We start from the raw sequence: 72,089 nt of genomic DNA on the forward strand, positions 1-72,089 counted from the left end.
TGTCCCCACAAAAACCTCCACCTGGATGATTACAACAGCTTTAGTCATACGCTGTGTTACATTCAGATGAGAGATTACTCAACACTAAAAGGAAATGCGCTATTGCCCTAGTGAGTCGGTTTGGCTCAGTGGATAGAGAGTCGGCCCTCGGACCAAAGAGTCCCAGGTTCAGTTCCGGTTAAGGAAGGGCATGTACCCCCTCGGTTTCAGGCTCAATCCCTGGCCCCACGTCTGTGTGCAAGTGGGGGCAACCAGTCAATGTGTCTCTCTCACATTGATGTTTCTCGCTCTGTCTCCCTTCCACTCTCTCTCTAAAAATCAATAGGGAAATACCCTCAGGTGAGAATTAACAACAACAAAAAAAAAAATGCTTAAAAGAAATGAATTATCAAGCCATGAGAAGACATGGAGGACCCTTACTGCGTGTTACTAAGTGAAAGAGGTCAGTCTGAAAAGGCTACCTACTGCTTGATTCCAACTCTCCGGCATTGTGAAAAAGGTAAAAGTTTGGAAATAATAAAAACATCAGTGGTTGCCACGGATTGTGGCAGAGGGAGGAATGAGTAGGTGGAGCACAGAGGACATTTAAGGCAGCAAAAATACTCTGTCTGACACCATAGTGATGGAAACATGTCACTGGTATTTGTCCAAACCCACTCTTATACACCACCACGAGTGATCCCTAACGTAAACTATGGACTCTGGGTGATATATCATTGTAGGCTCAGCAACTGTAACAAATGTACCACTATGGTGGGGAGGGTGCTGGAAATGGGGGAGGCTGGACATCTGTATCTTCCCCCCAATTTTGCTGTGATCCTAAGACTGCTCTTAAAAAAAAAAAAAAAAAAAAGTCATAGCATACAGTCAAGGAGCCTCCTAAAATGTACCTATGTGTATGTTTCTAGGAAGAAGGTCAAAGGCTCTGTGCCAAGCCCCCACCCCCACCCCCACCCTTAAATTATAAATATCAGTGGTCTGGGTTGATGGCTCTCAAATGTCAACACGCCTCAGAATCCCTGGGGAACGTGGTAAAATTCCGGCTATTCAGCAACCCTGCTCCCTCCAGAAGGTCTGATTCAATCGGGTTGGGTTGGGTCCTGGATCTTCATTTTTAAGTCTCCCACGAGCTGACTGTGATGCAGGTTCCAAGACCACGCTCGAAGGGATACTGCCCCACAGGTCCCTTGACATAAGCTTCTTGAAGGTATTTCTAGCGTTGATGTTTTCAGAGGCTTCCAGAAAACAAGCAGCCCTCCCCGGGGGCTCCCCATCTCAGGCTGCAAAGGACAGCTGCCCTGTGGGCCAGAAGCCTCTAGATGGCAGTGCCCTGCCAGAAACGGAGCCCAGAGCCACCAGCCCCACATCCTGCCCCAACTGGCTCACACGAGGAGATACATATGTGTCAACTGCGTGATGCATGACTGAAAGAATGGACATTTGAGGGGTTGAAATTCTCAATGATAGTAGCTAACATGTATTGCAAACTTGCTGCTTGGCACTCTTCTAGCCAAATTAGAATCATGCTGTCCATATTTCTCATTATATTCTGAGCATTTCCCCATTTTGATTTCAGAGAGGAAGGGAGAGGGAGATAGAAACATCAATGATGAGAGAATCATTGATTGGCTGCCTCCTGCACGCCCCCACTCCCCGCACTGGGGATGGAGTCCAAAACCCCGGGATATGCCCTGATTGGGAATCAAACCATGACCTGCTGGTTCATAGGTCAAAGCTCAACCACTGTGCCACACCAGTCAGGATCCCAATTTCTTTTCTTTTCTCCAAAAGCATCCTTTATATAGGGCTTCAAAATGTTCTGCCTAATGAAACTGGTGTGTTGAATCGACCAGTCCAGTGATGGTGAGCCTTTTGAGCTCAGCGTGTCAGCATTTTGAAAAACCCTAACTTAACTCTGGTGCCGTGTCACATATAGAAATTTTTTGATATTTGCAACCATCGTAAAACCAAGATTTATATTTTTGATATTTATTTTATATATTTAAATGCCATTTAACAAAGAAAAATCAACCAAAAAAAAGAGTTTGCGTGTCACCTCTGACACACGTGTCATAGGTTCGCCATCACTGGACTAGTCCGTTACTCTTGGTTTTTAGATTATTTCTCTCTTCTACTCCAAATACATTTCATATTGTTACATAAAAATAAGCTTCCAAAACTCTGATTATTCCCCTCCTGGCATTAAGGTTTAGAAGTGGACTTTATATGATCAAAAGCTAGGGCCTTGTTTAGAGATCTTGATATATTTGGCCAACTTATTTTTCAAAATGCTGTAACAGTTTGCTCTCTTAGAGCAGCATGTAGGGAGTTACACCATCTCAGACCTCCCAGCACAATGGTATCCACTTATCTTTTCTTTTCTTTTTTTTAAAATATATTTTATTGATTTTTTAGAGAGGAAGGGAGAGAGAGATAGAGAGTTAGAAACATCGATGGGAGAGAAACATCGATCAGCCGCCTCCTGCACATCTCCCACTGGCGATGTGCCCGAAACCCAGGCACATGCCCTTGACCGGAATCGAACCTGGGACCCTTCCGTCCGCAGGCCGACGCTCTATCCACTGAGCCAAACCGGTTTCGGCCACTTATCTTTTCTAATTGCATGCAAAACAGTCTCTCTTCTGAAAATTTGAATTTCACAAAGGTGAACCTTTTATTCATATATTGATTGGTCATTTGTATTTCTGAAATCTCCCTGTAATATCATTTATTTATCCTTTGTGACATATTACTTTCTTATTCACATATTTATATCGCCAACTGTGTACGTACTAGTATGTGTGTATGTGTGTATGTATGATTAAATTTGTCATACTCTTTTTCTTTCAATTCTGTTTATATTGGTGAAGTTTAACTTTATCCCCATAGCCCTGGCCAGTTTGGTTCAGTGGACAGAGTGTCAGTCTACAGGCTGAAGGGTCATGGGTTCAATTTCAGTCAAAGTCACATGCCCCTGGGTTGTGGGCTTGATCCCCAGTGAAGGGCGTGCAGGAGGCAGCTGATTGATGATGCTCCCTCATCACTGATGTTTCTATCTCTCTCTCCCTCTCTCTTCCTCTCTGAAATCAATAAAAATATATTTTAAAAATAACATTAAATAAATTTATACTCATAATCAAGCTTTTGTTTTATTTTTTAAAGATTTACATTTTTTTAATCTTATTTTTTTGTTAATCCTCACCCAAGGATATTTCTTCCATTGAGTTTTTTTAGAGAGATTGGGAGAGAGAAAGGGAGGGAGGGAAAGAGAAACATCGATGAGAGAAATTGGTTGCCTCCCTCAGAGGCCAGACAGGGACCAGGGATCGAACCTAAAACCCCAGTACTTGCCCTTGATCGAAAATTGAACCCAAGACCCTTAGGTGCATGGGCCAACGCTCTAACCACTGATCCACACCAGCCAAGGCTCAAGCTTTTGTTTTAAAAAATATTGTCCATTACCTTTATGCTTATAAAGTTAAATATTCACATATATTTTCCTCCAGTGTTTAATCATCTGTTTTTCATTTAGCCTTTAATGTGGGAACATGAAGTGGTGCTCTAACAATTTTCCCCCAAATAGTCAATTTTCCTACTACTTGTTGACTAATCCATCCCTTCCCTCTTGTTCTGCTCTATTTTTTTTTATAATTTTTTTATTGATTAAGGCATTACATGTGTCCTTATTGCCCTATTGTCCCCCCACACCCCCACTCATGCCTTCACACACACACACACACACACACACACACCCCGCAGTTGTCTGTGTCCATTGGTTAAGCTTATATGCATGCATACAAGTTCCCTTACCCCCACCCTCCCCTACCTTCCCTCTGAGGTTTGACAGTCTGATCAATGCTTCTTTGTCTCTGGATCTGTTTTTGTTCTATTTTCTGATGGAATACCAAGTTCTTACATAAACCAGGGTATTTTCTAGAGTATCTATCCTGTTTTAGCATTGGTGCTAATGCCTAACTTTTAATTATTGCTGTTTTATGTTTTAATTTCTTTTATTTCAAAATCTCCTTAGCTGTTTTCAGTTGTGAATTCTTTCAGCTGAACCTAGATACTTCTGACTCGTTTCCAAAAATCCCTTTGGACTTTTACTAAAACTATAAATTCAACTAAAAGTTAATTTGGAAAGAACCAATGCTCAAGTGTGGGGGAAAAAATGGGCACTTGCAGACATTGTTGGAGGATATATAAATTGGCCTTTTAGGAAGATAACTGGACAGTCTCTATCAAACTTTTAAATGTATTGATGCACTGACGCAGAATTTCCACTTCTTGGTACCTAGAAACCTCACACATATACAAAACAAAAAAAATGTTCACTGCCCGACTTTTTACAATAGATGACACATAAACAACATCACAGAGATCGGCTAATGAATTATGGGTAAAGCCAAATCTACAATCCTAGCAGCAGGCTGGCACACATGTACAGAGAAGGAAGGAAATTCTCGATTTAATGTTAAATGAAGAAAAGCAAACTGCTAAACAAATGCCTACAGTGTGATTCCTTTTTTTGTTTAAGTGCATTTTATTTTTAGACAACCTACATGACATGTTTTTTTCTTAAAAAACAATGCCCCTGCTCCAAGTAAACCAAGGTAGTCAACTTCGGCAAATGCTTTCTGTTAAGGCCCAGTTAGCAAATATTTTAGCTTTGTGAACCATAAGGTCTCTGTCACTATGTAAACAAGTGCGTGTAAATAAAACTTTATTTACAAAACCTGACAGTGGGCTGAATTTGGCCCTCGGGCTGTGTAGTTTGTTGACTCTTGGTCCAGAAAGAAAATTACCAAATTAGCCCTGAGGTGTGGCTCAGTTGGTTAGGGCTTTGTCCCGAGACACCAAGGTTGAGGGTTCAATCCCCAAAGCACATGGAAGAATCCACCAATGACTGCACAAATAAGTGGAACAACAAGTCAATGTTTCTGTTTCTCTTTCTCTCTCTCATTCTCTGTCTCTTTCATCCCCCCTCATCTCTCTCTAAAAACCAAGAAATTTAAAAATTAAAAAAATAAAAGCTTTATTTAAAAAAAAAGAAAAAGAAAGAAAATTCCCAAAATTATATCAGCGGTTGTCTCTGTGAAAGAACCAGGACTGGGGCTCGGGGGAGAAAGAAGGCTATTAGCTTTGTCTGTTACCGGTAAGGATGCTTCCACATGGTATTTACCTATCTTGTCATTAAATAAACACTTTTACAGTGCTTTCCATATGGCAAATGCTACTCTACCTTTATAAAGTAATTAAATTCATTTCGGCCTCATAACAGCTTTACATAGAAACTATCATTATCCACATCTTACAGATGAGGATACTGAGACACAGAAAGGTTAAGCAGGTTTGCTGGGGTCGCACACACTTGCTGAGTTCGAGCGGTGGAGCCAGGATTCAAACCCAGCAGCCCAAGCCCAGAGATTACACGTCAGCACTACTTTTTTAGTCCTGCTGAGTTGTTCTTTTTTAAAATAGTGCTCTAATGTCCTAAACCAGCCACTTTAATCAAGAATCCATTTTTATACTAAAGAAAAAGCGTGAGCGGACAAAGCAGCTCTTTTCTCTCTTTATGCTGAGACCATGAAACTGTGCTTTAACTGGAGTGAATAAAGAGCCAAGTTGAACATATCTGGTACTGAATGCCATACTTCCTACTGGATCACAAGTTCCAGGGAAGGAAAGTTGCACAGAAGAGAGTCCAGATTTTAAAGACACAAAATCCCTTTGAATTCCAGCGGGGCATTTCCAGACAAGTCACTCAACCTCTCTGAGCAATGGCTTATCCACTGGCAAAACAGGCACATACATGCCTTAGGGGTTGCCATCACCATGCAATGGGATTTGCATGCAAAGCACTCGAGAGAGAGTTGAGAAATGGACATTACATAAATTCCTGCACAGTTGGAGGACTTCCTGTTTGTCTGGCAGGGAAACCAGAGCTGGTTCTGCCCACAGCCACAGTTTCATCTCCTGCCAAAGGCTAAGAGAAGGATTATAGCCACAAGGGCAACCTAAGAAGGGACTTCTGAGGCAAAGCCCTGATGGGCAGGCCCAAGGCACCATCAGAACCCCATGATAGTCTGGGAATGGAGGATGTTGAGGATGGGAAGCAGCGTCTAACCAGTGGTTCTCAACCTGTGGTCGCAACCCCTTTGGCGGTCGAACGACCCTTTCACAGGGGTCGCCTAAGACCATCCTGCATATCAGATATTTACGTTACAATTCATAACAGTAGCAACATTACAGTTATGAAGTAGCAACGAAAATAATTTTATGGTTGGGTCACAACACGAGGAACTGTATTTAAAGGGCCAGAAGGTTGAGAAACACTGGAAACCCTGAGAGTAATTATCTGCAAGTTACAGTTCACTGATTGCTGAATATCCCAACCCAGGAGACCCAAATCCAGGATTGGCAAGGGGCCCATTTTAGAGGTGGGCAAGGTGAAGCCCAAAAAGCTGCAAGGCTGGTTCTGAAGGAGCCGGGAAAGGCATCCACCCATTCTTCCAGGCTTTCTGACCCAGGAGATGCCAAAGCCAACCTCATCCACAGAATGTGCTGGCTGGGCCAATGGGGTCTTTGAACACATTCTAAGTGTCCTTAAATCGATGTGCACTTTGCAAATAGCTGTCGTCTCAGGGCTGCCAGCTTTAGTCATGTATCAGCATCCCAGTGTCCCACCACCACCACATCACCCTCATAGAGTTTTCACTATCAGCCTTGGGTATTGTTATCCAGTTTGATAGAAGCAACAGAAGGCCCAGAGTAGGCAGAAGTTCAAGATTAGAGTGTCGATCCTTCCAAAATGGCCTAGGAACTGGGTTGGGCATGGGGGGGAAAGGTGTTCCCTAGGGTAAGAGGACTGTGGGATCTGGCAGCAGACTTCCTGGGTTCACACCCTTTCTCCGAATTTCTGGGACCATTCATCAGCACTCCAATCCTTACCAGGGACCCCTCCAGACAAGCCCTGCCCAGGGAGAACTGTCCCTTTAAGATTCTGGTGGGCAGGCCCAGCCATTTTCAGGAAGCTGACTCTGACATTTCTGTCTTCCAAATTCCAGGCCCAAACAGGAAGTGAGTCACCACAGGAGAATGTGTGGCTCCCAGCCTTAGGCAGACTAGCAAGGCCAACCAAGGACCAGCCCTTTGTGGGGGTCAGGCCTTTATAGAGTGTATGACTGATTTCTAAGCCGAGGAACAAGATTTCAGCATCTGCTTGCATTACTGAATAGCGAGCAACTAGAGAAAGTCTCAAATGCAATCCAAGTTCATCTGAGTTGACCAGTCAAGCAGGTCACATGGGCATCTTTTGGTGACTGGCAAGGCCAGACCCCCAAACAAGAGGTTACTGAGCACACACTCAAGCCAGCTAAATGATTTATGTGCTCACAACACTATGAGGCAGTTATTTTTGTCATCCCTACTTTGCAGATGAGCTAACTGAGGCCCAGGTTAAAGTAGCTTGCCCTAGTTCCTACCTGCCCCACTCTCCTATTCTCTTGAGTTAGAAGCCACAGATCTGGGTTCAGATCCTGGTTTGGCCACCCCCCTTAAGCTTTTATTTCTAACCTGTAAAATGGGGTCCCCTCATCCCTTCAAAAACTATTTACTGGATGCCTACTTGGTGACAGGCACAAAGACAGGTTAAAGAGTGAACACTGACTCCAGGAAAGGCTGACTAAAACAAAAGTGCACCAGTAAATAAAATCACAAGACATAATGAAAAACAAAGGGCAGATAAAAATGCAGGAGGGGAACATCCAAAACAGATAAAAACGTGACAGCCTTTTTAAAAAGTAGGTAGAAGGGCATCCCAGGAGCAGACGTAAATCAAAAGAATTCCACAATATTTCTACAACTTGCAGCTGGAGTAAATGTTAACCAGAAGCTTCGAGGTTTCAGTGGGGTGACCCCAGACCCTGCCATGCCCAAGGGAAGGAAATCCTCATTGCTGGCACCCACTGAGAATGCCAGCTGGGGTGACAGCAGACACAGGCCAGGCCCTGGTCCTCCCCAGCCTCAGACAGCACCAGCTCCACACCTAGGTGCTGGGGAAAAACCCACCCCTTCCTCTTTAGCTCCACCCTCTGCCTTCAAGGAACCTCCCCCACAGCTGGGCTGTGAGCCTGTGCCAGGAGGTAAACTAGCCAGTGATTCTACAGGAGCCCACTGCTCATGCCCAGGAATGCCACTGCTCTGGCTTCCACAGCCGGAAGTCCACTGCATGGTGGCCTCAGCGGTCAGGAGTCCATTTAAAACGGGATTTCACTGGGATGTCAGGTCCCAGGCAGCTTCACAGGAGCCCACCTGCTGTCCTCATGTTGCACGCGGCTGTGAGCTGCAGGGAACAGACTGTTCCTTCCCTGGGGTGGATGTCACCAAGGCCATTCCTGGTGACATTCCCTGCACATCAGCACATTCCCTCCCTCTTCCTCCCCCCACTTCTCACTTGGGAACAGCCTCCAACCTGAGTCACCCCTTACCAGCCTCAAGACAATTTGCCAACCACTTCAATCCCTCCAACCCCTGTGGAAAAATGAAGAGAATACTATTTTGTAGCCACTTCCTTGTAGCCAGGATTAAGAATTCAGTGCTCACCTTGAGCCAGGTGCCCTTGTAATCACAAGGTTCTAGGACTTCCAGGCACAGCGGCAGTGAGGGATCCACAAGAGTCCGTGGCATGCCCAGCGCCACACAGATCGGTGGCCACAAAGCCAGGCACTGAAGCATCTGGTCAATGGGTAAATGGAAACAACAGTACCTACCCAACAGCAGAATGAGCTCCCAGGAACTTTATTCCTTGCTTATGAATATTCATACATAGTAAAAGATGCAGATCAGTATAGGCTGGTAAGGGGAAGAGCTCCACCCAACTTTAACTGAAAACAAAAGTGCAGTTGAAGAATGTACATGACCTTTTTTGTATGTTTCAGGAAAACATAGGTCCATGTAAGTAGTTAAGTACACTAAGTAATTCTTGACAAGGTAGGGAGATGTGGAGTCTGTAGGGATGTGGATGAGTGTACCCCACCCTGATTTGGGGAATTCCTTTTAATTAACAGGATTCCAAGTGGAGCCAGCATGCTCAAGGAACAAGGTTCTTCCTATTTCCTGCTGTGGTCACCAACCTTGGCATTGGCCTGCTTCCCTCATGGCGGCAGGCCACACAACTCAGGCTCACCTGCACACACGATGACATCCACAAGGAGACCGCTCAGGAAGACTCCACCTTGACCCTTTCTGTACAATTTTCCCCGAAGTGTAATGTTTTAAATGTAAACAGAGGTAAGCGGATGGTAGGACTTAGGATCCATTTTCTTGAATTAGCTTTTTTTTTAAGATACCGTCCCCACGCCAGACCTTTGGATTTAGTGTAAATGGGGAGTCCAGGATCTGTATTATAACCCTTTACCTCGGGGACAGCCCCCCAGGAAGAGAGGCCCCTCCTGGTGAGCCAGGATTCACCTCACCCTGGGGCCTTGTGGGTGTCAACTTCCTCCTGCCCACTGCCCCAGGCTCTGGTCATGTCCAGACTTCCTCAAAGCCTGAGGAACTAAAGGTAGATGAGCAGGTGGCATGAGGTTTCGGAAAGGTGCAGGCCTCAGCAGCCCCAGCTGCCCTCAGCCTCAGGGCTAGGCGAGGAAGTCCAGACCCATGGGCCATCTGTCCAGGAACAACCTGTAAAGAGCCAAAGTAACATTCCCCTTGGAATTCTCTGCAGAATGCCCTGGAGATCCTTGGATGCTGGTTCTCTACCGGAGGAGCTGGAAAAAGGCTGGTGCCTGGTCCCATCTGACAGAGTCCCAGTTAGTTGTCTGAGCACATTCTGAGCACGGCTGATCCTGTGCAGGCAGGTTGAGAACCACAGAACTGGAAGGGAAAAGAAATGGGAACTGACTAGCGTGGATCCCAGGAGAGCTTCCCTCAGCCTACGGAAATTTTATCCAGCCAGCCAGTGAGGTGACCACATTTAATGGCTAACGTGTAAGTGCTTACCATGTGCCAGCCATCAGCTGGGCTTCATCATCTCGACACAGATCCAAGGCAGTGGCTCACCTACATCGCACCGACCCCAAAGTCCTGCTCTTGAGACTGTTAGGGCCCAAGAGGAAAAATAGGGACTCTTCATGAAAACCTAGGAAATTTCTTCAAGTCACCTTTTATCTACTCACTCATTCAAGAAATGTCCAAGTACCTACAAAAGGCAGGGAGCTGCCTTCCAGAGAGCCAGGTTTCCAAACTGGTTGTGGAAGCAATGCAGTAGTTCACATACAGCATAGCATACTGTAATGTTTTAAATGTAAACAGAGGTAAGCGGATGGCAGGACTTAGGATCCAGTGCACCAGATATGGGTAAGAGAACAGCTCTCTACAACTCGTATTACTTATGGTGGATGTGTGCGTCTGCACATGAGGTCTTGATGGGAGGTATCTCTGTGGACCACAGTACAAAATATTTAAGCAACACTGAGATGGGCAAGAAATAAGCCGTAATATACAGAATGTAATAGTGTTAGCAAACAGTTCTGTGTGTTAACCTAGGAACCCTCAAACAACAAACCAAAACTGCTCAGCAGTCAATTTCTAGATGCGCCATGAAATCAACACTGCCACTGTGGTTACGACACCACCTTGGGAAAAAAGATGGGGAGAGTCCTAGCTGGTTTGCCTCAGTTAATAGAGCGTTGGCCTGTCTGTGGACTTAAGAGTCCGGGGTTGTGGGTACAATCCCCAGTAGGGGGCATGCAGGAGGCAGCCAATCAATGATTCTCTCTCATCATTGATGTTTCTCTCTCCCTCTCTGAAATCAATAAAAATATATTTAAAATAGCAAAAACTAGGACTTTTGAAGCTCTCACAGCAGCTCCACACTTCCAGCAGCTCAGCAACATATCCACCAGACTTAAAAGAAGTGATGTCACAGCCCTCACTACTAACGTGTACAGTTGTGCTAACAGGGAGCTGCATCAAAGCCCTTGCAGCACACACCAAACACCTCAACTTTGGTTCACAAGACACGGCGCCCTGACCTACGTGAGCATTGAGCACTAAGGTTAGGCTGCCTGTAGTTGCTGGTCTGTGGCATCTCCTTGGCAGGCATTCAACCTGTCTGAAAAATAGTATCTTACTGACATATGGACAAGCTTTCACAGCACACAAATGTCAATGTGTATTTGGTACCTACCCCCCCCCCCCCCCCCCCGGACTGGTTTCAAACTGCACCAAAACAAGGTGAAATCAGTCTACTTTCAAGACTGTAGCTTCCAAATTCCCATTAACCAGAATGACTGACATCATACTTATAAACATAGAAAGTGATTTGGAAGATTACTCTCCAAAACTGGTCAGATTTTACCTGAGAGGAGGGTGAAGGAAGACAAGTTATAAAAGGACCTGTATACGAACATCGAACATTGTTTTTACAGAAATTCATGTTAATTTGTTCCGCCATTCCAGTCCTCAAGGGGCCCACTGAAGGAAGACAGATTACAAAAGTAAATGTAAATTATTCATGGAATCCAGATCACCAAGCTTCATGTCATTTTTTTTAGATTATACCTATTTCACAGATGATGCAATTGAGCGCAGGGAGGCCCAGGTACCCATACATAATTAAGTCAGCATTCAAATCCACATAATTTCAAACAAAGGTTCTTTCTCCATATGAGGGGGCAAAAAGCAAATGAAAATATAAGCTCCCTTCTGCCTGCAAGTAGTATACTTAGCCAATCTTGGCTAAGACATGGGGACAAAGGCACACTTGGAACAGTTTAACTGTTCCTTGCAGAAAGTACTTTGGTAGGATTCATCAATGTCTTAAATTTGAATTCCTTTAAACCAGCAATTTTACCTACAGAAATATATCCTATAGAAATCTAAGGAAACTAGAGTATTGCCTGACCAGTGTGGCTCAGTGGTTGAGCATGGACCTATGATCCAGGTCACAGTTCCATTTCCGGTCAAGCCACATGCCCAGGTTGCAGGCTCAATCCCAGTGTGGGGTGTGCAAGAGGCAGCTGACCAATGATTCTCTCATCATTGATGTTTCTATCTCTCTCTCCTCCCTTCCTCTCTGAAATCAATAAAAGTATTTTTTTAAAAAAAAAACTAGAATATTCACTGCTGTGCAGTATACTAATAATTAAACTGTAATTCCCTTAAGGCCCACCCATACAATGAAGTACTGTTAGGTCATAAAACATCTGCACATATATTTCATGCAGAAAGACATGCATACACTATAACCAGGTGTGTGGCTTAATTTTTGCAGTTTTAGATTTCTTTAAATCATTAATTCAATATAAATAAAATGAGGGGACATCAGAAACTTGGAATAGCGTCAATGAAACTTCCGAGTTTTGCTGAGGGCTACAAGTTTGTGTTGAATCCTGAAAACTCTCTCATGTCACAGGCTGCTATCTGCTGAACTTTAAGAAAACATGCATGTCCCATCACAGGAAGTAAAACCCTGGATCTCACCATGTCAAATGCATTAGTCCAAGACAAGGAATATCAACCAAAATACTGTCCCCACTAAAACATCACACACCTCAGAAACATTCTAATATGGAGTCTGGAAGGTCATCTGAACTGGTTGAAGTTTTAACAACTTTCAAAAGGGGTGGGGGAGAGCAGGCACTATAAACATCTGATCAGAATAATCTTCTTTAATTAATAAATCTTAAGTTTAGCCCTGACCGGTTTGGCTCAGTGGATGGAGCGTCGGTCCTGCGTACTGAAGGGTCCCCGATTCCATTCTGGTCAAGAGCATGTGCCTTGGTTGCGGGCACATCTCCAGCGGGGGGTGTGCAGGAGGCAGCTGATCAATGTTTTTCTCTCATTGCTGTTTCTAACTCTCTATCCCTCTCTCTTCCTCTCTGTAAAAACCAATAAAATATATTTTAAAAAATAGTAATAATAAATCTTAAGTTTAACTTTAATAAACATGGGTTTTACCCTAGCCAGTTTGGGTCAATGGATAGAGCACCAGCCTGATGACCAAAGGGTCCCGGGTTCGATTCCGGTCAAGGGCAGGTACCTTGATTGGATGGATACTCCTCCCCAGCCCGCGACCTGGTCGGAACTCATGAAGGAGGCAACCCATGTGTTTCTCTCACATCGATTTCTCTTGGTCTTTCCCTCTCTCTTCCACTCTCCCTAAAAAATCAATGGAAAAATATCCTCAGGTCAAGATGAACAAACATTAAAATATTAAGTAAACAAACATGGGTTTGTTTTTTACCTTGTTTGGAGGGACCTTCCAAGTCACTCCATTCCTAGAGGACAGAATGTATTTCTGAAGATTCCCAACTTCATCACTAGACACCCTAACGAATCAACCTAATAGACAAAGTGACAGTTGTATGAAATAAAATGCAATGAGATTTACTAACAGTCACTACATGCCTCAAACAATCTAGGCAGTAATCATGCCAAAAATTTAAGGATTTGTTCATACATTTTCTAAAATTAACTGAGCTGTCCATATCCCCAACTAAAGGTCCCATTTCCAAATCACCTCTTGGTATCTTGCACCTTCACTGCACTCAGGTTGGCTCACCCTCACCGTCAGACCTTGGCCATGCCCTTGCTATACAGAGAGCTTGCCCACCTTTCACTGCTGTAGGGAAACCTGGAGACCCAAAGCCGCAATTACTCAAGTTGATTGAGTTCCAACAGCCCTTAGGGGAAAAAATGTAGGCTAGTTCCTTTTTAAAAGCCTGGACTTCATTTGATTACAAAGAGTTATTCAGATGTGATGAACACAACAAAACTGCAGACAAGCCCCATGGTTTTTTGGTTTTTTGAAATATTTATTCATTGAATGATTTAAGGTGTGTACCACTACTCCAGTTGGGTAAACCACATTGAAGAATTTGACTGCAGGTCTTCAGATTCAGCCAAATGTTTCCATTAATTTCACTCTATAAAATACCAGACATTATAATTAAGGTTTTAATGCTTCAGCCATGCTCAGAACACTGCAGTGTAAGGATGACTTCAACCCACTCATGCCAAGTTAGGATGAAAGGAACAGAACTAATGAGCTATGATGTCTAAAAGAATCTGATAATCTCAAGATGAAAAGAGATTCTGTTCCCCAAAAGCAAAGTGTTAAGTTTTAAAATTCAGCCTACAATGTTCTCAAGAGACTGGGGGGAGAGAAAAAAATCATTATTTTAAAAGTACCACACATATATGCAATCTTCCATGATTCGTTTTATATCTAAAATGGTACAAAGAAAGGCTTTAAAAATCTAGCAGTCAGAACTAACTTTTGCTAAGAAATAATTTTCCTTTCTAACCTAGGTCTCGGGGTTAGTCTGTGCTCAGGTGGCACAGGAGAAAGCAAGGGGATAGAAACGGAGGGAGTTACAAGTGATTAAATGCAATGGAAAAAAGTAACGAATGCTAAAGTTTTCAAAAAGTTTAATGGAGCCAATAAGGCATATAAATTGTGTTCTGGCAGATAAGACCTGCTTTCTCTTACCAAAGAAAATGGCACATATTTTATCAAAATTTGACAATCAAGAGTAAAGGGTACTGAGATTAAGCGTCAGAGCACCAACTAAAACAACCCCCCCGCCCCCAAATTGTCACTCAACTTGGAAAGAGGAACTAGACAGAACCAAGGCATAAAGGGGAGATTAAATATGCGTTCCTCAATCTCAAAAAAAATCCTTTAGGAGTAGGAGTTCTGGCCACATGTGAGCAACTTATCACACCACCAAACCCCAACTCCAGAATCTAAATTTACGACGACAGAAAAACACAGATATCTCCAACTGCATTTCTTTGTATAGTCCCAAGGGCAGCTTGAAAGTATTCATATTACAGAGGTTTGTCCATTTCAGGTAAAATGAGAGATTGCTATAATTCTTCCTGCTATAATATTAAAACAAAAATAATCCACTTTTGCCAAAATTTAGAAATATCTTTCATTCCTAGTTTTAGCATGGAATTGACTTTTTTTTTAAATAAAAGGTTTTATATATAATGATTACAGAACTCCAGTTCACACATTTCTAACATTCTGTTTACATCCCACCCAGTCGATGAATATTATGGTTAACTTAGCAAAGTTTTTTCACATAAAGATATTAAATGGCTGAAGAAATTGCAGACTTTAACAAAGTGCTGTGAGTAAATTACTGGAAAAACCCTTACATTGGATTTGCAATGGTCTTTTAAGGATAAAAGAAGTAACTGATACTGAACTACAAATTTGCAAGGAAACATTTTTTCACTGTCCTACTTGATATATATTATATAATAATATGGTAGAATAAATTACAGTACCTGGCAGGCTGACATCAGTTCTTCATCTAAAAAAAGACTATCATTCAGTTCGAGATATTAAAAATGAAGATGAAACATGCTCTAAAACATTGTAGCTACAAGAGGTCTTATATTTTACTCAAAAGAGGAATCTAGTGAGAACTTTTATTTAGGTCTACCTAACATCTAGAGAACCTCCATGCGATTCCATCTTTTCCAGAATGAGATTCCAAACTGCCCTTTTTAGGAGAGGGATTCGAGTTGGGTTTTGCTATTTAAGTTGTAATCACACTGTAAGCAGATCAAGACCTATTTTAACCTGCCACCCATTCCAATGGAAACTGCACAATGTAGGGCACTCATAAAAAATGTAAAACAGGACAGAAAGGCTGGAATACCTACACTCCCACCATCCATCTCCCTTCTCATGAATACTATACCAAAAAGGAAGCCCACTCTCAAATTTCATGACCTCTCTACTTTAGGTCACCTTGAGTGCAGTCTACATGTTTACATTTACCATAAGAATAAGTACCCTGCATGGGAAGCAGTACTTGTCTTAAAACTGGAGTTTAAGCCTAAAGGGTTCATTCATCTGGGGGCGATTAAAATATTGCTACTTTTAGAGCACTAACACACACAAAGTGAATCCAATAAAGTTCTGTGTATTGATTCAATATTAAGTATTAATTGCATGACCATCATAGCACCTCTTTACATCACACAATCACCAGAATTAGCAACTGCTTTGAAAACTGAAAACAGGGCACAGTCCAAGAATTAGAAGTTGCACACTGTTACTATATAGAAATCAGGTGCATGGTACAGTGCTGCTGTGCAAAAATGGAAGCCTGCAGATTTGACGAGGAAGCCAAATCGTGTTTTAGACAATTTTAGGAACCTGGCAATACTGTTGAAGCAAAATACTCAACACAGCAGGAAATGGAGGGGGGAAAAAGCATTCTATAACCAAATAAACATCTGATATTTCCTTTCCCTTTGAGAATAAATACAGTTAAGGTCACTTTTAGCCTTGGAACGGATATATGTTTGCCTATGATGATCTTGCTAACTACACAATATCTGATGTCCTCTGCTAGGATTATAGTTTTAAGAAAGCCATGGTTACAAGAGGCATCTACTGTAAATACCTAGAACTTCCTTTTATGGCAACCACTATAGAATTCACTTGTCTTAGAAACAGTGAACAAGGGAAGATGGCCTCATGTTTCCTTTGCAATAATAGTATATGTTGAGGATCAAGTGGCTTTCAAGCAGCATGGTGGGTGTGAAAATGTTTTCAGTTTAGATCATTCTGTTGCGTTTATGGGTTGGTGAGTCTGTAATGACATCGCCACACTGGGCTGAGGTACGCTTTCTAGTTCCACCATTGTCCAAGTGGAGTGCCATTTCTTCTGATATGAAAGTGTTCAAATCGACATCATGGAGTCCATTTCTCCTTCGACTAGCATTCGATCCACTGCTTACATGTGTAGGAGAGCCTGGGGTACTCGAACGCACGCTTATACTAGCCATTGCACCACTAAGACCTAGGAAGAAGAAAAAAGGTTTTAGAGTTGCTCAATTATTCAACCCTCTTGAAAGCAACCCACTTTACTTTCAATGTTGTCATAATGTCAAAGGATGCCTGACATTTTTTGTAAGGGGTCCCCAGAGAGCAAAGCTTTATTCTGGAAAGAGGAATTGTCTGGCTTTCACATGAGATGTTTTATTGGTAATACTACCAATACAATATTGGTAGGTACCAACTATTGGAAGCATATGTAGCAAGCACCATGCTAGGTGTACAAACAGATCATGAAATCCTCCCTCTTTCTTAGCTAGGTACTGTATATGCAATTTATAGCTGAAGACAGAAGGTGCTTGTTTTAAATAATTTCAATTATTCAAAGTCACCATTCCAACAGATCCCTCTCTCTGATGTGTCTGTGCGTCTAGGGTGATGGTGTGTGTGTACATGCACAAAGGGGAACAAGCAATCATTCCAGGCCTAAGTGAGCTTTCAACATCCCCTTCTAGATAAGGTGACTTTATAATTTATCATCCAAAACACCCACTATCAAACCCAAAAAAGGGGCTCACTGCTATAAATTTTGCTGGGACATCAAGTACTAAATGAGTCTGCCCTGGGCTGCCAACATGGCTCAGTGGTTGAGCGTTGACCTATGAACCAGTTCACGGTTCTATTCCCAGTCAGAGCACATGCCCAGGTTGCGAGCTCGATCCCCAGTAGGGGGTGTGCAGGAGGCAGCCAGATAGTTGATTCTCATCATTGATGTTTCTATTTCTCTCTCCCTTCCTCTCTGAATCAATAAAAACATATTTTAAAAAACAAGTCTGCCCTGGACAACTTGGGCTGCCTGATTACTCAAGTTCGGGACTCTATTTGTTAGATACCCCCTTAAGACAACCTAACTCATTATCATCTATAATCCAGTGGGGAAGGGCAAGAGAACCATAAAAAATCCTACTGCTTTGCTTGCACAGTAAGTTTTATTAAATCCAGAATAGACCTAACACTCATTGCTGAACACTCAATTCCTTACTCTTGAACAGTTAAGGAGGCAAACATGTTCCACTCCTAAATGTTCAGGATAAACCTGTAAAAGGCGTGAGGCAAGAAAACATAACCACAGCACTGAATTTAAAAGCCGAACACCATTGGCAGTAGGTATTTCTTCTCACGAATTTCCCCTTATGCTATTCTAGCATCACCATGGGATTTTGCTGTCGCTTGATTAAATTTATATAACATGATCTAGTATTATCAATGTTTCCAAAGAATAAGAAGAGGTTGGTTTCATAGGGGCCCATTCTTTCTAATTTTATGGTTTGTAAATATGAATTAAATGTGAACATTAAGGTGAAAAAGAATTCTCTGCCTCCTACCACATCAAACCTATTAAATTCCCTTTGACAGTCTTCACTCTACAAATACTGTAAACACTTTCAAGCCCACAGACTCAACCACCTCCGACATGCTAAGCATGTTTCTGCAGCCCTCACCTCTCTTCTAAACTGCTCTAACCAACCTGTCCCCTCACTGCTCTCCCTGTAGACAACACATCCAGCCCTTCCCACTGATGGCCAGAGGAAATCTAATCGTGTCCCTTTTAAGCTCTAACCACCTTTCCAAGTACAAGCACAAATATTGGAGTACTTACTGTGTTCAGCACTACACTAAGTACTTTTCAATTTCATCCTCAAAATAACCCTATGACACCTGTATTATATCCATTTTGTAGATGAAACACCAAGATTAAGTGAGCCACCCAAGATCACAAAGCTAATAAAACAAGAACTGGGATTTAAACTCAAGTAGATTCCATATTCCTATTCACTGTTATACTGCCCCCTCTTAAAAGTCTAAAGTATTTCAGTGTGAAGTGACTTTAGGGTCTAGCCTGCCTTAGGCCCCATCTCTTTGAAATTACTCTCCTTTTCTGCCTTCCTCTGCCCCCATAAGACTGAATGGTGACTGCCTGTACCTGAGAATTTGCAGTTCTTACAATGGCTGGGCCTGGGCCTACCTTCCAACATCTGCTTCCCACTGGTTCTTCCAGTGCCTCTGATACCGTTGTAATTAACTAGTTAGTAATAATAGGAAAGGAGCAAAGGGAAGCCAGACATTATAGGCATGTCATTTGGACCAGTGGGAGATGAGCCGAGCCGAGCCCCTCTCCTATCTGGTCTCAAACCTCCCTTCTGAGGGCTTCTTCCCTGGTTTTCCCACCTCTCCTTTTTATAGTCTCTTGCGGGCTCCCCTTCCTTCCTGCCTCAAACTCTCTGCTCCTTCCTCAGTGGCCTGTGTGGGCCTCTTTCTGACCCACAGGTTGGTTTGGCCTTGACCCATTCGCTTACCCAGTTTCCAAATCAGTGGCCACAGGAGCAGACATTTCCCTTGAGCTCAAGGACCTATCCATTTTTCTAACTGCCTGTTGGACATCTCAAACTTCACATTTTCAAAAAGAACTGGGCTCCTTCCCTAGCCCACACGGATTTACTAAAAATAAATGTTAAAAAGGAAAGCCGCTTCTCCTGTTAAGTTTCATCTCAAACTTAACATTTGCAAAAGGAACTGTACTCCTCCTTTCCCAGCCCACACATGCTAATTAAAAAAATAAAAGGAGGGAAAGCAGCATCTCAGGCTCATTTTCTAGAATAGCACAGTAGAATCATACCATCATTCAACTATCTTTTCAACTCTAGCTAATAAATTTAATACGGTGCCTGGCACATAACATTCACTGAATTCTGAAAAACAATGATGCTTCAGAGTCCTATCCAATATTTTGAAACCCACTGAAATCCAAAGCTGTTAATGTTTATTTCACTTCTCCAACACCAGAAAATAAACTCAAGTAGCCCTCTTCACTTAAAGCTTTGCCATCAACTTAAAAATTCAATTATTCCCAAATTACTGGCATTTTTAAAATTTTTTCACCAAGTCTGTAAACTCAAGAAAGCTGTGTCTGTAACCTCAATCCTCACAACATACTATTGAAAGATGTCCAAATACTTTAAATAATAACCATCATACTTGTTTCATAATGCAGGAGGTTCTAAAGTAATTATACTGCAAAATTTGGACCTTCAGCGATAGACTAAACTACTGCAGTAATTCAACTCAGGATATCATTTGAAACCACACACACAAACTTCAAGAAATCCACCCCACCCCAATGCTCCTCTTAAGGTAGCGGTTTCATGGCAGTATGATTTAACGCGTAAGGACAGACACCTAAGGCTCATGAGTCACTCCATCAGAAGTGAACAGGCACACCCTGCCATTCTCCATGAAAAAGATGAGCGTAAATATCAATTTGAAAATTCCCCAGTAACTTCCACAAAATTTATCTTTTTCTGTTGGGTGTTTGACTTGGGTTTAGTTTGACAGCTGAAGTAAACTTACAATGTGCAACATTACCTACTCTTAGCAGTGAGATTTCTTTTCAAAATTTAACTAATCTTCCCCAAAAAGACTTTCCAAGTGTCCAAAAAAAAAAAAAATTAAGATTAACAACCAAAAAAAATGTGTATTTTAAACAGCCCAAATTTTATTTAATAAACCAATAACAGCTACTAGAAGATGCTTTAGAAAACCTTAGCTAAGCCACATGAACAATCAGGCCTATACAAGTACAGACAATCTAAACATGCTTCAGAACTAAAAGTGAAGTTGTATAGCCCAAGGGCATACACCCAACAAAAACACACTTTTTCAAAAGGGCTATAGGAATATCAATTGACAAAAAGCAATAGAACAAGTAGTATGATTAGACAGAAAAGTCTCAATTGCTTAATACAAGATAAACTTTATCAGTTTTAAAGTTTCTGCATCCATTTTAAATGATTAGTGAAGGAATGAGGGGAAAAAAATTAGAATTTAATCATACTTTGAAAAGAAAGCTCCCACTGGAGCTAAAACAAAGTTACAAGTCCAGGTTATAGGAATCTAGGTTACATGGTAAATTGTTAAAAGCAGCACATGACTATTATTTTCATATCAAGTTCATGCTTAGCATAATAAGAAAATCCTATTTTGAGAATTACATGATTCCAGTTTACCAACACATAGTTAGGTCACACATAGGCAGTGAAAGAGTAAATGCAGAACCAATCCACCTCCTTCCTCCACCAGCAGCCTCTGGCCTGGAAGCCAGGTCTACACTCTATTTGCTTACCACCACCACTGCCCCACCCTACCCCACCCCACCCCTCCCCACCCCCAGCCCTGTGAGGGATAGCCCTGAAAGAGAAGGCAGACTGTTATTACTGTTGATCCACTCAGCAAGACAGGTTCAGGACCCTCTGCAGATGTGCTCCACCAGTTTTCTCACCTCCAGCAGAAAGCGGGGAATTTGAAATCCCCACAACTAGAACAAAGTGGTTAATATCCTAACTGAACCCTAAGAAACTGGTACTCTTGCATCTGAAATGAATTGCACTAGTCAAATGGATAGCCCTCCCTTTTCACAAAGTTGTGTTCAGAGGCTTAAGCAAAAAGCATTGTGTGTAAGTGTGGTGTTTTAAATGCACCAGGGGGAGTTCAATCATTGAAAAAGAAATTCCACTAGGAAGATTTTGGTAATTTGAAGTAGACCACTCCCCACCCCAATCTGTAAATTGCAATACTGAACTTTTATTGAAGCAAAGCACACTAAATCAAATCAATTACAAAGATACATGTCACACCAAGAAAACATTTTCAGTTACGCTGACAGCCCAAAATGCTTTCAATTTTTCAAAGACAGTTTTAATGCCATGGGGAAATGCTCATGTTAAAATGAAAAAAAAGCAAGATACAGTACCACATATTGCAGTATGATCTCAACTATGAAATAATTTTAATATTTATACATTGAAAAAAGACTGGAAGAAAATGCACCAAACATTTAACTGCTGTTATCTTTGTATAGTTGGATAACAAGATACTGAATATTTACTTTTGGGAAATTTTTCAATTTTCCAAGAAATTAGTATTAATAAAATCAGAAAACTAGCAAAAAAATAATAAATTCAAATGTTAAATCCCTTCATTAACTACCAATGGATTTTTTAAGAAGTACTAGGTGAGTAAACTGGCTTTGAGACATGGCTACATGAATTCCTTTATCTATATGGACTCCTTTTTCACCTTAATGGAGAAAAAAAGGCCATAATAATTTTATTGCAAGTTCAAGCAATTTTGTACCATTGATGCTGGAAGCTTTAAGTCCTAGACCCCCAGAAAGTTCAGCAACTTATATCTAACATTAACATACAGAAAATGCCAACTTTTCATCAAAAATTTTAATGCTACCTTAATTGCCTTAATTATTCTTGTTCTCAGAGGCTGGTCTGAACAATGGGCATTAGTTTAGAAATTCCAGCCTTAAGAGGAATTTTAAAGAATAGTCTTTGAAATAATTGATCTTAAGCAATTAAGAAATGAGACGGCTTTGGTGCATTAATCTCTTATATCTTAATTTCCAAGTAAGTTCTTAAAACATTTTACTGTTAAGTAACTCTTGACAGCTGTTATTCAAGAAGATACAGACCACAACATTCAAGCATTTATTAAGAATCTACAGCTCCACACACTGTGCTAGAAGTTGGGCAAGAGGAGAAAAGGGACTTTAAAGGGTGGATGTACAAAAATCCCCCACAGGTCAGTTCAAAATAGTCCTCTGCAACAGACAGTTCCAAGGAGTTTCTTTTTATAACATACCATCAGTTTAAAAATAGTTAATCTAAATTGTTGTGTTCAACTGTCAAATTTTGTGTCTAAATATTTAGCTTTACAAATGGAAGAGATGAAGAGTGACAGGGAAGGGGGAGAGACAGAGAAGAACCAAGTACAATTACTTAAATTTCTTCCGAAATGTACCAAACAGACCTCAACTGTCTAAGAAACTTTAAGAGGAAGATTTAGTAACTTCTATTATCACTCTAGTGCACACAGGCCTAACAATGACAAAACAACAAAAGCTGCAAAACCTGTGCTCAAGAAGAAAGACAATCCTGTTGTGATTCAGGCTGCCCAGAATTAGTTTCCCATAAATTCTAGGGGAAGAAGAGTTTTACTCAGTTTTATGTAAGTATGACAAATTAAGAACTTACCTTACATTTTTTCTAGGTAAAAATTCCTAGCTGACCTTATATCCCTGAAAACAATTTCAAACAACAATTACATTTTTCTTATAAGGCCCTATACCCAGTTTCTCCAGATCCAAGGATTTGTCAAATAATTTAGTAATTTATGAGAATAAGGATCTCCACAACCCTCTGAGAAAGACTGTGTTAGGCAAAAAGGGAGAAAACAGAATTGAAGCCTATTAACTCCTAAGGAGTTGGCACTGTCCCTCTGATTGCCTGGGTTTATAAACTTCAAACTGTCTAATGTAATTCTATTAGACTAGAAATTCCTTGAGATTATTTGATTCTCCTTTGTATCACCCTGCTCCTACCACTAGCCTCTCTAATATATCGCTTGCTATTTACCATGTTCAGTAAATGCTGGGCAATAGGAAAGGCTACAGAATAATACTTTATTTTTTAAATGACTACAACCTTCCACAGAAGGAATTTAATTGCAAAAGTCAGAATTTTATAACACTGCATCCACACACACACAAAACACAACAACAAAGACTTTAGACTTCAATACTCACTAAATAGGTACTGTTATCTCACAAAGTTATTTCTTAAAAAAAAGAAAACTTTACTTTTCTTTCCTTTTTCAAATTCTCGTTTTGTATTAAAGGCTAGACTACCTATGTTTGCCTAAGTCCCTCCCAGCACTTACACTGTATTTTTTTAAACTTGTTTTAAACAAAACAAACTTAAAATTGGACAAGGTGACATTTCAAAGCCAAATGCCACTTAATAGCAATGGTTCCCACCAGACACGAGACCCTATTGTGCTAGAGGCCTTTTGAGTTTGAACTGATGAATTTTACAAAGGGTTAACCCAAGCCCAGTAGGGTTAGTTCCTAGTACAGCAGTAGAGATTATCAAAATGACTTCTGGAACTAAAATAAAGTGTCTCTGATTTTTCTGGAATGGTCTGAACCAGGGCCAGAAACCTACAAAGACCACCTATGAGATGATTTGAATGAGAGCATGGCTTTGAATAAAGTCTAAGCGAAGTCTGACTTGGCATCCTGCTTCCTCTTCCATCCAGGTCTCCATCTTCTCCCTATATGAAGGCATGTTCCATTCTTACTCTGGACCCTTACAACACCTAAATCCCATGATGACAAACAGAACTCAGAATAAAGACACTAGGTTTCAATCTAAGGCTTTTCCAGACACAACCCTCAGATACAACCACTACCTTGGGCATGCCAACTCAGAATCTCCCCACACAGTAGAAAGAGAACATCACCAACCTCACTGATTTATATCAACATGAAACAAGCTCAAGGTCTTAGCAAGTAATGTAAGTAATTAACAGTAATTTGCAAGTTATCCCTGTCCCTCTGGAGTGATTTCTGAAATTTTAAAAAGCCACCCTTACTAAAAAGGGAGGGGAAAAAGTATCCCCAAATGCCACTGGAACTCTAAGTCTAAATTTGCATTCAGGAGCAGAGAGAGCACTCACAGGACTTAGAACTAACCAAAGGTCCTGCTCCTCTCAAGTCAAAGAACACTTACACAGTGTTGTGGAAGGGTAGGTACTTTGCGTAGTTTCTCATTTACTACATCACCTTATTAAGGAAGTATTACACCTTTTACAACAAAGGAGACTGCCTTGGAGAGGCTAACCATCTTGCCCAAGGTCATACTGGGAAAGCAGCCTGTATACAAAGTTTAAATGGTCACAGCCATTGATCTTCAAGCCTACTTGTCCACATTTCCTTATGGGGAAAACATCAAAAGATACAAATTCATGTTATTTTCTGATGTCTTTAGAAAAGTAGGCCTGGAGACCTATCCCATCCCATCCCCTAGCCCTACCAAGGGGAGGGAGTAGAGAAACCCCAAATGTACAAACAAAGAGGCACAGTGGTTAGGAACATTCATTTAGATATTCAGACAGAATTGGAATATCTATTTTACTACTTACTGACCGCTTCCATTTTATCCAAATAAACCTTTCTTCACTGATAAAATGGCAATGACTCAAGGTAAAAATGTGGATTAAAGGAGACCCTCCTTATTAGTGGGGTGCTGACACCAAGTAAACATTAAAAGTATAGTTCTTATTATGAGTCATCCTCAGGCCCCACTCCAAGTCTTGGTTGTTCTAATTTAGGTTTACTTTGTAGCACTCCTAAGGAACACCAGTTAGTGTACCCATATTGTAGTCATCTAGGGAACTGTATCCTTAACTCTTTCTAAAGGTTCTCTGCCCACACTGTGTTGCACCCATTTACCTAACAGACCTCTGAACCAGCATTAAGCCCAGAGCACATCTACACCAGGTTCTATTAAAGCCAGAAGCTGTGAGACAAGGCCATCTCCCTAAGGTACCCCTGTCTAATGGAAGGAAAAGCCATGGAAACAATTCAAACTGGAAGAGCAAAGATAAAGATACTGTTCAGTGAAAGATTGAGAAAATGAGAACTGAAAGAAAGCTTTGTCACAAGAGACTTTTAATTAATCTGAAAGGATAAACAGGCATAGGGAAAATTTCAAAAGAGAATGGAGAAGATAGACACAAAAAGAAAAAAAAGAAAATAGCGGTATTTAATAGATCAAACAATATGACTAAGATACCTGACCCAAGGTTAAGACCAAGTCATAAGGCCCTTGCAATGCCATTCTGAGTTCTGACTTCACCCTATAGGCCATAGGAAAACAAAGGTTATTTTTTCAGTAAAGAGAAGAGATCCAAAAGATCAACTCCCAATGGCCCCAGGAAAGATGGACTGGTAAATGGGTCAATTCAGAACTGGGAAATAAGAGCAGGAAGTTATTCCTAGAGCCCCGGTCTCACCTCCTCCAGAGAGCCTTTTCTTTTTTTTTTCTTTTTTAACATATTTTATTGATTTTTTACAGAGAGGGAGAGAGAGAGAGAGTTAGAAACATCAATGAGAGAGAAACATTGATCAGCTGCTTCCTGCACACTCCCCACTGGAGATGTGCCCGCAACCAAGGTACATGCCCTTGACCGGAATATCGAACCTGGGACCTTTCAGTCCGCAGGCCGACGCTCTTTCCACTGAGCCAAACCGGTTACGGCCAGAGAGCCTTTTCTGAATCCATAGCCAGACTGCCCCAGACATATCTTACACATAACGGGGTTCAAAACATTAAATTATTATCTAATACAACTGTGTTGACCTCAACAGAAAAGAAAGCACTCCATTCATTTATACATGCCCAGAGACTTTATAAAATCTGCATGTACACGTCTGCTGTATGGTTAAATGAGGAAAAGACATGTGTTTGCTGTGGTTGGGGCAGGAAGGATGAGTCTAATTTGAAATCTGAGATAGATGCTTGTGGGACACCTGTGGAGATGTCCGCCAGAAGACAATGGTGCACATTATATTTGGCAGTAAGGAGGGTCTCAACTGAAGTATAAATTTTGAAAATTAAGATTGAGATGGCCCTCGAAGTATTTAAAGTCAGTGGGAGAGCCTGAGGAAAAGTCTGAGAGCCTAAGAAGAGAAGAAAAGGAAAATTTCTAGAAGAGAATGGATGACTAAAAGAGGGACAATGAGAAAGAGAACCACAAAAGGTCCAGATAATTTTGGTCTATCTCAAATATGTTTAAATAAAAACAAGGTGGCAGGCATTAAGTCAGCGCTCAGTAAATTTGTTCAGTATTTGTTCAGTATATTTTTGATAATGTTAAAACAAGGACTAAAGGACTAATCAGTTTAGCGTATGCTTGTGATTCTTTGACTTCTCTGAATTTAATATCAGATGACTAGATCCCATAGTACATAGAAAATAAGTTCCAAAATAATGCACTGGATTATAGTTTTTAAGCCTCAAATACCCCTTGGTTGACATTTTTTATTGAAACTGTTTGATAACCATTAACTGATGCACTTTTGATTGAAACTGTATAAAGTCTAAAGCTGATGAGGGTACTGATCAGAGGGATCTCATCCTCACTGTCTACATGAAGTACTCTACAGATATCGTACATCTTTGCCATTTTCTTTGAATAAAGAACATATTTTAGGTATATTTGGGTGCATTTGGTACAGGTGAGAATTAGAAGCTGATAAAGAAAAAACTAGCCCTGACTGGTTTGGCTCATTGGATAGAGCATGGGCCTGTGGATTGAAGGGTCCCAGGTTCAATTTCAGTCAAGAGCATGTACCTTGGTTGCAGGCACATCCCCAGTAGGGGGTGTGCAGGAGACAGCTGATGGATGTCTCTCTTCGAGTTTCTAACTCTCTATCCCTCTCTGTAAAAAATTAATAAAATAAAAAAAATAAAAAATATTATCTATATATATAAAAGCCTAAGCGACTGTTCGACTGGTAGCTATAACGTGCACTGACCACCAGGGGGCAGACGCTCAATGCATAGACATGGAAACGTGGAATAGACTGATGAATCTCAGAGGGAAGAGGGGAGGGGGAGGACAGGAAGAGATTAACCATAAGATCTTATATGTATACTAGAAGCCCGGTGTATGGATTCATGCACTAGTGGGGTCCCTCAGCCTGGCCTGCAAGGATCGGGCCAAAATCAGCAGTCCAATATCCCCCGAGGAGTCCCGGATTATGAGAGGGTGCAGACCAGGCCGAGGGACCCCACTGGTGCACAAATTCGTGCACCGGGCTCTAGTCCTTTAATAAAAAAAGAAACTAGAAAGGTAATTATCCTCTGGTAAAAATGAACAGGACATAATATGTGAATCAATGTGACCTACACTCATGTTTGCTTTGATTATAAACTCAAAAAGTCTGCCTCCGTCGGCCTGCGGACTGAAGGGTCCCAGGTTCGATTCCGGTCAAGGGCATGTACCTGGGTTGCGGGCATATCCCCAGTGGGGGGTGTGCAGGAGGCAGCTGATCGATGTTTCTCTCTCATCGATGTTTCTAACTCTCTATCTCTCTCCCTTCCTCTCTGTAAAAAATCAATAAAATATATTTAAAAAAAAAAGTCTGCCTCAATATACCAATTATTTTTACCTATGCCCGCTCTTGCATTCCAAACTTCATGAATTTAATTCTTCCTTCAATTGTATTTGGCTAAGCAAATTATATGCAAAACTGAATTCTGACAAGCATGTGCCCTAATTAAGATGTTTCAAATACATTTTAAAAGATCATCTGAACAATTTTCACTTCAATTTACAGACTATTCAATAAAACAGATCATGAGTCATTACTAAGTTAGTCATTAAGCTGTATTTACAATTTAGTTAACAATACCCTACCATTAAAAATAATTCAAATTACTTGAAACACTCAAATCAGACTAGTATTTCCAATAGGCTGATGCTCTCTAAAACCACTAGAGCACAAAACTCAGTATCAATTATGTTTCTGTATACTCTTTCAAGGGGCCCTATTACTTTACCACAACACACATAATTTTAACTACATTAATTCAGTGTATGGACCCTAGTAATAAGAGCCCACTTAGTCTCCGATATATTCTGGATTGGCACTACTTGTTATATTTACTGGTAAATTTATTGAAGGAAAAGATTATTTTTCTACACAGCTTTGTAAGTAAACTTTTTTAAACCCTCACAACTTAAACTAAGTTAAAACTATAAAGAATCCCTTCTTAAACCTATTATTTAAATTCCGAAAGTTCAGTAAAATATTGAATCACAAACTGAACAGATTCAATTTAAAAAAATGTAAGGGGATTTGGAGAATATAGTTGCTGTTTGGGAAGAAGGCTGGCTTCGCCCTTTGTACAATGTGGGCAAAAAGTAGGTTTACAGTTTTGAGTATGCAAAACAGAGATTATTCGTCTATTGTTATTTATTAATTATTGTATTATTTTCCAAATGAACAACTGTAAACCTACTTTTGCCTACCCCTGTATATAACTGCATTAAAACTGAAAACAAGAGTGGCTCTTACGTTTCTCAAAACTATCTTCTAAAGTATAATATTGCCTAACATAGAAAAAGACACTTTTAACAGTAGAAATATCGAGTCATAAATTCGCTTGATAAAAAAAGAAGCAAAAGACTTAAGACAACTACATCAAATGCATTAAAATTAATCTGACAGCCCTGGATGGGTAGCTCAGTTGGTTAGAGCATCGTTCCCATATGCCAAGCTTGCGGGTTCAATCCCCAATCAGGCACGTACGTATAAGGACCAACCAATCAATGCGTAGATGAGTGGAACAACAAATTGATGTTCCTCACTTGCTCTCCTTTTCACTCTCTCTAAAAATCAATTTAAAATATTTTTTAAATAAAATTAATATGACAAACTCTATACTTTTAGTAAATTTTCCAAATTAATGGTAAAAGATGTGAAACTATAATTCAATAGGAACAGATAAATCTGTATTTTGCCTGAGTCTCGAAAGTTCTGATGGCGTAACTATTCCACTCTATTAGAAAGAGCAAGCAGTAAATATCACATCCATACATCATAGTTTCCTGCAATAAATGTTTTTGTATTTTTTAATTTATCCTAAACTAACTCACAATGGGGGGGGAGGGGGCAAAAACTTTTCAAATCCCATGTTCTAGTTTTAAGATAAGGAATCAAAGTTTGCCACAGAGAACAAAAATCTCTATAAGCATTAAAGTTTCAAGGATACAGAAGCCCTTTGTGTATATTCCACTATTTTTATTACCAGCTTACTTTGTTTTAAATGACCTACACTATGGCCCAAATGTTAACTTTTAACAGGACTCACTAATCACTTCTATATGCTTACTCACTGGCACAATCCATGTTTCACCTTGGCTTCAATCAAGTATTATTTTATTGTTTATAGCAGTATTAAATGTTGTCCTATAGAAGTATTTCTCCTAGTTCTATTTGAAAGTCTGTATTAGAGAACAAGCAACAACAGACTCATTGACTACATACATACCCAGACTTCTCCAGTAATATTAAACCCCTCAGCCAAGAATGTCTTTTTTATGACAGGTCTGGCCTGGGGAGATGGTAGCAATAATTACTGAAGTGGACCTGTCCTCTGACAGTCTGCCTAACAAAGCAAAGGAACCTAAGGGACAATAGACATAAGGGAAGTTGATTATTCTTCCATTTACCCACTCCCACTTGGTTCATCATCACAACTCTCACCTTCTACAGGCACATGAACTTGGGGTGTCAAAAGAAGTTCCCCTGAGAGCTATACCAGCCTGTCATTGACTAGGCTCCTCCAGAAAATTATTACTCTGGTAGAATTCTTAGAACACAAGAACTTCCTCTTTGCCTCAGAGAGTAAGAAAACATGTACAATATAAGTGTAAAGCAATAAATTCTAATCAATGCTACAAAAGACTGTTATTGTAAAATCAGTAAGCTCAAACTAACTTTCTAAAAACATTTTTTAGAATGGGTTGGCTAATATTAAAAAATTTGCCCATATATGTTCTTAGCTTCCATTCTATTTAAACATTTCTAGAGCAAGTAGTTACTATAATGGGGGAAAAAAAATCATATATCTGGACCTAAACCTAAATATGAAAATGGATCCACAGGCACACTCTTAACCATTTTCCAAAGAAATATGTTTAAACGGCTTTACCATGCAGAGCTATGGCTTCCCGGAAGGGTTGCAAATCAGTCTCTACAGATGAGCTAGTTTCCGTTGAAGTAGCTCGGTTAGGGGACACTACAGTCAGTCTTGGGGGAGCTCTAGAGTTTCGTGGTGGAGGAACTTTCCCACACAGGAAGCTGATCAAATCTTCTCTACGAATAGTTCTTCTGCGCTTTTTAACCCAAGCCAACACATCCTTATTGCGTCGCTGATAGCCAATCTGAATTCCAATATCAAAACTTCGCTGATGGGTGTCCACGCTTTCTGTTGGAAAAAAGAAAATGATACATGATCATCAGTAGAACCATGCTGCATTTAAAAAAAAAAAGAAAATTTTACAAGTTAACCAAAATGAGTATCATGAAGTATGGAGTGCTCTAAATCTATCAGTAATCTATGAATTATATTTTTGTTTGTTATACATCACATTTAATCATAATGTTCTAAAGTCAGATAACATATCACATAGTCCTGGAGCTTCTGCCATGTTCTTTACAAAACTTAAAAGAGAGACTACTTATTAGCCAAATTTCCATCTTTAAATTGCTATTCCCTTAAAAAGCTTGCTATGAAACTAGTTCGTTTAATAATGTTAACAATGGGTAAATTATTAAATGTTTATTAGTACTATCTATACTCAGCTTCACCTGAGAAAAGGTTAATACAAGTCCGTATCTTGAGAGTGGTATTGCTGTCCCCTTATTGCAAGAGAAAACAGGAATTGAGCGCCTGAGTAACTTCACGAAGGTCACAGAATAATATATACTACAAGACCTAGAACTTTGCTCAAGAGACTGCGGTTCTTATCCATTAATCTATACTGCTCTCCTTCAGAAAAAAAAAAGTGAATTCTCATGAATTCTAAATAGGATCGTTCAATGGATGACTAAATATTGCATATCAATCAGGCCTCGCTCACCCAGCAGCATTCATCATGTTATTTTGGAGATGCACTCCTACTGACCAGTTCAGCACTGACCAGGGGAACATACTGAAAGCAGCAGCAAACTTTTTAGAAACGGGGGAAATTAATTCGGATCGACTACTCAACAAAACTGAACAGTACGTGGAAACAAAAAGGTTTCACTCATTTCCCTAGGTATAGCTTCATTCTACTCCAGTACCCAACAGTTTTCCATAAACTCATAACCATTCCAATTCCAAAAGACCTTGCCTTAAAATTTCTGGCCTCCCAGTCTCCCTGTAGATTTTTCCCCCTTATATAAAGAACCAGAATGTTCAAGAAAACAATCCCTGAAATTTATTTTTAGTTGTGCTACTCAAGCAGCAGAAAACCACCAGTATATCTTTAATAGCCCAGCTGGTGTGACTCAGTGGTTGAGCATCAACCTATGAATAAGGAGGTCAGGGTTCGATTCCTGGTCAGGGCACATGTCTGGGTTGCACTTGATCCCCAGTGTGGGGTGTGCAAGAGGTAGCTGATCAATGATTCTCTCCCATCACTGATGTTTCTCTCTCTCTCTCTCTCTCTCTCTCTCTCTCTCTCTCTCTCTCTCTCTCTCTCGCCCTCTCCCTTCCTCTCTGAAATCAATAAAAGGCCAAGAAATGTAGATGATTTTTTGTTAAGCAAGAATCTGCTTTTACAATAGATCCAGAGATAAAGAAGAACTACCTGTAATTTTTTAGAAATATTTTTACTAGAGGCCCGATGCACAAAATTCATGCAAGAGTAGTCCTTCCTTCCCCCGGATGCCAGCACCGGCTTCCCTCTGGCACCCAAGACCTGAGCTTCCCTCCCGCCGCCGGCAGACACCCAGGACCCAGGCTTCCTTCGCAACCCCCGGCTTCGTCTGGGAGGTAGTCTGGAAAGATGTTCAGTCTATAATTAGCATATTACACTTTTATTATTACAGATTGATTTCAGAGAGGAAAGGGGGGCGGGGGGGGGGGAGAAACATCAATGAGAGAATCAATGATCAGCTGCCTTCCGCCCACCCTACAATGGGATCGAGCCTACAATCCAGGCATGTGCCCTCACCAGGATTTGGATTGTGACCTTCTGGTTCATAGATCTACATTCAACCATTGAGCCATGCGGCCCAGCATGGCCTTTTTTTCTTTTTAAATCCCTTGTCTGCTACAAAGATAAATTCTGAAAGGAGTAGCAATAATCAATGAAGAGCAGTGTCCCAAGAAGAAAAACAAGAATTCAGACATCACAGAGGCTCTTAAACTGTATGAATTTCTATTATTAAAAAAAGATGGCAAAGAGGGCAACACAAGCAGAACATTACAAAAGTTATTCCTTACCAGATGATCATTCCTTATTGCCAAAAAGTTAAAAAGAAAAAGGGAAGTTGTCCATGGGAGCACTCTTAAAAATATTAAAACTCCATCCCAATTTTGAAAAAGTAGATTCTAATTTTACAGATATAAAAAGCAGCTTAAAAATGAAGTCATTTCTCCAGTATTTCACTACCAGAATAATGGCCAACTTACATGAATCAATGTCTTCTGATTTCTCATTTCACATAAACAAAAAGGAAGCATGAACTCCATCTTAAAGGCAAATTGTATTTAAGAGGACAATAGAGCACTTTTCCACCTCTCAGTCTTAAAGACTTAGATGAAGCCACCCCTTAGAGGAGTATATAAAAATTCTAAGATGACCTTGTTAAGTTGTGTCTAGACCAGCCGTTTGAAATGAATAAAACTAAAAAAGACCGTACCCTTTTATGTAATGATGTTTACTTTGAATTTATATTAGTTCACACAAACACTCCATCCATGCTTTTGTTCCGGCCCTCCGGTCCAGTTTAAGCACCCATTGTGGCCTTCGAGTCAAAAAGTTTGCCCACCCCTGGTCTAGACCTTAAGTTTTCTGAAGAAATGGAAGCATTTTAAGAGAAATCAAGTCATCAAGAAAACTAAGCCCATCCCAAAGAAGGGAGAAGAAACACAAAATATATGAGCCTAGAGCAGTGATGGCGAACCTATGACACGCGTGTCAGAGGTGACACGCAAACTCATTTTTTTGGTTGATTTTTCTGTTAAATGGCATTTAAATATATAAAATAAATATCAAAAATATAAATCTTGGTTTTACGATGGTTGCAAATATCAAAAAATTTCTATATGTGACACGGCACCAGAGTTAAGTTCGGGTTTTTCAAAATGCTGACACGCCAAGCTCAAAAGGTTCTCCATCACTGACCTAGAGGAACCCAGGTTTCTAAAAACCTGCCCTACACCTAAAAGAATTGTAATCAAGTTCATAACTGGAGAAGCTTCTCTTTTTCCAAACACAATGACTAAGGAAATTTCATTTTTCAAGAACTAAATGGAGGTAGGCCCAGAACTAGATATACAGAGGGGAAAAAGTTGGAAGCATGAAAGGGACACAACAAACCCAAAGCAGGCTTTGATGGCACAAAGATGAAGCAGACATGTAAATGTACATCTGACAAAACAGACAGCAAAAAAGAGAAGCTACACCTGCTACAAACTTTCAGTAAGGTGGTTTAGTTTAAAGAAACTGACAATCCGGGAAAGAAAGAGCTTGGCAAACAAAGTTTTGGTTTGTTCTGATTAAAGGCACAATAAAGTCTCAAAATTTAGATCTGCAAGGAGTTGATGATTTAATCAGATTTGAAGAAAGTTGGAAAACTCAATATTCACTGGTGTCGATGAGTTATATAACTAGTTGTGAACTTCTTTTATAGTGTATGCAACCGACAAATCATTTCATCTCAAAAATTCTGCACAAGTTTCATTATCCAAACCAAGAGCACACTAAAAATTAGGCATTTTGTGACTTTTACCTACTAGAAGATAGAGTAGGAGAAAAGCAGATATGACATTTAAGGTCTTCTGGTACACGCTTTTGCATTGCCTGGACATAGCTTAGTTTTATACCATTAACATCTCCTGAAAACAAATTCAATTACTTTCCCACCCAGATTAATCCAACCTGTTATTTTCCCTAAATAGAAAATCTCATGTTGACACTAAAGCATTTAAAATATAGTCCTATGTTTATTTAGGACTTTAGCTACTTGGTTGAAAATAAAAACCCTCCCGCAATACTTTCAACTAAGTAGGAAAAACCTAAATGCTTACTGGAGAATCTTAGGCATGACTAGATTAGCTTTTAATTTAAATCGCAGGTTAATTTAGTATCCAGCTAAACATAAACACACAGGATGGCCTCCTGAAAACTCTCAGCTAGACTGCTTTGAATACATCTGAACCCTGACAATATTACCCAAATTCTCAAAGTACATCTCAAAGAAACAGTGGGGGACAGTCTTTGGTCCAATACCATCTGACACCAATGTCACCATGGAAAAGGGCCATTAAGCTTGAAGGTTAGGCAAACCCCAAGGGCATCACAAAATGTCAATCTAACCTTTAATCATAACACATTCATATCCTCATTCAAGAAATACTGATTCATGGCAGTCAGATGTCCCACATTTCATATTTTTTTTAAAATGTTTGAATATAAGCAGCTGAAATTTTAATTTGAGAGATTTTTAGAAGTCTAACCCTCCAAACCACTGGAATGGGGCAGTTGTCAAATGATTTCTGAGGTCAAGACCAAATGCAACACTTCCTTACATGATACACTGACAAAATTAATCAGATTTCACTATTCATTGTTTTTCTGATACTCACAAACCTTATGAGTCCACCAAAGCAAATATTCCAATTTCATAAACTAAGGAACTGAAACTGAGGCTCCAAGGGCCTTACCCAAAGTTAGGTGGCACAGTTACTTCTACAAGGTATTTCTTCCTCAACAATAGAGAAGCCATTTTCCATTCTCCTTAGAGCAGGGGTGGGGAACGTAAGGCCCGATAAATCATTTGATCTGGCCTTGTGAAAGCACTAGGGGTAAGTTATTGTTTGATCAAATATAGGAGGCTAATTTTTAAGTTAACTGTCTATGGCCCTCGAATAATGTTATAAATATCCAAATGGCCCTTGGCACAAAAAAAAGGTTCCCCACCCCTGCCTTAGAGGATCTACAAACCAGAATAGCACACCACTACATCAAAGCAACTCTTCAAAGGAATACTTAAGAATCAAATCTGCACTAACCCAACAGTCTGGGGGGGGGGGGGGGGGCGGGGGGTAATCAAAAACAAAGATCTGGCCCTGCTCGTGTGCCTCAGCTCAGTGGTCGAAATGTTGACCCATGCTCCAAGAGGTCACTGGTTGGATTCCCGATCAGGGCACATGCCTGGGTTTCAGGCTCATTCCCCAGTGTGGGACATGCATTATTGATGTTTTGAGCTCTCTCTCTCCCTTTCCTTCCCTCTCTAAAATTAATAAAAAACGTTTTTTAAAAAAAGAAACAAATATCTGAGTCATAGCCAAAATAAAATTGTTTTAAGAAAATAACTATGTATCCCCCAAAGAGGTAGTATCCAAAAATAAGCACTAACTTCTAGCTAATTACATGTTTACTTAATCTTCACCTACCACACAAAACAAAGGGCAGGAACCAAGGAAGAATCATTGCAGCCACAGTTGCCTGGCATCCCATCCTTCTTCCTTTTCTAAAGGCCCTCCAAGTTTTTGTTTGAATAGCTCTTAGGGAAGCTTCTGCAGCAAATTTGCTTAAGGGGTGGAACATGTGGTTTAGTCCTTAATTAATCTGCACAATCCCAAACTGTGGCTATGATGCTGAGCTCTGAGTAAGCATGTGACCCAATTTTGGCCAAGAAACTGTAGAAGTCATTTGCTAGTAGCTCCTGGGGAAAAAACTTTCCTGGCTCTTCTAAGCTTTACTGAGTGGCTCTAAGATGTGAGTTGCCAACTTACTGTAATTAGCCTGAAGACAAAGCTCATACATACATGTGTGAGTACACAAGAGTGCAGAGCCAGGGAGACTGAGCCACTGAATTCAGTCAACCTCACCCTCCAAGTGAGGAGCCAATCCATGTCCATACCACTGAAGCCAGCCTAACTTGTATTTTTCTGGTATTTGCTGCCAAAACAGCCTTTTACACATTAAGTAAAATTATTGTCTTTTATAAAAACTTACAAACAGCCCTAACCGGTTTGGCACAGTGGATAGAGCATCGGCCTGCAGACTGAAGGGTCCCAGGTTCGATTCCGGCCAAGGGCATATACCTTGGTTGCGGGCACATCCCCAATAGGAGGTGTTGCAGGAGACAGCTGATCAATGTTTCTCTCTCATCGATGCTTCTAACTATCCCTCTCCCTTCCTCTCTGTAAAAAATCAGTAAAATATATTTTAAAAAAAAAACTTACAAACAGCCCTAGCCCAGTGGTCGGCAAACTCATTAGTCAACAGAGCCAAATACCAACAGTACAACGATTGAAATTTCTTTTCAGAGCCAAATTTTTTAAACAAACTATATAGGTAGGTACATTGTTATTAACTTAATTAGGGTACTCCACACTCAAGGGGCCAAAGAGCTGCACGTGGCTCGCGAGCCGCAGTTTGTCGACCACTGCCCTAGCCGGTTTGGCTCAGTGGATAGAGCATCGGTCTCCGGACTGGGTTCGATTCCAGGCATGCCCAGGTTGTGGGCTCTATCCCCAGTAGGAAGCACGCAGGAGGTAGCTGATCAATGATTTTCTCTCATCATTGATGTTTCTATCTCTCTCCCTCTCCCTCTCCTCTCTGAAATCAATAAAAATATATTTTTAAAAAATTACAGACAGAATCTAATAACAATATTAGGAATAACTGAGGCTACTACTGCTCCTTATAAGTTTAATACAATTTAAGACAGAGTTTCTAACTGTGATCCATACTAAGGCATTTTGTACAAAGTCTTAAAGTTCAATAGTTTTTGCAGCAAGGATAGTCACAAACAAGCTCCAAAAATTGTAAAAAGCTGAAATCCCAGTATCTGTCTTCAGGCAGCATATGCTTGTCTGCCCGTTTGCTTATATATCAATCCACAAATTTTCAGTATGTTCAGTTCACTTTCAGTTTATATGTATATATTTGTGTGTGTGTGTGTGTATAATACATATATATCCAAAATGGCCCACTGTAGTGAGACAACATATTATAAACAGAATTTAGCACCAAGATGTCTCAAAAAGCATACTATTTTTCACCTGAAAATTTTATTATACTTAGCCATTTTAGGGGAAAATGAAGTAAAGTACACACCATGTAGTTTATTCCAACACAAGAAAAAAAGTATAGACAAAAAATAAATTAGAGTATCTTCCCTTCCTCTTCAGTACTGCCCACAGCCAGAAACATCTGAAAAAATAAAACCTGATCACCAACAGTCAACCCTAACACTTGAATACTCACTATATGCCAGCACTAAACTAAGAGCTTTGTACTAAGCTGTGAAGACTAATCCCTGCCACTTACAGTTAAGAAAATGAAGGAGCACAATGGGTAAACATCTTGCTCCACTGTCTGTCTCCAGAAGTTTACTGCTATGTTATATTAAGTCTAAATTCTGAACTCAGATAATCCAGCAGTAGACTCCATAAGGTTGCTGGCCTGGAGCAAATGCTATTAACAGGGAGACCAGAAACATCTTTAATATAAACAATATCAAGAGAAAGCTCTCAACATGTGGTAGAACTCAGCATGCAACTGAAGTTTCAGAAGCAGTTTTAAAATGCGAAGAGGCAAACAAGGCATAGCATAAAAAAAAGAATTAAAGAAGAAAAACCTTCACAAACTGAGAGAAACAAAGAAGTGGCTCTACAGGTTAATATCAAAAGCACTAGCTTATAGGGGCTGCTGAAGAGCTGAGCACCAGCTGACACCTCAGTCTGACCATGTGAGGCTCCTAGGATGGCCTTGTCCTAGAAGACAACCTAAACAAGTAGCCCATGAAGGAGGAATCTGGAATTAGATAAGGAGAATATGTACTTTCCTAATGAAGAGTCAAAAGACAGAGACTGGAAATCAATCACCCAAGAAAATGTGGTGGGTGGGTGGTGGAATTAAGAAGCAACACACAGGCTTGGCCAGTATTTCCCAGTAAGCATCAACCTGGAATATATTAAAATGACCTCAGTAACTTTTCACTCCCTTTAGTTGCAGACATCAAAAAATGCACTAGACTAGGCAAAGGAGACACAACCTGACTGAATATTGAACGAACATCGCCCTCTTTAGAGTTATCAAATCAACATAAAAACGAGAACCAGCATCAGGATTTTCCTTCCCCTTTCCAAAAAAGGCTGGCAAAGTCTGGCCCTACTTTGTGGAGAAGGAAGCATGCATTCCATTTTGTTGAATTCTGTCCACTCACATATCCCAACTCACTCTCCTCCAAATCCTTCCAGCTATATTTTCTGCCTAACCAACATAATGTTCAATTTTTCGTAAGACCACAGGGGCCCTCTTCTAGGCTTGTACCTCATTTCTGACCTTCCAATGTGCTCATTTTTAGAGACTATGAAGAAGTTGGTGAATGTACCAAGCTACTCCTAGGCTGCAAAAAGAGCCATTTTTTAGCTTGCTAGGTTAATTGCTTAATCATACAAAATACAGGAGCACCACCCAATTAAAAAGATCCCCTCAAATTGCCCCCCTTGTAAATTACATTTAAATAATCAGAACTGTGAACATTCTGATTGAAATTTACCACTACTTAATGCTGCATACACTTGTGACACTACCTTGCCAATTTTATTAGACCTATTTACGGCATTCAATTATTCCTACAGTTGAATTGTGTTCTCTACACCACACCCTGAAAAGGAATAACAATGTAACTTCAGAGCACTATCCACACTCTCCTTAAATCAGATAAAAAATGTTGCTACACTACCAAACTCCACAAACCACAACTTACCTTTTCTATCAGGTACAAAGGAATGCATTTAACAAAAATAAAATACAAAGTAAGAGTAATTCAGTCTAACAATACAGCATTTGCAATTCAGCATTTGCAATAATGCAAGAATCTCAGGTGATGTCTATTTCTAAATAAATGAATATTACATTGTTTCTAAACAAATAAAACTAATAGACTTTTTGTAAATCAAGTAATCAACTGGAGATTTCAAAGTTCAGCTTCTAAGCCCATCTACTTATATGAAGAATTTGCACTAAAGAAAACTGCCAGCTTTAGCCCTAAAGAAGTAGAATCTTGTAGACAAGAGCACCAAAAACTAAAAAAAAAAAAAAAAAAAAAAAAAAAAAAAACTAGAAAGCATTCCTATTTTTGTATAACCTAGGCCAGTGGTCAGCAAACTGCGGCTCACGAGCCACATGCAGCTCTTTGGCCCCTTGAGTGTGGCTCTTCCACAAAATACCGACTTCTGCACAGGGGCCACGAAGTTTCAATCGCGCTGTACATGCGCGCCCACACATGGTATTTTGTGGAAGAACCACACTCAAGGGGCCAAAGAGCCACAGTTTGCCGACCGCTGACCTAGGCAAACCTGGCACATACAAGGCACTAAAAATGTGTTGCCTTCACCTTTAAATAAAAAGCCAATTGCAACAAGCAAATGGATACCCCATGGTACCATCATACAACAGAAAGCTACTCAACAAAACGAAAAAGAAAAAAAGGCACTGAGCTATTTATTAATGCATGCAATGTGAACTCAATCTCAGCAAAAGGAGCCATACACAAAAGCTGCATACTGTAAGGTTCTATTTATGAAATTATGGAAACAGGAAAAACCATTATTCAACAATCAGATCAGTGGTTGCTTAGGGACTGTGGTGGAGATAGAATTTCTTAACAGTGTTTGTCAAGTGTTTTTAAAGGGTAATTTTAAAGCATGTAAGTTATGCCCCAAGAAATCTGAGTATTTTAAAAAATGAGTTCTATGTCTTACTTCAAATTTCCCTGTCTGGATGAAACCAAGAGCCATCCCAGAGAATATTTCTGTTAGCAAACTACTCAGGAGTCAAAATTTAAGGAACTTGCCCTGGCTGATGTACTTCTGAGCATCAGGCAGGTTCGTTTGTACCTGGGTTGTAGGTTATGTGCAGGGGAAGCAACCAATTGACAGTCTCTCTCATATCTGTTTCTGTTAATCTCCCTCCCTCTCTCCCCCCCTTCCACTCTAGAAAAATCAATGGAAAAATATCCTCAGATGAGGATTAACAATAAAATCAAAGTTGATCCCTGGGGCACGTTTTAATTGTTTCCCTTTTTTTGATAAGCCTGGACTATCGGTTCCTCATTCCCTAAAATTAACATTTTACTCACCAGTTTCAGTTTACATTCTCAAAAAAATGCAAATTCTACCCACAAAATCTCACAATAGAGTATTTTTCTTATAGAATGCTACCATCATTTGCACATTCTTACACAAAAAAAAGAATCTGAGAATCAAGTCACTCCACAGCCTATTTTGATAATTTTGAAATGCAATGAGTTCCATTACTGTTACCAGCAGCTTCTAGAAGTTTGAAAGCATTTAATCATATCTTTATTAAGATTAACAGTCAAATTCAAATCCTTTTTCCATAGAAACCTTGCCCCACCCCCCAAAAATTAAACCCAAATTTCCAAATCTTCAAAATCAGTAAGACACAAAATCTCAACCCATTGTCACGAAGAGAGCACAATGGGCAAGAACGTTTACTTTAACATATCTCCGTGTCATCACAGAAGAGAAAAATTAACTCCAGAAAGGCACTACCATAAAACACAACTCTTAACTTACACTCAGAACACAGATTTCCTGTCAATGCTGTACAAGTAGATACAAGGTAGTTTCCAAGATAAATACTTGAAGTTGCTAGGGAAGCGCAGCGTGTAGATGGGCACAGGTTATTTCAATTAGCTAGTTTACAACGCACTTACAAATGCTACAGACGATCATGCTCTAAGCTGTCCATCACAAGAATCTTTTCCACAAGGTGCCTACAATTCTCCACACGCCCCCCCCGCCCCCCCCCCCCAACCTCGCTGTGGTGCAAAACCATTAACTTTCTTCCCTTGGGCGCCTTTTCCGAAGAGAAGCTCCTCTCACCCAAAGTCAGCTCAGGGCTTCTTGACCTGCGCACTATTTGACATTTGGGGCATGGAGGTGGGATGGGGTGAGGGTAACGGGTCTGCCTCTAGCGAACAGGATATTCAGCAGCCCCTCCAGTGATGACATTCAAAAACGCCCCTAGACGTAACCAAATGTACGGGGGGGGGGGGGGGGGTGGAGAGGGGAGGAGCGTCAAAATCGCCCCCAGCTGAAGATCCTCGATCTCGCTAGAATACCACCATTTCCAAGTTGCAAGACACTCGGGGTTCATCTTTGGGTACAGGAGCAAACACTCCGGCAGTGTGGGTCCGGGTACAGGTGGCCCACACATTTGGAACGCGGGCCTTTCACCCTGACGCAGGCGCCCTTCCCCTAATCGGCAATGCAGCAAGGTTATCTTTACCTTTGTAGAGGTTGGTGACGGCGGTGGCTGCGTTTTGGAAGGGGACCCAGAGAGAAAGTCCTTGTTGCTGACACACTCGGTCTGAAAAAGTGGGAAAAGGGAGGAGGGGGAAAAAAAAGACGGAGAAAGAAATGTTATTTGGGCGTCAATCATTCAGGAACGGCCATATTAGGTTTCGCCATTTTGTTCCAGGGTTTCGGGATCCCACAGTGACTGGGAGGAAGGCAGAAAAGGGGGCCGCGGAGGGGTGGAAGGGGAGCCTCGGGGTCCGGGGCGCAGCCCGAGGCCCAGCCACGGCGCAGGGAGGTGCCCTGTCCCCGCCCCGAGGCCGGCTTCGGGCACAATAGGGCCGGCCCTGTCGCCTCCCTTCGCCATTTTGTGACTGGGGGCTCCTCCCCTGCCCTCCCCGGCCCGGGCCCCCCGGCAGCCAGGCCCGAGGAGCGGGCGGCCTCCTCGGGGCCGGCCCCCAAAGCAGACCTCCCCCGCGCCGGCCCCGGCCTCCCCCGGGCGCCCCCGCGGCCCGGCCTCCGCGCCGCCATCTTGTGAGGAGGGGGCAGCGGGGCGGCGGCCGGGCCGGGGAGGCCGCCCGGAGCCCTCGGCCGAGGGTCGGGCCGTGGTGGCGGCGGCAAGATGGCGGCGGCGGCGGCCCTCACCTTTGTAGAGCTGGGCCACGGCGGTGGCCGAGTTCTGGAAGAGGTGCCACAGCTTCTGTTGCTTGTGCTCGGGCTGCGCCCCGGCCGCCGCCTCGTCCTGCAGCTCCGGGGGTAGCTGCTCGTCCTGCTCGGCCTCGGCCAGGCACTGCCGCTCCCACTTGGAGAACCAATGCTCGGGCCCGTGCTCCTGAATCTCTGCCTCGCCCTCTTCCTTCCGCTCCTCCATCCTCCGCGGCCTCCCGCGGCCTCGCCGCCGCCGCCGCGTCCTCCTCAGGCTAGGCTCCCGCGGAAGCGTCGTCGTCAAGCGGCTCGGTGGCGGGGCCCAGCGGCCGGCGGCGGCTCCTCGCGGCGGCCCAGGCCTCCTGCTCCCCGACGACCTGCGAGCCCCGCCCCGCGGCCCCGCGCTGCCCGGGACGACCCCCGCCCCGGGCCTCCCCACCCCTGGGCCCCGCCGAAGGTCGCCGAGGGCCGGAGGACCGCCGCCGCCTCTCGCCTCTAGAGTCGGAGCCCGTCTACCGTCCCCCCATGGCGCCGCGGCCCCCCGCCGTAGGGCCGCCGCTGCTGACAACCGAGCCCTCCCAGCAGCCGTGCCAGCGCCAATGAGCCCACACCGAAAACTAAGGAACGTCGTCGCCACCGCCGTCGACGCCTCTGCGGCTGCTGATCCCCGCCCACATGCCGACTGAGGAAGCACCGCCCACTGGGCCCTCCCCTGCCCAATTGGGGCGCGTCCGCTCCGAGGGTTCCCATTGGTCCGATACAACCTGTTCCGCGTGCCGATGTCTGAACATAGCCCCGTGATTGGTTCCTCCACCTGTCTGCCATAACATAACCAATCGGCGGGGGAAAGAGAGAGCACGTCGGGAAGGGTGAAGTCGTAGAAAGAGGGGGGAGAGCTGACAGTGGTTGCGTCCAAGCCAAAAAAAATAAAAGTGCGCATGCGCACTTGCCCGCTGCCCCAGCCCCTAGGCCTCCAGCGGGAGTCACGTGACCGGCCCTGCGACCGCACCCGGGGCGGGGGTTTTTCCGGTGCTTCCAGGCCCTAGGAGACGCAAAATTGGATCCGGCCACTGGGCCGCGGGGCTGGAAGGGCGTGGTGGGTGACAGCCTGGTTAGTCCGGTCCCTTGGGCTTCCACAAGGAGGAGGGAAATGGAGGAATTGAATAAAACACCCAACTTCTGTCCAAGTGTGCAAAGTGCTTCCCATCTGTGTATTTCACTGTCCCATTTCTTAGATGGGCAAGTCGAACCTCAGAGCCCAAAGAAAAATTTTCCAGGTTGCAGGCCGGCGGGCCCTTCCTGTGTCCTGCAGGGCGGCCCACACCCACAGAGCTTATCACGGGGAGCGTGGGGAAATCTCTGCCGCCCATCTCCCCGCCTCCACCGCGAGCAACCCGCGTCCTCCGGGGACACGTCTCTGGACTAGACGGCAGCTGCCGCCCAGCCGGCCCGCGAAACCGAGAGCCGAACAGAGAGGGTGCCGAGGCCCTGGCGCGTCTGAGCTTTTGCGAGTGAGGCAGGCAGCCCCCGCACCTGTCCCTACAGCACACTCCCGGCCCACGTGCGGCCGCTGGCGTCACGCGGCAGCCCCCGCCTCCTCCGACCGGAACCCGCGTGGCCGCGCTGAGTGGGAGGCCCCGCTTCCAGGGGGAAAGTTCTGCGCGGACTCTCGCTAACAGGCCGCGCGCAACAGCCCTGTCACCTGTGTGCCCGCACGGGGCTGTGCGCCTGCAGGGCTCTGCCCCCCCCCCTCCCCCCCCGTGCGCACCTGGGGCGGCCTGCGCGCCGCGGGTACCGGTGGGGCAGCCTCTGGGGCTCAGGGTCTGGGGACCGGCAGCCACGTAAACGGGCGTGGACCACTCGGAGGCAAACGGGCCCTGTTGCAGGTCACGCTGGCGGCGGCCAGGAGCCCTGGGGCGTGGGGAGGTCGGCGTGCAGCACCATCTCCCACCAGCTGCCGGGTTGCGCTCCTACAAATGTGGCTTTAAAGCCACCGCCCCTGGAATAAAATCAGACCTCCTCCCGGAGACCATCGCGTCCCCGCAGGGTTCGGTCCCGCCGCCTCTGTTCATCTCGCGCCGGCCGCTGCTCCGCTCGTGCGGTTCCAGCACACGGGCCGGGCCGCCTTTCCGTCCTCCCGGGGACTAAGCGCTTTTCTGCCTCAGGGCCTTTGCCCTAGGAGTTTCCTCTCCGGATTCTTTTCCTCCCCCCACCCCACCCCCCACCCCGCCCCTTGGCTGTCATCCTCCCGGCTCTACTCGAGGCCCGTGAGCACAGAGCCCCGTTCCGACCAGCCTGTTTCAAAGCGGCGCCCTCCCCCTCTCTCCCATTGCCCGGTTGCTGTCTTTTCATACCTTGTATCACCTTGAACAATCTGCTATTGGTATGTCTGTTTCCTTAGTATGCTCCTCTCACCAAAAAGTAAGTTCTTAGAGCAGGAATCTGGGCAGATTCCTGGTTGGATCTGAAAACACAGATTTAGGAAACAAGGGGGATGGAGGCCATGGCGGAAAGGACGTGCCAGGCATAAGTAAGGGTTGTAGGGGAACCCTAAGTTCATCAGGCCCCCCGAAGGGCAGGACACTTTGTCCATCCGGATTCGAGGCACACAGCCTAGCAGTGATGGCGGACTTACGACTCGCGTGTCAGAGGTGACGCGCGAACTCATTTTTTTGGTTGATTTTTCTTTGTTAAATGGCATTTAAATATATAAAATAAATATCAAAAGTATACATCTTTGTTTTACTATGGTTGCAAATATCAAAAAATTTCTATATGTGACACGGCACCAGAGTTAAGTTAGGGTTTTTCAAAATGCTGACACGCTGAGCTCAAAAGGTTCGCCATCACTGGAGTCTACCTATTTTTACAGGCATTACAAACACAACTTATTCTATACTATGAACATTTTTTCAATAATGATTACAATACAAAAAAAAAAATCTGAAAACCCTCAGTTATACAGCAAAAAAATAGGTTAATCTGTGTGCATATTAATATATTTTCTGAGACCTGCCAAGGTTTTCTTTCTCCCTCTCCCTCTCCCTCTCTCTCTCTCTCTCTCTCTCTCTCTCTCTCTCTCTCTCTCTCTCAAGCACACACACAGAAGATAACTCTAGAGACCGGGCTACTGGATGATTTTTTTTCATTCTAAACTACCCTTTATAAAAAGATCTAAGCAACATTATTACACATCAGCACTTGGTGGGTGCTCATGGCCAACCTGCAAGAGCTGTGGGGATGAGGCTCACAGGAGGGCACTCTGAAAAGCAGTCTGTGCTGAATGCCATGAGGGCATAAAATCAGACTAGTGAGGATAAAAGGGCGATGGAATCTGGGAGGACTTCCTGGGAGAGGAAGCATTTTCCCTGGGCCTTGAAGCACTGACAAGGGCTCCTGGAAGGAAGAGGCCCCTCAGAGCAGGGGACACAGACTCAAAGGCTCAGAAGTGGAAAAGGCTTGAAGAACCCAGATTTATCTGGTTTGAATCGAATTATCTGTTTTTCTGCTGCTATCTCATTTGGTTTTCTCAGTAACTGTACAGATACTTCCTAGCCGAGTAACCTTGGGCAAATTACTTCCATTTCCCTGAGCATCATGAATGGAGATGATGACAGAAACTCATAGTGTTTGCTCTCAGGATTAAATGAGAATAAGTGAAGAAAGAACTGAGTACGTACCAGTACACCAACTCACTCAATACAGACACGTGGGAAAGTGCTCCTTGATTAGCCTCCAACCTTGGAATTAGAAGGCCCATCTGAAACAATGTCAATACGACATCTTTCAGCTAAGATCTGGAAACTTTACCTCCATTTAAAGTCACTAGAGAATGATGACTCAAGAAAAGTGGATTCATGTATCCTTTTATATTTCATACTCTTGCAGACTTTTCAATATGTATATGTAAATACTTTAACATAAAAGCTGTATTACACAGCTTATTATGAAACCTACCTTTTATTTTAGAATACATCTAGGATATCTTTTCCATATAGTAGCCTCATTCCTTCTTATTAATAGTCACATAGCGTTCCAGGGTGTGGGTACATCATAATGTATTTAACAGTTCAGTGCTAAAGGGCATTTGGGTTGTGTTCTGTGTGTGTGTTTTAATTTGTTTTTATTGATTTTAGAAAGGAAGGGAGATGGGTAGAGAGATAGAAGCATCGATAAGAGACTAGATCAGCTGCCTCCTGCATGCCCCCGACTGGGGATCGAGCCGGAAACCTGGGCATGTGCCCTGACTGGGAATCCAACCGGGGATAGAACCTAGGACCAAACCATGGACCTCTTGGTTCATGGGTCGATACTCAACCACTGAGCCACACTGGCTGGGCTGTTTTCTGTGTTTTAGTACTACATTTACTCATCACCCTTGTACATTCATCTTTGCACACTCATTCAATTACTTCCTTTGTATAAATGCCACAAAGTAGTATCACTTGGTGAAAACACTGTATTTTTCTGTATTCATTGGTGGGGTTATTATTATTACTCCATATTTCAACTGAAGAATTCCAGTTGTACAAAACAATATAAATGGAAAAGTAAAACTCATTCTACCTACCTCATTCCAGATCTTCAATCTTGTTTCCAATAAAGAACTTGTAATTTTTAGGTGTGTCCATGTGTATGTCACAAGTGGTATGTACGTTCCCCTCTTAAGGGAAAAAGTGATCTTTTAATTTGTACTATTATGCATACTTGTTTCCCTTAACATAATTTGGATATCTTTCCACATCAGGACATAAATTCTTTTAAAATGTTGTGCAATACTTTATTGTATGGATTGATTATAAACAGGTTCCAATTGATGGAATTTAGATCATACCAGTCTTTGACTACAATAAACAATGCTATAATGAATATCTTTGTATACATGTGCTATAGTGAACATCCTTGCATGTGTGTACATGGATACGTGAGCAAATATATATACTCAGAAATAGTATTTTAGGGTCAAAGGTATATGATTCAAATATTTTATGAGACTTCTAAAATGCCCTTCAGAGCCCCAGCCGGTTCGGCTCAGTGGATAGAGCATCAGGGCCAAAGGACGTTCCTCCCTGGCCCAGGCCCTGGTCAGGGCGTGTGCAGGAGGCAACCAATCAATGTGGTTTTTTTCTTTGTTTTTTTTTAAATATATTTTTTCGTATTGATTTTTTACAGAGAGGAAGGGAGAGAGATAGAGAGTTAGAAACATCGATGAGAGAGAAACGTCGATCAGCTGCCTCCTGCACATCTCCCACTGGGGATATGCCCGAAACCCAGGTACATGCCCTTGACCGGAATCGAACCTGGGACCCTTCAGTCCGCAGGCCGACGCTCTATCCATTGAGCCAAACCGGTTTCGGCCAATGTGTTTTTCTCACATCAATATTTCTCTCTGTCTTTCCCTCTCTCTTCCACTCTCTCTAAAAATTAGTGGGAAAATATCCTCGGGTGAGGATTAAAAATAAAATTTAAAAAAAAGAAAATGCCCTTCAGAAAGGCAGAGTAATAGTCATTGCCTCCAATAAATATGAGCGTGCTATTTTTCTAGACTTGTCAGTAGTGACTATTATAAAATACTTTGCACTTTGCTGATCAAATAAATGAAAAAAGGGCCTCCTTATGGTCACACTTTGATTAGTCCAGCTTCCCAGGTTGTCATTTTTTTTTTACTGTGTTTTTTTTTTTTTTTTTCACTTTTCTTGCCTTGCAAATTTTTTCAAAATAGACAAGGGTTTTATTTTATAGCTTCTGAGTTTTGCATCAGGCTTAGAAAGGCTTTCCACACTCCAGGATTATTTGTTGACATAATTGAGTTAAAATGAAAATGGCAGCCCATCTCCCCTCATCTATTTGACTACCAAACAGAATGTCAAGAGAATACATACTACCAATAGCTTCTCTGTTATAAAGCATGCATTCATCAGAGTAGGCAGTAAAATGGTCTCAAAGATTAATTACTGCCAGAAAAAGTCAAAGTTAGACTCACGGGCATGAGTCAAAAAACATGAGAGAAGTAAACAATATGGTAAGCACAAAAAGGCAGTACAAATAACAAGACAAAATAAAACGTTTTATTTAACATTCAACAGCATGCAAGTCAACAAGCATGTTTAAATAAGAGCAGTGTTTTTGTATATTTGAATACATGCCCTGTCCAAGTTTAGGACCAATGCTGACATATGAAGTGCACCCTTGAATCGATGCCTGCATTTCACTTCTGTTGCAGTGGGATATGAGAAGGGCAGCTCTGCACATTTAGGTTTTAGCAGAGGAAAGAACACAACTTGTCCATTTTGCTGCCTTCAGGCACAGCGTCAGAAGTCACACACCACTTCATCTTTGATAGCCCACAACTTTATATGTGCTTATTGGTCACTTGTTTTTCTTCTAGCCATTCAATTCCTCTGCCCGTTTTTTATTTATTTTTTTAAAATATATTTTATTGATTTTTTTACAGAGAGGAAGGGAGAGGGATAGAGAGTTCAAAACATCGATGAGAGAGAAACATCGATCAGCTGCCTCCTGCACACCCCTTACTGGGGATGTGCCCGCAACCACGGTACATGCCCTTGACTGGAATCTAACCTGGGACCCTTCAGTCCGCAGGCCGATGCTCTATCCACTCAGCCAAACCAGTTCGGGCCCTCTGCCCATTTTTTAATTGGATTGTCTTTGTCTTATTGAGTTGTCAGATTTCATTATATAATCTAGATATACCTGTTCCTTATCAGATATATGATTTGCAAATTGTTCTCCCTTTCTGTGAGTTGTCTTTTCACTTTATTAATGGCATCCTTGGAAACACAAAAGGTGGAAACTTTGATACAGTACAATTTATCTATTTTTTTCTTTTGCTGCTGCTGCTCACATATCTTTTTTAAAAAATACATATATTTTTATTGATTTCAGAGAGGAAGGGAGAGGGAGAGAGAGAGAGAAACATCAATGATGAAAGAGAATCATTGATTGACTGCCTCCTGCACACCCCCTAATGGGCATTGAGCCCACAATCTTGGCATAGGCTTCCACCAGGAATTGAACCATGACCTCCTATTTTATAGGTCAACACTCAACCACTGAGGCTTGTGGCTAGGGCATCACATACCTTTTTTTAAGTGACTAGAATCCACATAGCATGAGATTCAACATTTTGCCTAAATTGTAAAAAATAATTTTGTCACAAAAATGCAAGTAGCATCTTAAAAGAAAAAAAACAACGCAGGAAAAAACATTGCTTAAACCTAATAGTGTTGCACCGTGAAAAGAGAAAATAGTCATGATGTTTGCTACGCACCATGCACAGAACTAAGTTACCTAGATCAGTGGTTCTTAACTGAGGACTTGGTAATGTCTGGAGATATTTGGCTGTCATAGCTGAGGGGGAGGGAAGTACTACTGGCATCTAACGGGTAGAGCCCAGGGATGCTTCTAAACATCTTACAGTGCTCCACGACAAAGGATTATCTGGCCCGAATGTCAGTAGTGGTGAGGTTGAGAAACCCTGATCCAGATCCATCAATTGTCCCCTTTTACGATGAGGAAACCAAGGCTTAGAGAGAGGTTAACTAACTCATGTAAAACCAGGAGGCATGTAGGTCCAGGATTGGACCTCAGGCAGTGTGTCTCCGGAATCTCCACCCCTTGCTGGGGCAAGGACAGCAGGAAGGAGATGACCTTGGGAGGAGGAGAGGAAAAAAAAATCCAAATGTTATCACTGAGAAATCTCGTATTCCTGGTCCACAGTCTGATCTTGCAGGGAACCGGGATGGTAGAATGAACAGTGAGGCAACCTGAAGCTGAGCAGGGTGTTTTCCTCTAGAAAATTCTCCCAAACGCAGGCGAGTGGGCTTCATAACAGCCTAGATATGGTTCTAGTCCAGTGATGGCGAACCTTTTGAGCTCGGCGTGCCAGCATTTTGAAAAACCCTAACTTAACTGTGGTGCTGTGTCACATATAGAAATTTTTTGATATTTTCAACCATAGTAAAACAAAGATTTATATTTTTGATGTTTATTTTATATATTTAAATGCCATTGAACAAAGAAAAATCAACCAAACAAATGAGTTCGCGTGCCACCTCTGACATGCGTGTCATAGGTTCGCCATCACTGTTCTAGATTATGTGAATTGTTGCTCCTCGGAATTACCTGGGGCTTTTTAGAAATATAGGTCCTTGGGGCCCAAAGCTACAGAACCTAGTCCCCAGGCCCCCAGGAGTGGGGCTCAGGAATCTGTATTTTCAAAAGTCCTCCGGTTTGTCAGTTGCATTCTCATGCAATTACCACATCATGGGGTGGCTAAGTCTATTTTCAGATGTTCTGGAATCAAGTGTGATTTTATATCCTCTGGCCTGGACCATTATTGATTTGAGAGAGAGTGAAAGGGAGAGGGAGAGACAGAGAGAAACATCAATGTGAGAAAGATCAATCAGTTGCCTCCCATATGCACCCCAACCTTAATTGGACCTGAAACCTAGGCATGTTTCAGGCAGGAATCAAACCATCGACCTTTCGGTGCACAGGATGATGCTCAACCACTGAGCAACACCAGCCAGGGCTTTATTGATTATTTTAATCACAAATGAGAAGCTTCAGGAAACCTAGAGGCAGAAACCAACAAAGAATATCTCTCTCCAGCCCTAGCCGGTTTGGCTCAGGGGAAAGGGCATCAGCCTGTGGACTGAGAGTCCCGGGTTTGATTCCAGTTAAGAGCACATACCTGGGTTGTAGGATCCATCTTTGGCCGTGGTCGGGACATATGCAAGGCAACTAATCCATTGTCTCTCTCACATTGATGTTTCTCTCACTCTCTGTCTCTCTCCCACTCTCTCTAAAAAATATCAATGGGAAAATATCCTCAGGTGAGGATTAACAACAACAAAAAAGAATATCTCCCTCCATTTATTCCCTCTCATAATATTTAATGTCCAGTGTATTAGTTATCTACTGCTGCGTAACAAACCAACAGTGGTATAAAACAACAATAAACAACAAGAATTCAGGAGTAGCTTCGTTGAGTGTTCTGACATGGGGCTCTCTCATGAGGTTGTAATCAGGTGTTGATGAGGCCTGCAGTCATCTGAAGACTTGACTGATGCTGGCGGATCCACTTCCAAGATAGTATCCTCACAGGGCTGGCAAGTTGATGCTGGCTGTTGGTGAGAGACCTCAGACAATTTGAGTGTACTCAAGACATGGTGGCTGGCTTCCTTTGGAGTGGGTGAGCTGAGAGACACCAGGCAGAAGCTATTTTGGGGGGAGTCGGGGGAGGGGTGGAGAACCTGGCCTCAGAAGTCATATAGCATCATTCTGCCACATTCTATTCCTCAGAAGCAAGACACTGAGTCTGGGCCACATTCAAGGGGAGGGGAATTAGGTCCCACCGTTTGAAGGGAGGAATGTCATAGAATTTAGGGACATATTTTAAAACCACCACATCCAGCCCTAACCGGTTTGGCTTAGTGGATAGAGTGTCGGCCTGCAGACTGAAGTATCCCAGGTTCTATTCCGGTCAAGGGCATGTACCTTGGTTGCAGGCATGCTGGAAACCAATTCCAGCATGTCATAATTTCAAGAGTTTCATCAAAAGGTTGATGAGACTTGGGGACTCAACAGGGTTGAGTCACACATGTAGTCACCTGTTGGGAATGGCTAAAGGCATTTCCCCAAACCTGAATAGGAAACTGATTGTGGCTGCCAGACAGTAAAAGGGCATCTTAATCTACATGTTATTGCCTCCTACTGGCCAAACACCTGGATAGCCGTAGGCTAATTTCCCCATTCTGACAATGGACTCTGTACCCTTTGAAACCTTACCCTTTGAAGTATATTACCTCAACCTTGCCTTAGGACAAATTGTGTTAATAAAAGCAAGGGTCCTAGACAAGGAGGGAGTCTTCAGTTCCTTTAGCTGATGGTCCTCTGACCCCCAATGCCTTTCAAAATGATATCTCCTCTCCGGACTCTTTATTAGTCTCTGGATTCCTATGTCATCTACGCACAGCCCCTTTTCCAGATTCCTGAACCCTTCTTGATGCTGGGACGTGAATCCCGGCACAGGCACATCCCCATCCCCAGTAGGGGGCGTGCAGAAGGCAGCAGATCAGTGATTCTCTCTCATGGATGTTTCTAACTCTTTCCCTCTCCCTTCCTCTCTGTAAAAAAATCAATAAAATATATTTTAAAAAGCAAAACAAAACAACAAAAAAACACCACATCTAGGTCTTACCCATGCTGCATTCAGATCTCTACTGAAGGTGAAATTCTTTGACTCTACAGTCCTAGACTTCAAAGGTGTCATGGCTCGCCTGGGGAGCCCCCCACTCACATTTCACAGCTCTCTTGCACAGCAACTAAGTCGATGACTGTTCTGCCAAGTGCAGGATTGAGCAGGGAAAGAAATGTGTTCTGACCTCTTTTTACTTCCTTTCCTGGGGCAGAAATGGCAAGCTCATGATTGAACCCAGCCAAAACTCTCTTACCTCATTTGGTAAACTGAAGGACATTTTCTCTCTAAACTCTGTTGTAAATAAAAACAGTAAATAAAGTTAAATATTAAATAAGGAGATTTTAGCAGAAATTGGAAGGTTTATATGTTCTTCTTCCCTTGTTATACTTGGGCAAGTAAATTCTACCTGTCTTAAAAAGAAATGAAAAGACTACAAGTTTTATCTATAAGATTAAAAAACAAAACAAAAAACTTTTGCCCAAAGAGTCAAAAAATTTCAGACCTCATGAGGGAAATTTCCCTAAGGGTTTCTCAAAACTAAGCCTATAGGGCTGGGGGGAGTAGAAGAGGGTACAAAGGGGATAAATGGTGATGAAAGGAGATTTGACTTGGGATGGTGAACGAACAGCACAATATATAGATGATGTATTATAGAATTGTACACCTGAAGCCTACATAATTTTATTTACTAACTAGTGGCCTGGGTGCACGAAATTCGTGCATGGGGTGGGGGGGTTGTCCATCAGCCAGGCCTGCACCTTCTCCAATCTGCTCACCCCCAACTGCCCGCCCCCAGCCTGCTCGCACCCAACTGTCCCCCCCCACTGGCCTTATCACCCCCAACTGCACCCCCTGCCAGCCTGATCGCCCCAACTGCCCCCCCCGCCGGCCTGATCACCCCCAACTGCCCCCGCTTGCCAGTCTGCTTGCCCCTAACCGCCTCTGCTTCGACCCTGCCACCATGTCTTTGTCCGGAAGGACATCCAGAAGGTCTCCCAGAAGGTCTCCCAGTCTAATTAGCATATTACCCTTTTATTAGTATAGATGTAACCCCAATAAATTCAATAAAAAGGAACAAAAAAGAAACAGAAAAAAAACCTGAGCATATAATGGAAGATTATGTGCATAACAAAGTTGGCTCGGTCCCTTCCCCATATCCATTCCACAAGTGTTTACTAACAGAGCCTAAATTGTATTCAAGTGGGCAATGTGCCCAGCTCAAGGACTACATTTCCCAGTCCCCTTTGCAACCGAGGGAGGGTGATGAAATAAGGGGAAGTCATTGGGTGGGGCTTCCAGGAAAGCTATTTAAAGGGAACTGACTTGGCTTGCGCTGTTGCTCTTGTACTTCCTCCTTCCTGTTGCCTGGAACACAAACAAAATAGCAAGGGCTGTAGCAGCCATTTTTGACCATGAGGAAGGAAGCCATACGCTAAGGACAGTGGAACAGAAAGGAGGAAGTCTATGATGAGTTTGTGGTCGTCCTAGGGCTACCTCTAGACAAGTGGTTCTCAACCTTCCTAACGCTTTAATACAGTTCCTCATGTTGTGGTGACCCCCAATTTCATTGTTACAAATTGAACATCATTAAAGCATAGTGATTAATCACAAAAACAATATGTAATTATATAAGTGTTTTCCGATGGTCTTAGGCAACCCCTGTGAAAGGGTCGTTCGATCCCCAAAGGGGTGGCGACCCACAGGTTGAGAATCACTGCTCTAGATTGTTTTGTTGTTAATCCTCACCAGAGGATATTTTTCCCAATGCTTTTCAGAGAAAGTGTGGAAGGAAGGGGGGGAGGGGAGAGAGAGAGAGAGAAACATCAATGTGAGAGAGACACATCAACTAGCTGTCTCCCACACCTGCCCCAACCAGGGGCAGGGAACAACCCCGAAACCTAGGTACATGCCCTTGACTCGGAATCGAACCTGAGACCCTTTGATACACTGGCCAACACTCTAATCTTGGAGCCTCACTGGCCAGGGTGAGACTTGTTTTTAAGTAGAGTTAAGAAACCTCTAGTTTATATAAGCAACTGTGCTCAGTTCTCTGTACCAGCAGCTGAACACAGTTCATTACTCCTTATGTAATGTAACGCTCATGGTAATTTGCACAATGCTAAATAAATGTAATACTCCGTAGTTTGGGGGGACTTGAGGGGTTTTCTTTGAGGTGTGTGTGTGTGTGTGTGTGTGTCTGTGTGTGTGTTTTGTTGCTTTTAACCACTGTTTATGCAACTTTTCCCCATCAGAACAGCATGTTCCTTCATGGCTCGTCCTCAGCCTGGAACTGTAGCTGCAAGTTCTGTGGGTTATCAGATAGTACTCAGGTTAAAAATGTGACCTCTGTTATCTGAGGGGCGAATCACAGGCAAATAAATGCATTTTCAGAAGATTGCCTGTGGCCTTCCCAACTTGATACAACCTTGCGGGCGGTACTTAGAGCCTGGGTCAGAGGCCTGCTTCAGCATAGTGGTAATATCACCATGAAAGGCCCTTCGTGGTAAACTGTTTCTCAGGCCTCCTGCTCTGACTGCTAAATGATTCCTTGATTTTCCTGAAAAGTGTTTTAAAAGTGGCACAGCTCTGCTGGCCAGTGTGGCTCAGTTGGTTGGAGCATCGTCCTCTGCGCCCTTTCCCTGCTCAATCCTGCACTTGCCGGAACCTAAGGGTTGCAGGTTCAATTCCCAACCAGGGCTCATGCCTAGGTTACGGGTACGATTCCTAGTCTGGGTGCATACGAAAGACAACCGATTGATGTTTCTCTCTCACATCAATGTTTCTCATATCAATGTTTCTCTCTCTCTCTCTCTCTCTCTCTCTATCTATCTATCTATCTATCTCTATCTCTCTCTTTCTCTGTCTCAAAAATCACTACACATGCCCTCTGGTGAGGATTTAATAATAATTTTTTAAGAAGTGGCACTTGGATTGCAATAAATGTGACTCTTTAATTCGAAAAAAAAAAGTGGAACAGCTCTGAAAACAAAAAGGCTCAGGTCGCTTTGCCAACACAGGTGTCACAAATAAAGAAACAGTTTCTCTGTAAGGCAAGATGTCTACATCACAGAGCCTCACTCCTGGTCACACCTGCATCCTGAAACACCAGTAATGCAGGCCCTCATATTCAATCCCCTTCTCTGCGACTCTCAGGAATCACCTGGGAATCATGTTCAAATGCAGCCTGGCTCTGTAGGTCTGGGCTGGGACCGGAGAGTCTGCATCTCTAGCCAGCTCCCATCGATGCCAAGGCGGCTGGTCCACAGACTGCATCTTGAGTAGGAAGGCACTTGCTGGCTGTTCTCACAGCACAGGCCCTCGATCTGCCAGGCTCCTTCCTGTCACTCAGGTCTCCATTCAAATGGCACTTCCTTCGAGCAGCCCTCCCTGACCAGCTGGGCCAATCACACCCCCATCGCGTTTTCCCACTTCACCCAGATTTCTCATCATGGTGAATACTTACTACTCTTGGGATGAACGAGGCATATCTCCTCACAGCCACTAGAATGCTCCATGAGGGCAGAGGCCATGTCTGCCCGCTGCCCTGTTCATCTCTACATCTCCAATCTCTAGGCCAGTTCCTGGCATGCGGTAGGCACTTGATAAATACCTCAACCTCTCCTTCAACTAGAATGTTCTTCCAGAAATGAGGTGATCGCTCTTAGATATCTCAAGACTTGAAAAAAAATGTTTATTTTCTGATGAGGAGAATATTGTGTCTGCTATGAAAGAAATTTTAAAAATACTTAGGTTGGGTTCTCCCAGAAGCAGAACCTGGAACAAGGATCAGAGAGCAGGTAGTTGATTTGAGAGGTGACCCAAAGACAGGGAAGGAGAGGAACCAATTCGGGGTGTACTAGTGGGCAAGTTACTGCTGTGGGCAGTAGGGGTTCTATCCCTCTGGGGACCTCCAGGAGTGAGGACGCTGGGGTCCATCCCTGGTTGAGATAGGTGGGTGGTGTTAATGTCCCAGCACTCCCAGCCACCCCATGCGCAGGCTGAGCACACTTCGGCAGCTGGAGCAAGGTCTCAGCCAGAGAACCATAGAAACTAACCGAGGGATGACGTTCACAGGCTCAGAGAAAGCCAAGGAGACACTGGCAGGTGCCACTGGGGTCTGCCACACTGTCTTTCCATAAAAGAAGCTTGCTCTCTTTCTGCGACCTCCTGCTCCCCATGCCTAGGTCACCAAGATGAACTCCTAGAACAGTGGTTCTCAAACTTCTGGCCCTTTAAATACAGTTCCTCATGTTGTGACCCAACCATAAAATTATTTTCGTTGCTACTGCATAACTGTAATGTTGCCACTGTTATGAATCGTAATGTAAATATCTGATATGCAGGATGGTCTTAGGTGACCCCTGTGAAAGGGTCGTTCGACCCCCAAAGGGGTTGCGACCCACGGGTTGAGAACCGCTGTCCTAGATGCTTTGTTTTGGGGACCACTGTCAGCCCATACATGTCTAGCCTATGTGCAAATTAGAACAAAGCACACCTCCCTCAAATTATTTTCATTATTGAAATAGAATTTGCACACCATTAAGTCCACCATTTTAAAGTGTACAGGTCAGTGGTTTTAGTATATTCACTATGTTGTACAACTATCGCCACTATCTAATTCCAGAACATTCTCATGACCCTGATAAGAAACCCCATGCCCACCAGCAGTCACTCCCCATTCCCTCAGCCGCCACCCCCTGAGAACCACTAATCCACTTTCTGCCTATGGACTTGCTATTCTGGATATTTCGTAGAAATGGAGTCATAAAACATGTCGCCTTTTGTGTCTGACTTCTTTCATTGGTCACAGTGTTTTTGAAGTTTGCATACGTTGTAGCCTGTATCAGTTCTTCATTCTCGTTTTATGGCTGAATAATATTTCATTGTATGGATAGACCACCCTTTCCATTCGTCCATTCGTCCATTCGTGGTCATTTGGATTGTTTCCACTTTTGGGGCTAGGATAACTAAGACTGCTATGAGTATTTGTGTGCAAGTTTTTGTGCGAACATATGTTTTTATTTTTATTATATATATTCGTATTGATTTCAGAGAGGAAGGGAGAGAAAGAGAAAGATAGAAACATCAATGATGAGCGAGAATCATTGATCAGCTGCCTCCTACACGGCCCCAGCTGGGGATTGAGCCCACAACCCAGGCATGTGCTCCTTGATTGGAATTAAACCCGGGACCCTTCAGTCCACAGGCGACACTCTATCCACTGAGCCAAACCAGCTAGGGCTGAACATATGTTTTTAATTCTCTTGAGTATCCAATGATCTTTTAAAAGAGTTCTCAGTGCCTTCTGTGGCCATGTAGGCAGCAGCCTTGCTGAGGGTCAAATATACCCTCACTTTTACCCACTTGAAGGCACCCTGGAACTTCCATGTCTCAGCAACCTCAATACCCCAGTGCCCTCTCCTCCGTGTTGAACAGCCGACAGCTTCAGTGCTGGGGTTAAGGGGGCAGAACTGGGGATCTGAGAAATGAGGAGGTCACATGTGTCTGCATCACAGGACTGCGTGTCCGTGCGCTCTCCAGAGTGCATACATGGCCATCGGTCCATGGGGTTTATAACAAAGAGTGTTACCCCACTGCCTCGGGACTCAGAGCCCCATACCTCTGAGCCCATCTGCATTCTTTTATGCAAGTTCATATGTGTCTATGGGGTCAATGGGCCCAAATATGCTGCCTTCATGCAGTTCAGAACCTGAACACCTGCACTACTTGCCCCAAATAGGTATATCCCCCCACTCCCACCACAGTTGACATAAGATTGTGTCAGCTGATTCTCTCAATCAGGAGTCTGGAATTTGGATAGAGACCAGAAATTGGGAGCCACGTCATATTAATGGGCATGCTATTCCAGTCTTTCTTGAAGGACATTAACTAGACAAGGAGGCATCCTCACATATTCATTAGTTATTATGCTGGGGCTTAATGGTTTCTAATATATGCATGATCCCACTGCTCCACCATTAACATTTTAGCATTTTCCCTCCCAGCCTTTTTTGATTAATATAATTCTTTCCAATGTTGTGCTGGGGCTGGCTCCTATGGGTGTGGCAAGCCAGCTGTGTACACTTACCCAACTCCTTTGTCAGTGACACCGTGAGGGAGCTGATAAATCAGCCACAGTGGGAGTCTTTACACCATGGGAATAAGCAAATGCTACAAATGAGGGATTTTCTTTTCAGATAGTCGGTTATTAAACTTACCAGCACAGCACTGATTTTTCTTCCAAGACATCAGGTTTGCCCAGCCGGTGTGACTCAGTGATTGAGCATCGACCTATGAACCAGGAGGTCACGGTTCGATTTCCGGTCAGGGCACATGCCTGGGTTGCAGGCTTGATCCCCAGTGGAGGCATGCAGGAGGCAGCCAATCAATAATTCTCTCTCATCATTGATATTTCTACCTTTCTCTCCCTCTAAAATCAATAAACCATATATTAAAAAAAAGACATCAGGTTTACCCATCTGAGTGTCTACCAACTATTTAATGCTTTCCTAAAATATACCAGGACCTTACATCCCAGGAAATGAAGACAGAGGTTGTATAAGTAAACATAGAAACAGACAAGATAGAGTGTGTGATAAAGTCTGAAGAAACTTAAATGAAACAGCTGGTAGGTTGAAAACACCCCTTTTATCCTATTTGTTTCTTTCACATCATATCAGGAACAATTCCCCAAGTTTTACAAAGGTCTAAGGGGCATTCTTCTTAAGGGATGGCTGGGTAATATCTTTCTCTTGTGAAAATTTTCTTCTAATTTCTTTAAGCATTCCCCTATAGGTCAGGGTTTCTCAACCTTGACACTATTGACATTTGGGTGAAACAATTCTTGTGGGGGTTGTCCCGTGTATTGTAGGGTGCTGGCAGCATCCCTGGCTTCTACCCACTAGATGCCAGCTTCAGTCCCCCCACATCAGTTATGTCTCAAGATTTGTGTCTTTGGGGTCAGGGCACAAAATCACATTGGTCGAAGATCACTGCCATAGTTAGACTTTATTTTTTTATCTTTAACATACACGGTTAACTTTATTTGACATTGTCATTTAAAGCTTGATTTTATAAGACAGAAAAAGACATTGAGTTCTGTATCACTGGAATTTAAACAGTACAAATAGTGACAGCTTCATAAGTGTAAATTATATACATTGAAATCAAATAATTGGAGATTTTTTCCATATGGAAACTATACAAATGAAATAAATGGCAAAAGGACCTTATAGGAATATTTTGTTGATTGTGGGTTATCAATTACTTTAGGACCTAAACAAAGACTGGATATTCAGACTCCTTTTGCTGCTTCATTTTTTAAAAATATATCTCTATTCTTTTTTAAAAAATATATTTTTAATTGATTTCAGAGAGGAAGGGACAGGGAGAGAGAGACAGAGACATCAATGATGAGAGAGAATCATTGATCGGCTGCCTCCTGCATGCCCCACACTGGGGATCGAGCCACAACCCGGGCATGTGCCCTGACCGGTAATTGAATCGTGACCTCCTGGTTTATAGGCAAATGCTCAACCACTGAGCCATGCTGGCTGGGCTTTACCTCTATTCTGAGTCAAGCTACTTGACCATGAGGTCTGATTTTGGAAGACACTTAGTTTTATAGCAAAAGTTTTCTATCTCCAGTTACCACCTTCAAAGGAATTGGCATTACAGTTCTGATGTAATCTGCTGGTTCCCTTTGAATAGTGTGCAAAAAATGACATCAACCCTATGGAAAGTCAAACAATACCCAAAATGGAACCATGTGCACAGTTCAGTAAAGTATAATGTTAAGTTTTCCCCATCTGAAAATGAACCGGTGAAATAAAACATGAACCGTAGCTGACGTGGTTTCAGGAAACACGTATGAGAACGAGAGTCTTGTTCTTGTCTTATCTCCAGTCATGGGCAGGATTCCGTCGGCCACCATGCCGCTTACTTTGTGGGTTGTAGCTGAAGGAACACAGGCGCACTTGCTCAGACTTGGTAATGAGCCCTAGTCCTGACTCTTCCCACTTCTCAGGCACAACCAAATCTTTGTCTGCATAGATCAGCAGATCAAATTGACAAGAAACGTCCAGCCGTGGCAGAAATGTCACCGTAGCAGTGACCTGTCTGATCACCGAGCGGATTTCATCCTGGAGACTGAGGCTTTTCTCCGGGTTGTGTCGTCTTTGACAGTCTTGTCCCAAAGTCAAACTGCCGTCTTTCAAGGACCTCCCCGCTTTCAATATTCGAGACGACTACCACACGTTTCTGCACTGAACACTTGTACGTATAACCAACCTCTTAGTTGTTCTGCTGCATTATTTAGGTATTTCATGAGCTCAGGATCAGTAGTTACAAGCAAGGTGAGTCCACATTTTCTACACTTGAGGAAAGGACTCAGATGGGTAAATGTCGCACTGATAGAAAATGCTGGTGATGCCAAATGAGAAGAACCGGGCCACTATGTCTGCACTCCCGTGCTGGGCGATGCTTTGCTCCCGGGAGAGCTGTCTTGCCCTGGACAAGTGTGCAAAAAAATGACATCAACCCTATGGAAAGTCAAACATACCATAGGGTTGTTTGACTCCCATTAGCTAGACTTTAAATTGAGGCTTCCAATAGGAAAGCGGGTGTCAGAGCGTGGTCCCTGGACCAGCAGCGTCAGCCCCACCTGGACACTTGTTAGAAATGAAAATTCTCATGCACCTCTCCAGCTACATGAAATCAGAATCTCTAGCGGTGGGACCAGACAATCTGTGTTTCTCAAGCCCTCCAGGGGATTCTGAGGCCCTGTTCAGCTTAATAGGGGGCTGGGAGGAAGGTTTTAGAAATCAAAGAAGTATTTGGGCGTGGGTGGCACCCTGCAATGCCTGGTCGTGGTTGCATCATAGTGATGTTTCCCCTCTGATCCATGGCTGGGGTAGGTGATTAGTGCAAATTAGCTGAGTTCAGGTGTACTTTTGAGTTAAGTACCACCTTTCAGCTCGGGATTACCGAACACCACTTATTTTTACCCCAGGGAGGCTCTGGGAGGCTCCAGGGCCAGAGAGAAAATTAAAAATAGAAAGTAAATGGATCATCTGACTTTAGTTCTAACCACCATGCCTATAAACCTTCATTCTTTAAATAAGAGCATTTTGGTCTTTTCAAAAACCGAAGAACCACAGAATGCCTGGCCAGGCCACGCCGTACTATTGGCAGTCACCCCTCATTCTTGTAACCGTCTTCTACCTCGGCTTCCATGAATTCAGTTCACAAACTTGGGGTCACACATGTTTCTTCCTTGGCTCCTGAAGGCGGGCTTATCTTTGGCTACCGCTGGAACAAAGAGCTCCTGATCCTCAGCTGGGGCAGCTCTGCTCCATGGAGGGGGGGGGGGGGGGGGCGGACATTTGTAAAGGGAGTCGGGGTTAAGTTGCCACCATGACTGGGACCGCTGGTATTTAGTGGTTTAGTGCCAGGGTTGCGAAACGTCCTATAGAATGCTTGTGGGAATGTAAAATGGTACAATCACTTTGAAAAATAACTCAAGAGTTTGTATTTTTATGAAGGAAAAATTGGTATATAAGTTTCAGGTGTACAATATTATAATTTGACATCTGTATACATGTGATCACCCCCCAAAAGTCTAGTTACCATCAGTCACCATACAGTTGACTCCCTTAACCCCTTTTGCCCACCCCCGAAACCTTTTTTTTTATTAAATATATTTTTATTGATTTCAGGGAGGAAGGGAGAGGGAGAGAGAGATAGAAACATCAATAATGAGATTCGTTGATCAGCTGCCTTCTGCATGCCCCTATTGGGGATTGAGCCTGCAACTTGGGCATGTGCCCTTGACTGGAATCGAATCTGAGACCCTTCAGTCTACAGGTGGACGTTTTATCCACTGAGCCAAACCAGCTAGGGGCACCCCTCCCCCAACCACTTTATTTCCCTCTGGTAGCCACCAATTTGTTCTCTGTATCTTGAGTTTGTTTTCATTCCATTTTTTTCATTTGTTTTCTTTTGGTTAAATTTCACATATGTGTGAAATCATATGGTATTTTCTTTCTCCAGTTCACTTATTTTTTTAAATATATTTTTATTTACTTCAGAGAAAAAGAGAGAGGAAGAGAGAGATAGAAACATCAATGATGAGAGAGAATCATCAATCGGCTGCCTCCTGCATGCCCCCACTAGGGATCGAGCCTACAACCTGAGCATGAGTGCTGACCTTGGATTGAACCATGACCTCCTGGTTTCTAGGTTGACTCTCAACCACTGAGCCACACCAGTTGGGCTAGCTCATTTATTTCATTTAGCAGAATATCTTCAAGGTTCATTCATGTTGTCACTAGTGGCAAGATTTCATTCTGTTTTTCAAGCTGAGTAGTATTTTGTTATATATATATCACATCTTTATCCATTCATTCACTGATGGACACTTAGTTTGTTTCCATATGTTGGCTATTGTAAATAATGCTGCAATGAATATAGGGGTACATATATCTTTTTAAATGAGTGTTTTTCTATTTTTTGGATAAATACCCAGATGTATTTCACTCCTAGGTAATTACCAAAGAGAAAAGAAAGCCATACTTATGGATGAATGTCCACATCAGCTCTACTTGTAATAGTCCAAACTGGAAGCAACCCGAATGCCCATCAACGGGTGAACAGAGAGCCTGTGATATGTCCATACAGGGGACTATTACTACTGCACAGCAACAAGATGGAATGAACACAACATAGATGAATCTAAAATAATTATGCTGAGTGAAAGTAGCCAGGCCAAAAAGAAAAAAAAAATACTGTATGTGCTTTCTAATTCATTCCCTTTACATAAAATTAGAGAAAATGCAAACTAATCTATAATCACAGAAAACAGCACAGCCAGTGTGGCTCAATGGTTGAGCATCCATCCGTGAACCAAGAGGTCACTGGTTCAATTCTAGCCAGGGCACATGCTCAGGTTGTGAGCTCCATCCCCAGTAGGGAGCATGCAGGAGGTGGCCGATAGATATTTCTACCTCTCTATCCCTATCCCTTCCTCTCCCTCTAAAAATCAATAAAAACATATTTAAGCCCGAGCTGGTTTGGCTCAGTGGATAGAGTGTCAGCCTGTGGACTGAAGGGTCCTGGGTTCAATTCCAGTCAAGGGCACATGCCTGGGCTCAATCCCCACTGGGGAGGTATGCAGGAGGCAGCCAATCAATGATTCTCTCTCATCATAGATGTTTCTCTCTCCCTCTCTCTTCCTCTCTGAAATTAATAAAAATATGTTTAAAAAAAGAAAAAAAGATTGCCTGGGGTGAGGGGGGTTGGGCGGAGTTTAAAAGGGGGCTCCTTATAATCCCCTTTGGGAAAGAAAGCAGTTTGGGTAATAGTTATGTTAATTAACTCTCCCAGGGATAGCTCACAACGTGGCAGCTGGCTTCTTTCATTGGAGGGAGAAAGAGAAAGAGGACGCCCAAGACAGAAGCCACTCTTTTTTACAACCTACTCTTGGATGTGGGGTCCATCCCTTGCCATATGCTATTCATTTGAGGCAAGTCAGTAAACCCAACTCACACTAAAGGGAAGGGAGTTACACAAGGACATGAATAAGAAGGGTCTTGGATATTAGGGACCCCCCTAGGGGCTGCCCACCACATAAAAACAAGCAAACATGATGGGATGCCAACATGTGCAGGCGCTCAGGCTCTGTCCAAACCGGGCACATCAGTCATGGCCTGGTAGGTCAGAAACATTTCACAAGCCATTTACTCTAAATTCCTTCCTTCCTCCCTCCTTTCCTTCCTTCTTCCTTCCTTCCTTCCTCCCTTTCTTTTCTTTTTTCTTTTTTTTTGTTTTGTTTCAAATTACAAGAGGAAGTTTATTTAGAAAGTTGCAGAGGTAGTAGAATGAACCAGCTGGGCTGCGTAGGCTCAGAAAACAAGTTACAGAAGCAAAAGAAGGGCCCTTGGAGCTTAGGAGAGAGAAGGCAAAGGTGCCGCTCCTGGGGGGAGAAGAGGTGGAAGGGGAAAGCGTGGGTGTGCTCACCACAGGAAGCGTGTCCCGTTTTCTTTTCTTATTAAAAAAATAGCACTTGCCCTAGCTGGTTTGGCTCAGTGAATAGAGCGTCAGCCTGCGGACTGAAGGGTCTTGGGTTCAATTCCAGTCAAGGGCATGTACCTTGGTTGCAGGCTCGATCCCCAGTAGGAGGCGTGCAGGAGGCAGCTGATTGATGTTTCTCTCTCATTGATGTTTCTAAGTGTCTATCCCTTTCCCTTCTTCTCTGTAAAAATCAATAAAATACATTAAAAAAATACATTGTCTACTTTTTTTTAAAAAAAGGTCTCCCTACCACACATGGGATTCCACCTATTTTAATATTTATAATAAATCCTTTGTGTGTATTAACTTATTTGATCCTGACAAATACCCAATAAGGTTGGTATTTTTATTCCCATTTTAAAGATGAGAAATTGAGACACAAAGAATTTCCTAAGGTCTGTTTCTACCCACAGAACACTTCTGACACCAAATGTGTATGTGTGTGTGTGTGGGGGGGGGGGGCGGTTCTCATACCAACCAATTCCCCAATTCTCTGGACACCAACAGCAATTCAATCTGACACAACCTAGAATTATGGTCAGACCCCCTACCCCTTCCAGGTTAAAGGCTCAATCCCACAAGACTGCCCCCACTTCAGATCCAATTCCAAGTTCAAGCCTCCTGTACTCTGGCCGATCAGCTATAAATCAGGGGTTCCCATGACCCCCTTCTCATGTTGCTATAGGGCTCACAGGACTCAGGAAACAGTTTACTTACTATTACCACTTGATTATAAAGGATACAACTCGGGAACAGCCAGATGGAAGAGATGCACAGGGCAGGTATGGGGGAAGGCGGGCCCTGAGCTTTCACGTCTCTCCAGGCACAGCCCACCCTCCCAGCACCTCCAGGTGTTTACCAGCCCAGCTCATTCAATGTTCTCCAAGAGCTGCTATAGAGCCCTGGCCGATGTTGCTCAGTTGGTTGGAGCATTGGCCCCAGCACTAAAGGTTCATGGGTTCAATTCCCAGTCAAGGGCGCAACCCAGGCACACAGGTACCTGGGTTTCGGGTTCGATCCTGAACCCCAGTAGGGTGCACGGGGGAGGCAACCAATTGATGTCTCTCTCTTCCATGGATCTCTATCTCTTTATCTCTCTCTCCCTCTCCCTGTCCCTCTCCCCCCTCCCTCTCTCCCTTCCACTCTCTCTAAAAATCAATGGGAAAATATCCTTGGATGAGGATTGACAACAAAAGAGTTGCTATAGAACTTAATATCCAACCCCCCTTTCCCCCTCCCTGAAGTGAAGCTACAAGTGCCAACCACTTGGTCTTTCTGGTGACCAGCTGCCTCCTGAGGCTCTGTATCCAGGTGCTCTACCCCAAGTTATGTCATTAGTGTGAACCCAGGTGTGATATAAAGGGGCTCACTATGAAAAACAGAAAACCCTCCTGTCGTTCAGGAAATTCCAAGGGTGTTTAGGGGTCTTTGCCAGGAGCCAGGGATAAAGACCAAATATATATATATATTTCAAAGAGGAAGGGAGAGAGGGAGATGGAAACAATGATGAGAGAGAAACATTGATCAACTGCCTCCTGCATGCCCCTTACTGGGGATCGAGCCATTATTTTTTCTATGCAAAGACATATATATTTTATTGTTCTATAAAATCAGAATTTTTGTATACACACTTTTTAATCATTTTTTCTACTTAAGAAGTTGTGATAATCTTTTTATGTCTTTTTCTGTCTTTTCATGTATTTACATCCTTTTAAATAGTTGTTTGGCAATGGATTGCAGGGTTGTGTCAATTTTAAAGCTAATTTCCTATTTTGGGCACTTAGGTTATTTTCAACTTTGGTTCCTACAAATAATTCTATAATAAATTGGGTTGGTTTCTTGTTTGTTTGTTTTTGGCCAAATCTTTGTGTACATATTTATTTTCTTTTTATAAAGTTCTAAATGTAGAATTGATGGAATTGGGTGGCACATTTCAAGGCTTTGGATGTAGATTGCCAAATGTCCTCCCCATCTTCATTCACCCTTGCCCCAGATAGCCTATAAAAATGTCTGTTTCTCTACATTGTCACCAACACTGGGTACTAAAGATTTGTTTAAAAATCTCTGCAAATCACTGCAGTGTGACATTTTTAATATAATTAAAAGTCTTCTATCGGGAAAAAAAGGTCTTTATTTGAAGTATGAATCCAAATCAAATAAGTTAAAACTAGCCTTCCCTTTAATACCGCGGTTCTCAACCTATGGGTCATGACCCTTTTGGCGGTCAAACGACCCTTTCACAGGGGTCGCCTAAGACCATCCTGCACATCAGATATTTACATTATGATTCATACCAGTAGCAACATTACAGTTATGAAGTAGCAACGAAAATAATTTTATGGTTGGGTCACAACATGAGGAACTGTATTTAAAGGGCCAGAAGGTTGAGAACCACTGCTTTAATATATCTATGCAGCAAAAATTAATATTAGAATTATAACTTTGTGGTTAAAGTGAAGAGAAAATTGGTGCCACTATCTATTGAAATCAGGGCACTTTAACAGTGATGAAATCTGACAGACTCTACCTCCACCAGGTGATCAAAGTTCATATCAAGAGTGAGAAATCATTTTAGTGGCACACACCCTCAATATGAGTGATGAGAAAGGCACTTACCTCCATGGTCCTCCTCCCCAAACCCTAACCCCAGTTTAATCATGAGAAACACATGAGACAGATCTCAACTGCAGGACAAACATCTAAGTGGTATTCTGTGAAACTATAAAGACAGTCATAACAGCCAAAGGTGGTTATATCCATCCGTTTATGAGTGGATAAACTAAGTGTGGTCAATCCATTCAATGGAATTTTATTTAGCCATAAAAAGGAAGGAAGTCCTGATAGATGCTACAACATGAATGAACCTTGAGAACTTTGTGCTCAGTGAAAGGACCCCGATATAAAAGGCCACAAATTGTGTGATCCCATTTCTCTGAAATGTCTAGAAGAGACAAATTAATAAAAACAGAAAGTAGATGAGTGGTTGCCAGAAGCTTCGGGGAGGGGAGAATGGGGAGTGACTGCTACATGGGTATGTGGTTTCTTACAGGGGTGAAGAAAATGTTATGGAATTAGCACAATTTTTTTTCTTTAAATATATTTTTTATTGATTTCAGAGAGCAAGGAAGAGGGAGGGAGAGATAGAAACATCAATGACGAGAAAGAATCTGATTGACTGCCTCCCGCAAGTCCCACACTGGGGATCGAGCCCGCAACCTGGGCATACAAGTATACTCTGACCGGGAATCAAACCGTGACCTCCTAGCTCATAGGTCAACGCTGAACCGCTGAGCCAAGCTGGTTGGGCTTGTTTTTTTAAATATACGATAGCACAATTTCTGAATGCACTAAAGTCCACTGAATTGTACACTTTTATTTTTTTTATTTTTATTTTTAAATATATTTTATTGATTTTTTACAGAGAGGAAAGGAGAGGGATAGAGAGTTAGAAACATCGATGGGAGAGAAACATCAATCAGCTGCCTCCTGCACACCCCCTACTGGGGATGTGCCCGCAACCAAGGTACATGCCCTTGGCCGGAATCGAACCTGGGACCTTTCAGTCCGCAGGCTGACACTCTATCCACTGACCCAAACCAGCTAGGGCTGAATTGTACACTTTTAAAGGGTAGATATAATAATATGTGAATTATATCTCAATTAAAAAAACAAAAAACACAAAGTCTGAGAAACCATCACACCAAGAGGAATCTAAGCAAACATGTTGCCTAAATGGACTGTGATGTCCTGGGTGGGGCCAGGGACAGAAAAAGTGCATTCAGTAAAACATAAGGATATCTGAGCAAAGCACAGACTGAAGTTAAGAACAATATAGTGCCCAGCCGGTGTGGCTCAGTGGTTGAGCGTCTACCCATGAACCAAGATGTTGCTAATTCCATTCCCAGTCAGGGCACATTCCCCGGGGTTGCAGGCTCAATCCCTAGTAGGGGGCCGGCAGGGAGCAGTCGATTGATGTTTCTCTCTTTATATCCCTCTCTCTCTTAAATCAATAAAACTTATTTTTAAAAAAGACTAATATGTCAATATTGGTTCATTCATTCTGACAAATAGACAGTAATAATGCGATATGTTTGTAATACCAGAAAATCGTGGGGGAAAGTAGGTGTAGTGTGTGTGGGAAATCTGTGTACATCCTGTCTTTGCAACTTCTCTGTAAATGTAAAAGGCTGTTCTCAAATAAAAAGCGGATGGAAAGAAACAATCAGGTTACACCCAACTGTGATAATTTGGGCGACTTAAAAAAACACCAGGCCCCTCACCTCTGTCTGTAAGGACACACAGGCGACTCTGATTTTGTCACCAGGAAAACTGCCCGTTTGGAAGCTAAGCCCAACGGTGGCACGTTGGGTCCCCAGGGAGGCTGCTGGGTGAGATGAGGATAAACACCAGCGCTTCTATTCTCAGTAGGTGGCCCTCCCCACTAGCCACCTTCCTTCTCCTTCAGTTTGACTTTATCGCGCCTGGACCTGAATTATCCTGTCTGGTGCAGTCCTGATTCTGGGAGACTTTGGGTATTGAAAAATATTGGGAGATTTCAGTGGAACTGCCTGAAAGAAAACACACACACACACACACACAAAAAAAAAACTCTTACTTTTTTTTTTTTTTTTTAAACAGGTGACTGACTTCAACATTACTGCCAATGCTGGTGATCCAGGAAACCAGATGATGCAAGGCTAAGCAGGAGCGCTGGGCTGTGAAATGACATGGGACCTCAGGTGACATCTAGGACACTGGTTTGCACGTGTGCACTGGTGCACAGCCTTGAGAAGCTGCTCTTGAAGAAACACCTAGAAGAGTGACATAGTAAACGAAAAATAACCACCAAGTTGGGAGCTTGGGGCCTGTGAAAGTTTGTATGAAATTGTAGTTGAAGAGCTTAAAACATGTGGGAAAACAGGGTTGTGGGTACCTCCCCTGTGAACATTCTGAGAAATCGTTTAAATTCAGTAAAATCACATTTTAACAACAATAAAAATAGCAATGGGTAACATATTTATTATTTACTTATTTATTTATTATTTTTAATCCTCACCCGAGGACATTTCCCCACTGATTTTTAGAGAGAGTGGAATAGAGAGGGAAAGACAGAGAGAAATAGTGATGTGAGAGAAATACATTGATTGGTTGCGTCCTGCATGCACTCTGACCAGGGCGGGGCCGGGGAGGAGCCTGCAGTGGAGGTACGTGCCCTTGACCAGAATCAAACCCGGGATCCTTTGGTCCACAGGCCAACTCTATCCACTGAACCTAACCGGCTAGGGCTTATTCCCTTTTTAAAAGAAATCCCTCTCTTCCCAAAACCAAGTAGTGAGGTTGAGGCCTGAATCAGTCTGGATACAACCCTGGGAGAGGCCAGACCCAAACCAGTTCAAAAAAAGCAATCACTGGAAGAGCCAAATTCCTGCCTTTTCAGAGTTCCTAAGCAGTCTTTTGAAATTCATGGCAGAGATGATAATCTTGGAAGCCGAGGCTTGCCATTTGGGAGATTGCAAAAGAGAGGCCTTTTATTTTAAGGTCTCAAAACTTTGGTTTTGAGTCTCAAAATTTTGGTTTCAAAAGCAAATTCCTGAAGGAATCTTAGAGTAAACATTTCACCACAACAGACAATACATCTGCAGGGTAAACTGATGAAAAGTCAGGTTAACCTGTCCCTGAGGCCAAAAATTAAAAAAATAAAAATAAAAATAAATAAAAACACATACACACACAAAAAAAAACCTGGAGGGGAGGAATTGAAAATTCCAGGAGGCTGCAGAGTGGGTGCAACTGTGCCATGAGCTGACGAATTGTTAAAATTGTTTTCATATTCTGTTCTCGTTCCTTTTGTATCTTTTTGGAATTTTTCCATAATAAAAATTTTGCTTTTGTTAGTTTTATTGTGGCAGCTGGGAGAACAGCAAGAAGTGGTGGTGTCTGGACTAGGGTGGCTGTGATGAAGAGGCAGAAGAGACTGGAGGAAGGCAGATGGTGGGCTCTGGTCGGAGAGGCTCCATAGTTGAATGGCGTTTAGTGTACCAAAAGGTCACTGGTTGATTCCCTGTCAGGGCTCATGTCCAGGTTTCAGGTTTGATCCTCAGTTGGAGTGTGTGCTGGAGGTGACCAATGTTTCTCTCTCACATCAATATTTCTTTCTCTCCCTCTTCCTTCCTCTCCCTCTAAAATCAATAAAAAACAAATCAAAAAAATTTTTTATATTATATTATATATATATATACACACTAGAGTCCCTGTGAACGAAATTCGTACACGGGTGGGATCCCAAGGTCTGGCTGGCAATCAGGGCTGATCTGTTGGAGGACCGGCAGGGCAATCCAGAGGGCCCCATGCTGGTACCTGCCTGGGCTGGTCGCCTGGCACCGCCTGCTCGCCGGCTCCACCCCCATTGCTGCCACCACCGCCAGTCAGGGCCTGTGGGCTGGGGGCAGCTTCTGTGTTGAGTGTCTGTCCCCTGGTAGTCAGTGCATGTCATAGTGACTGGTCGTTTCTCCGTTTGGTCGATTTGCATATTAGGGTTTTATTATATGTGAGATATATATATATATATATATATATATATATATATATATATATATATCTCCCACTGGGTTATTTCAACATCTCAGGCTTTAAATCTCCATGTATTTTTCCTCTTCCTTCACTTTGAGAGCTTAATCTGCCTGGCACTTGGCCCTTGGGGAGAGAAGATGGGCTGAGAGAAGAGAAATATTGGGTTAGCCACTGGGGTGTGTTCCTGAGAAGGGTCTCTGCCATGGACACCATCTACAGCCCGAGGGACTTCAGAAACACTGTACTTGCCCCAATGCAGATGGACCCCAAACACTACAATAAGTGAAAAAAGCCAGAAAGGCTCCCAAATTCTCCCACATTGCAAGTCCTGCTATGGGCAGTTAGACAGACATGAGCAGAGCAAGGACAATGGGCCAGGTACAGAGGTCATCAGGTTGGAAAGCCCCAGGCACCTAGCGAAGGACAATCAGTTGTAAGATGGGACCTGCCCCCAGAGTGGCTTTTCCTCCTTAGCATAGAGCTGGTCATGTGGTTTGGACACATTGACCTTTCTTCCCTAGAGATAATATCTAGGACTCTGTTGTATTTCAGCTCCAGGCCTAGATAAGCAACTAAACCAGCCTTCGCTGACATCAGGACCAGCAGCATTGAATGCCAGCCAATCAGTCAGTGGGGACCAAAACCCTGAATGGATACACCTGGAAAGCTACTGAATATTCTATTAACATCTTTCCCTGGGACTTCCCCCAAAACCTCTGCTCTTAAAACCCTTAGGACAGAGGACCCAGGGCGCTCTCCCTCCAGGGACCATGCCCTTGCCTTTTCTTTTCCCTTC

The 72,089-nt window shown here is 42.8% G+C and overlaps 1 protein-coding gene and 1 pseudogene across 8 annotated transcripts; both read right to left on the reverse strand.

The window, feature by feature from the left end:
- Nucleotides 1-8,783: 8,783 nt before the first annotated feature.
- CUNH16orf72 (chromosome unknown C16orf72 homolog) lies at nucleotides 8,784-44,568 on the reverse strand. 8 transcript variants are annotated; one of them, XM_036308707.1, is made up of 5 exons: nucleotides 44,446-44,568; nucleotides 42,430-43,247; nucleotides 41,777-41,857; nucleotides 30,439-30,714; nucleotides 8,784-9,876 (listed from the first exon to the last, which is right to left on the reverse strand). In XM_036308707.1, the coding sequence occupies exons 1-5, from the start codon at nucleotides 44,499-44,501 to the stop codon at nucleotides 9,608-9,610; spliced, it is 1,500 nt and encodes a 499-aa protein (XP_036164600.1). In that variant the 5' UTR covers nucleotides 44,502-44,568; the 3' UTR covers nucleotides 8,784-9,607. The 8 variants fall into 8 exon arrangements, 7 of the variants coding, with proteins under 7 accessions (XP_036164600.1, XP_036164604.1, XP_036164602.1 ...); XM_036308711.1 differs by having other exon boundaries at nucleotides 42,430-43,243; nucleotides 44,446-44,461; XM_036308709.1 differs by lacking the exon at nucleotides 44,446-44,568 and adding an exon at nucleotides 10,003-10,098 and having other exon boundaries at nucleotides 42,430-43,454.
- Nucleotides 44,569-58,111: 13,543 nt separating this feature from the next.
- Nucleotides 58,112-61,888, reverse strand: LOC118656559 (annotated as a pseudogene).
- Between the last annotated feature and the right edge of the window lie 10,201 nt (nucleotides 61,889-72,089).

Source organism: Myotis myotis, unplaced genomic scaffold, assembly GCF_014108235.1.
Source record: "Myotis myotis isolate mMyoMyo1 unplaced genomic scaffold, mMyoMyo1.p scaffold_m19_p_5, whole genome shotgun sequence".
In the NCBI taxonomy this organism is placed as follows: Eukaryota; Metazoa; Chordata; class Mammalia; order Chiroptera; family Vespertilionidae; genus Myotis; species Myotis myotis.

Excerpts from the sequence above, each read along its gene's own strand:
- CUNH16orf72 (XM_036308705.1), bottom strand. The coding sequence starts at position 43,369 with ATGCGCACTTTTATTTTTTTTGGCTTGGACGCAACCACTGTCAGCTCT. Across the intron at positions 30,715-41,776 it reads CGTCACCAACCTCTACAAAG|AAAGCGTGGACACCCATCAG; the intron begins GTAAAGATAACC and ends TTTTTCCAACAG. Across the intron at positions 9,877-30,438 it reads GGAAGCCATAGCTCTGCATG|TTCTGTGGTTCTCAACCTGC; the intron begins GTAAAGCCGTTT and ends TTTCCCTTCCAG.